The following is a 72,089-nucleotide window of genomic DNA, read 5'->3' on the forward strand; positions in this document are numbered from 1 at the left end:
GGTGATGTTGTTTTGGAAGAGAATACCCTAATTTGTCTCGTGTGCGCATACCGTGGAAGTTCTGGGGTGGCTGCACTAGAATCGCGCGAGGCGCGAGAGGCGGTCGAGGTGGCAGGCTGGGAATGGCTGCATGGGAGCCATCAGGGGGAGCAGATCTTGTGGATGCAGGTGTGTGTAGCGTAGGCTCGAAAGGAGGGGAGGCGGCGTACGAGGGTGAGGCGCTGGGGCCGGCGCGCGATCCAAGGTAGGTGGAATCGGGGTAAATCCCGGAGGGGATGTCGGGATCTGGGTGTACGAGGTAGGTAGGAAGGGTGGGATTTGCTGTGGGTTCGGTGTGGACGCGGGTTTTGTGGTCGGGTGTGCGACAAAGGGAGATGCGAAGGGAAAATGCTTCTCGTTGAATACTACGTGCCGGGGAATATAAACGCGACGTGTAGCGAGGTCCATGCACCAATATCCCTTGTGCTCCTATGGATACCCGAGGAAAAGGCAAGGCGTAGACCGTGGGGGAAGTTTGTGGGGGCGAGGTGGGTGAGATTTGGGTAACACAGGCAGCCAAAGACTCTAAGGTGGTCGTAGGTTGGGTGGATGATACGTCTCCAATGTATCTATAATTTTTGATTGCTCCATGATATATTATCTACTGTTTTGGACATTATTGGGCTTTATTATCCACTTTTATATTATTTTTGGGACTAACCTATTAACCGAAGGCCCAGCCCAGAATTGCTGTTTTTGCCTGTTTTAGGGTTTCGAAGAAAAGGAATATCAAACGGAGTCCAAACGGAATGAAACCTTCGGGAATGTGATTTTCTCACTAAATGCAACTCAGGAGACTTGGACCCTACGTCAAGCCAATTAACAGGAGGCCACAAGGGCGCGCCTGCCCCCCCCCCCCCAGGCGCGCCCTCCACCCTCATGGGCTACTTGTTGCTCCACCGACGTACTTCTTCCTCCTATATATATCCACGTACCCCAAACGATCAGAAACGGAGCCAAAAACCTAATTCCACCGCCGCAACTTTCTGTATCCATGAGACCCCATCTTGGGGCCTGTTTCGAAGCTCCGCCGGAAGGGGCATTGATCACGGAGGGCTTCTACATCGTCATCCAAGCCCCTCCGATGAAGTGTGAGTACTTTACTTCAGACCTATGGGTCCATAGTTAGTAGCTAGATGGCTTATTCTCTCTTTTTGGATTTCAATACAATGTTCTCCCCCTCTCTCGTGGAGATCTATTCGATGTAATCTTCTTTTTGCGGTGTGTTTGTGGAGATCGGTGAATTGTGGGTTTATGATCAAGTCTATCTATGAATAATATTTAAATCTTCTCTGAATTCTTTTATGTATGATTGGTTATGTTTGCAAGTCTCTTCGAATTATCAGTTTGGTTTGGCCTACTAGATTGGTTGTTCTTGCCATGGGAGAAGTGCGTAGCTTTGGGTTCGATCTTGCGGTGTCCTTTCGCAGTGACAGAAGGGGCAGCAAGGCACGTATTGTATCGTTGCCATCGAGGATAACAAGATGGGGTTTTTATCATATTGCATGAAACTATCCCTCTACATCATGTCATCTTGCTTAAGGCGTTACTCTGTTTTTAATTTAATACTCTAGATGCATGCCGGATAGTGGTCGATGAGTGGAATAATAGTAGTAGATGCAGGCAGGAGTCGGTCTACTTGTCTCGGATGTGATGCCTATATATATGATCATACCTAGATATTCTCATAACTATGCTCAATTCTGTCAATTGCTCAATAATAATTTGTTCACCCACCGTACAATACTTATGCTCTTGAGACAAGCCACTAGTGAAACCTATGGCCCCTGGGTCTCTTTCTCAACATATCAATCTCCATCACTTTATTATTGCTTTGCTTTTACTTTTTACTTTGCATCTCTATACCAAAAAATATTATTTATCATCTCTATCAGATCTCACTTTCGTAAGTGAGCGTGAAGGGATTGACAACCCCTAAACTTGTTGGTTGCGTTGAGCTATTGTTTTTGTGTAGGTACGAGGGACTCGCGCGTAGCCTCCTACTGGATTGATACCTTGGTTCTCAAAAACGGAGGGAAATACTTACGCTACTTTGCTGCATCATCCTCTCCTCTTCAGGGAAATCCAACGCAATGCTCAAGAGGTAGCAAGAAGAATTTCTGGCGCCATTGCCGGGGAGGTTCGCGCAAGTCCAGATTTGACTCCCGACAAAGAGCCATTTCTGGTGCCGTTGCCGGGGAGTCTGCGTAAAAGTCAACATACCAAGTACCCATCACAATCCCTATCTCACACATTACATTAATTGCCATTTGCCTCTCGTTTTCCTCTCCCCCACTTCACCCTTACCGTTTTATTCGCCCTCTCTCTCTCTATCCTCCCTCTCTTTCTCTATTTGCCTCTTTTTGCCCGTTTGCTTTTTGTTTGCTCGTGTGTTAGTTTGCTAGCTTGTCGTTATGTCAAGTCCTTTACCTTCTGCCTCCATGTCTGAAATTGGGGAAATTATTGTCGATATGGACAATAATAATATCATGAAAAATTCTGATGCTCCTGCTAAAGAACCTACCATCTTTCATACAAAAAAATTCCGTGTTGGTAGTGGTAATATTATTGGAAAAGGAGTTATTCAAGATTTCTTTACTTGTGCCGGTGCTTTACCTTCTATGGGTAGTTCTATCCTTCACATAACTAGTAGTCTTGTGGACGCTATTGCCATGCTTGTAGTTGAACTTGAAAGACAATTCATGCACATGCATCCTTCCATACAAAGGATTTTTCTGGAATTTTCTAATATTGAGCATTCTTCTGTTAAGCATGCCGCTACTATCTTTTTGGCTCATGAGTTTAGATTCATAATAAAAGAAGCTAAAGAAATCTTTGCGCATTATAGGGTGGACGCTTGCCGTCCTCCCATAGAGGCTATCCTCTTTGATCAAGAAGAAATAATGCGTTTTCAATCTCTAGACTATGTTGCTTTCAATGAAAATCTTAGAAAAAGGGTTCCTACCAATGTTTTAGTTGATAGAATTTCTGAATTTAATGATGATTTGGCTATTCGAAATAATGAACTAGGATATTCTCTTGAATATAGGCTCACAAAGTTCTGTCAAAAGAATGCTTATAATGATGAATTGGTTGTGCATTATGAAGGACCAAAGGAGGAACCTATACCTCCCAAGGTCGATCTTGGGGACTTTTGTCCCGTTAAATTTAGCCCTTTTGATTACTTTTGCTTGCCTCAAAGAAAACTTTCTGCCGAACGTAGAGAATATGAAATGTGTTTTAATAATCTATCTTACTATTATGGCAATACCTAGATCTATTCTTGCTTGTTATGCCTAGCTAGGGGAGTTAAACAATAGCGCTTGTTGGGAGGCAACCCAATTTTATTTCTATAGCTTGCTTTTTACTCCTGTTTAGTAATAAATAATTTATCTAGCCTCTGTGTTGGTTGTGTTTTTTTGTGTTTAATTAGTGTTTGTGCCAAGTAGAACCGTTGGGAAGACTTGGGGAAAGTCTTGTTGAACTTGCTGTAAAAAACAGAAAATTTAGCGCTCACGAGAACTGCTATCATTTTTATTTGGAATGTGATATTTAGTTAATTCTTTTTGCAGATTATTAATAGATAAATTCCTCACGTCCAGCAATTTATTTTAGAATTTTTGGGGTTCGAGATCTTGTGCTAGTTACATATTACTACAGACTGTTCTGTTTTGACAGATTCTGTTTTTCGTGTGTTGTTTGCTTATTTTGATGAATCTATGGCTAGTAAAATAGTTTATAAACCATAGGGAAGTTGGAATACAGTTGGTATAACACCAATATAAATAATGAATGAGTTCATTACAGTACCTTGAAGTGGTCTTTTGTTTTCTTTCGCTAACGGAGCTCACGAGATTTTCTACTTTAAGTTTTGTGTTGTGAAGTTTTCAAGTTTTGGGTAAAGATTTGATGGATTATGGAACAAGGAGTGGCAAGAGCCTAAGCTTGGGGATGCCCATGGCACCCCCGAGATAATCTAAGGACACCTAAAAGCCAAAGATTGTGGATGCCCCGGAAGGCATCCCCTCTTTCGTCTACTTCTATCGGTACCTTTACTTGGAGCTATATTTTTATTCACCACATGATATGTGTTTTGCTTGGAGCATCTTTTATGATTTTATTCTTTGATTGTTAGTCTACCACAATCATATTTTATGTACACACCTTTTGAGAGAGCCATACATTATTTGGAATTTTATATAATACTCTATGTGCTTCACTTATATCTTTTGAGTTATATAATTTTGCTCTAGTGCTTCACTTATATCTTTTAGAGCACGGTGGTGGATTTGTTTTATAGAAACTATTGATCTCTCATGCTTCACTTAGATTATTTTGAGAGTCTTAATAGCATGGTAATTTCCTTAATAATAAATATGCTTGGTATTCAAGATTTGTAAAACTTTCTTTTGAGTGCGTTGAATACTAAGAAAAAAAATTGATGCTTGATAATTGTTTTGAGATATGAGGATGGTGATATTAGAGTCATGCTAGTTGAGTAGTTGTGAATTTGAGAAATGCTTGTGTTAAAGTTTGTGATTCCCGTAGCATGCACGTATGGTGAACCGTTATGTGATGAAGTCAGAGCGTGATTTATTTATTGATTGTTTTCCTTATGAGTGGCGGTCAGGGACGAGCAATGGTCTTTTCCTACCAATCTATCCCCCTAGGAGCATGCGTGTAATACTTTGCTTTGATTACTTCCAGATTTTTTCAATAAGTATATGAGTTCTTTATGACTAATGTTGAGTCCATGGATTATACGCACTTTCCTTCCTTCCACCATTGCTAGCCTCTCTAATACCGCGCACTTTTCGCAGGTATCATACACCCACCAAATACATTCCTCAAAACAGCCACCATACCTACCTATCATGGCATTTCCATAGCCATTCTGAGATATATTGCCATGCAACTTTCCACCGTTCCGTTCATTATGACACGCTCCATCATTGTCATATTGCTAGCATGATCATGTAGTTGTATTTGTGGCAAAGCCACCGTTCATAATTCTTCATACATGTCACTCTTGATTCATTGCAAATCCCGGTACACCGCCGGAGGCATTCATATAGATTCATATTTTGTTGAGTTGTAAGAAAAATAAAAAGTGTGATGATCATCATTTTTAGAGCATTGTCCCAAGTGAGGAAAGGATGATGGATACTATGATTCCCCCACAAGTCGGGATGAGACTCCGGACGAAAAAAAAGAAAAAGAAAAAGAGGCCATAAAAAAGAGAGAAGGCCCAAAAAAATGAGAGAAAAAGAGAGAAGGGACAATGTTACCATCCTTTTACCACACTTGTGCTTCAAAGTAGCACCATGATCTTCATGATAGAGAGTGTCTCATTCTGTCACTTTCATATACTAGTGCAAATTTTTCGTTATAGAACTTGGCTTGTATATTCCAATGATGGGCTTCCTCAAAATGCCCTAGGTCTTCGTGAGCAAGCGAGTTGGATGCACACCCACTTAGTTTCTTTTGTTGAGCTTTCATATACTTATAGCTCTAGTGCATCCGTTGCATGGCAATCCCTACTCACTCACATTGATATCAATTGATGGGCATCTCCATAGCTCGTTGATACGCCTAGTTGATGTGAGACTATCTTCCCCTCTTTTTTGTCTTCTCCACAACCACCATTCTATTTCACATATAGTTCTATATCCATGTCTCACGTTCATGTATTACGTGAAGATCGATTTTTTTTGAAAATGTCAAAAGTATGAAACAATTGCTTGGCTTGTCATCGGGGTTGTGCATGATTTAAATACTTTGTGTGGGGAAGATAGAGCATAGCCAGACTATATGATTTTGTAGGGATAACTTTCTTTGGCCATGTTATTTTGAGAAGACATAATTGCTTTGTTAGTATGCTTGAAGTATTATTATTTTTATGTCAATATGAATATTTGTCTTGAATCTTTTGAATATGAATATTCATACCATAGTTAAGAAGATTTACATTGAAATTATGCCAAGTAGCACTCCGCATCAAAAATTCTGTTTTTATCATTTACCTACTCGAGGACGAGCAGGAATTAAGCTTGGGGATGCTTGATACGTCTCCAACGTATCTATAATTTTTTGATTGCTCCATGCTATATTATCTACTGTTTTGGACATTATTGGGCTTTATTATCCACTTTTATATTATTTTTGGGACTAACCTATTAACCGAAGGCCCAACCCAGAATTGTTGTTTTTTTTTCTGTTTTAGGGTTTCGAAAAAAAGGAATATCAAACGGAGTCCAAACGGAATGAAACCTTCGGGAACGTGATTTTCTCACCGAATACAACTCAGGAGACTTGGACCCTACGTCAAGCCAATTTACAGGAGGCCACGAGGTAGGGGGGGCGCCTGCACCCCCCCCAGGCACGCCCTCCACCCTCGTGGGCCCCCTGTTGCTCCACCGACATACTTCTTCCTCCTATATATATTCACGTACCCCCAAACGATTAGAAACGGAGCCAAAAACCTAATTCCACCGCCGCAACTTTCTCTATCCACAAGAACCCATCTTGGGGCCTGTTCCAGAGCTCCGCCGGAGGGGGCATCGATCACGGAGGGCTTCTACATCATCATCCAAGCCCCTCCGATGAAGTGTGAGTAGTTTACTTCAGACCTACGGGTCCATAGTTAGTAGCTAGATGGCTTCTTCTCTCTTTTTGGATCTCAATACAATGTTCTCCCACTCTCTCATGGAGATCTATTCGAAGTAATCTTCTTTTTGCGGTGTGTTTGTTGAGACCGATGAATTGTGGGTTTATGATCAAGTCTATCTATGAATAATATTTGAATCTTCTCTGAATTCTTTTATGTATGATTGGTTATCTTTGAAAGTCTCCTCGAATTATCAGTTTGGTTTGGCCTACTAGATTGGTTGTTCTTGCCATGGGAGAAGTTCTTAGCTTTGGGTTCGATCTTGTGGTGTCCTTCCCCAGTGACAGAAGGGGAAGCAAGGCACGTATTGTATCGTTGCCATCGAGGATAACAAGATGGTTTTTTTATCATATTGCATGAAACTATCCCTCTACGTCATGTCATCTTGCTTAAGTCCTTACTCTGTTTTTAACTTAATACTCTAGATGCATGCTGGATAGCGGTCGATGAGTGGAGTAATACTAGTAGCTGCAGGCAGGAGTCGGTCTACTTGTCTCGGATGTGATGCCTATATACATGATCATACCTAGATATTCTCATAACTATTCTCAATTCGGTCAATTGCTCAACAGTAATTTGTTCACCCACCGTAGAATACTTATGCTCTTGAGAAGCCACTAGTGAAATCTATGGCCCCCGGGTCTCTTTCTCATCATATCAATCTCCATCACTTTATTATTGCTTTGCTTTTACTTTGCTTTTACTTTTTACTTTGCATCTCTATACCAAAAATATTATTTATCATCTCTATCAGATCTCACTTTCGTAAGTGACCGTGAAGGGATTGACAACCCCTAAGCGCGTTGGTTGCATTGAGCTATTGTTTTTGTGTAGGTACGAGGGACTCACGCGTAGCCTCCTACTGGATTGATACCTTGGTTCTCAAAAACTGAGGGAAATACTTACGCTACTTTGCTACATCATCCTCTCCTCTTCAGGGAAATCCAACGAAGTGCTCAAGAGGTAGCAGTGGACACCGTTGAGGAGCAGGTACGGGGTGACATTGTTGATGGCTGAAGAGGGACGTCGGTTTAAGAGGTGATTTGCAGTATGCAAGGCTTCCACCCAATATTTAGGAGCCATGTGGGCGTGGACAACGAGTGTGCGTATGATGTCATTTGTTGTACGGATGAGTCTTTCGGCCCTCCCGTTCTGTGGTGATGTGTGAGGGCAAGAGAGATGGAAAGACACACCGGTACGAGAGAAGTATTCGCGTAGGGAGGAGGACAGGAATTCACCGCCATTATCGCACTATAGGCAGCATATGGGAGTGTTGTATTGTGTATGGACAAACGCAAAGAAACATTGGAGGGTCGAGGAGGCGTCTGATTTGCGTCGTAATGGGAAGGTCCAGGAATAGTGGGTATAATCGTCCAACACAACCAAATAGTACTGGAATCCAGAGAAACTACACACGGGTGAAGTCCAAAGCTCATAGTGAAGCAATTGGAAAGGAGCAGTAGTAAATGAGTTTTATGTAGGAAAAGGTAGTCTGGGCTGCTTGCCAATTTTACAAGATCCACATATGGATGAAATTGGCAATTTATTACATTCAGGAAGGAAATCTTTAGCTAAAATGGAAAGTGAGGCGTGGCTAGGATGCCCTAATCGGAGATGCCATATGTCGCCGTCTTTGAGAACGGAGAGGGCCTGAGTGTCCCGTGCACTGCCATTATTGGAGTGGAAAGGATAAAGCTCGCCTGAACTATTGCACCGAATCAGAGTTGTCCCCGTTGCCAAGTCCTTCACAGAGAAGCCAAATGGGTCAAAGGCAACAGTAACAAGGTTATCTCGAGTGAAGCGACGAACATAAATTAAATTTGTAATGATGTGAGGGGAGTAGAGGATGTGGTTGAGATGGAAGGGGCTATCAGTGAGACGTGCGGTGCCGGTAGCAGCTACAGGGATCTTAGAAACGTTTCCAACAACAATGAAAGGAGAAGTATGCATTGAAGGGGAAGTGAGCTTGTCGAGGTTACTACTGTTGCTAGAGATGTGGGACGAGGCCCCCGAGTCCATGAACCAGTCGGGCCCGGCGTGAGGCTGCTGCATCTAAAGGTTGGCGAGGGCAGCGTTCAGCATGGCATAGCTATCCCAGTTGGACGGGCCGGAGGAGGAGCCGGCCTGGTGTGGCGAGGACCCGGCGAAGTAGGCTTGGTGCGGTGCGCTGGGGCGCGGACCGAGCACGCTGGCGGCATTGGTGAAAGAATCGATATGGTTGACTAGAGGGGGGGGTGAATAGGCAACTAACAATTTTTTGTTTCTTTACCAAATTAAACTTTGCAACAAAGTAGGTTGTCTAGATGTACAACTAGGTGAGCAACCTATATGATGCAACAACAACGAACAAACAAGCAAGCAAGATAAGTAACACTAATAAGCTAGCACAAGTGAAGGTAAGAGATAACCAAGAGTGGACCCGGTCAAGACGAGGATGTGTTACCGAAGTTACTTCCTTTTGAAGGGAAGTACGTCTCCGTTAGAGCGGTGTGGAGGCACAATGCGCCCCAAGAAGCCACTAGGGCCACTGTATTCTCCTCACGCCTCACACAATGCGAGATGCCGTGATTCCACTATTGGTGCCCTTGGAGGCGGCGACCAGACCTTTACAAACAAGGTTGGGGCAAACTCCACAACTTAATTGGAGGCTCCCAACGAAACCACGAAGCTTCACCACAATGGAATATGGCTCCAAGGTGAGCTCAACTGTCTAGGGTGCACAAAGCACCCAAGAGTAACAAAATCCACACAAGAAAGTATGGGAGAAGCAAATATCCTTTGGTGGAAGTGTAGATCTAGGTCTCCTCCTTCAATCCCTAGCAAACCAACAAGTTTGAGTGGCTAGAGTGAGGGATCGGGCAAAGAGAGCTTGAGTAGCATTAATGGTGGAAAGAGAGAGGTAAGAGGTAAATGTGCTAGGTGGAAGAAGCACCCTTATATAGCAACCCTAAATATCCAACCGTTACTGTGTTCTCAGTACTGCAGCGGTACAACCGCTCCTGGTCCCGGTACAACAGGGACTCACAGTTTACGTGCAGAACCCTACCAGGCAGTACAACCGGGCGACCAGGTGGTAGTACCGGTTGAGAAGAACAACCAGACCAACCGCCCAGCCACCGCTTAACCACCGCATAGAAACAGAAGGGAGTCACCCCTGAGTGCGGTAGTCAAGCGGTACCGGGCCGGTGCAACCGCATGGCCTTGAGCGCTCGGGCGGCTAAGTCCTGAGCGGTAGAACCGCTCCGGACACCGGTGGTACCGGTACGACTGGACCAACCGGGCTACCACCGCCCAAGTACCGCATCAAAATAGAGGCCTGATTGGTACTTGGGCGGTGCGTGGCCGGAACAACCGCCCTAGTCATTGCTGAGCATTGGCGGTACCACCGCCCGGAAGCAGCGGTACAACCGCTCCAACAAAACTGGTCAGCGCCAAGACCCAGCGGTACAACCGCTCTAGAGAGCGGTACAACCACCGGAGCCCACAGTAAGTAGTAGGAAAGAAAGGGAGGAGCTCTCTCTCTCTCAGTGTAGGAAGGCAAGAGAGGGGTGAGGTAAGTGTACATGAAATGATACCCCCAACACTTTCCAATGTGGATTCCCTCTTGATAGTACGGGTTCCCTGTGACCAAAAGAGATAAACAAACATGTAGAAAACACCGTCTTCGATCTTTTTTCTTCGGAGAGAATGCTAGCCGAAGAAGGCCTAAAACCGAAACCTGAAACACTTAGCATACGATTAGGCCAATAAAGGGTTGTCATCATCCTCCAAAACACAAAGTAGGGAAATGACCTTACAATATCCCCCTTTTTGGTGGATGATGACAACTCCACGATTTGCAAGTGGAAAGTCTAGAAAATGTAGACGGGACTCCCCCTAGATGTGTGCCCCAAATTGAGAAGGCTATTTGAGAGCACATATTTGGGACGAGACTCCCCCTAGATTTTATAGACTCGCCACTCCTACTAAACATGGTGAGCAATAAGACCATAATATGAAGATAAAGATAATAAAGGAATACACAACAATATCACAGAAAATAAAGATAGATAGCTAGATACGCACATGTCTTACACCAAGCAAGCAGAGATAAGCAATAAGGTTCATAGGCCAAAGTTCAACACAAACGAACGAAAAGGAAAAACACAAGCAACAAGGAAAATAAAAAACCCATGCACATCCCGAGACCTAAAACTCTCTCCCCCTTTGGCATCAAGATACCAAAAAGGAAAAAGAGCGAAGCTAGCATCCCAAGGCTCAATCGTCCTCCTCTGACTCCTCGGTAGCATCTGGATCCGTGTCATCATCAGACTAGTCAACATCGTCTTGATCGGATTCCTCCACGGTATCATCAGCTGCGGCAAAGGAGGTGGATGGATGGGGAGGAGCTTCATCATCAAACTAGGTGCTGTGGGTAGATATCCAACGCTCCTCCGGTGTGATACTCTTCTCAGAGCCACTCTGAACCGGCATATTGAGGTGCTTCATCATTGCAATTTGGCGACGCCGGGCATGCTTCTCATTGGCATGGGCCTCATACATCCACTTCTGGATGTCAGACTAGAGGCAGAAAATCTTCTTCACCTTGGCAGTGAGCTTGTCCACCCAAGAGGGCTTGGCTCCTGGCTCCATCTCAAAGTCCTCATCGTTAGAAGTGGCATAGACATCCTCAGGAGCATTGGCAGGGAAGCGAGGCTCGGTGTGCTTCTTCTTCTTAAGAAGCTTTACCTCATGAACAGTGAGATTATCGGGAGAGGTGAGAGCCTCTCCAGGACGGTGAACCTCCCATACCGAGTTCAGAAAGCACATGACAAATGGAGCATAAATGGGGACCTTCCTGTAGATGACCATGTTGTACATCTCGTGCCACAGCCAGTTGGACACGTCAAACGTTTCCCCAGAACCCACCTTGGTCTTCATTGCAACCATCAAGTCAACAAGATAGCCATGGATTTCATCTTGATTTCCCACCTTGGGCAGAAGCATATTGCGAAACACACGATGCATGATGTCATAGACCTTCACCAAATCCTTAGATTCTCCAATAATACCATGACCCCGAATGTACAGAGGGGCATGATACGTCTCCAACGTATCTATAATTTTTGATTGTTCCATGCTATTATATTATCAACCTTGGATGTTTTATATGCATTTATATGCTATTTTATATGATTTTTGGGACTAACCTATTAACCCAGAGCCCAGTGCCAGTTTTTGTTTTTTTCCTTGTTTTAGAGTATCGTAGAAAAAGAAAATCAAACGGAGTCGAATTGACCTGAAACTTCACGGAACTTATTTTTGGATCAGAAGAAGCCCAGAAGACTTGGCGTCCACGTAAGGGAAGCATCGAGGAGGCCACAAGGTAGGGGTGCGCGCCCACCCCCTGGGGGCGCCCTCCACCCTCGTGGGCCCCTCGTGGCTCCCCTGACGTACTTGTTCCACCTACATATCTCCATAGACCCTAAAAACATCTGGGAGTACAATAGATCGGGAGTTCCGCCGCCAGAAGCCTCCTTAGCCACCGAAAGCCAATCTAGACCTGTTCCGGCACCCTGCCGGAGGGGGAATCCCTCTCCGGTGACCATCTTCATCATCCCGGTGCTCTCCATGACGAGGAGGGTGTAGTTCTCCCTGGGGGCTGAGGGTATGTACCAGTAGCTATGTGTTTGATCTCCCTCTCTTGTGTTCTTGAGGTGATACGATCTTGATGTATCGCGAGCTTTGCTATTATAGTTGTATCCTATGATGTTTCTTCCCCCCTCTACTCACTTGTAATGGATTGAGTTTTCCCTTTGAAGTTATCTTATCAGATTGAGTCTTTAAAGATTTGAGAACACTTGATGTATGTCTTGCCATGCGTATCTGTGGTGACAATGGGATACCACGTGATTCACTTGATGTATGTTTTGGTGATCAACTTGCGGGTTCCGCCCATGAACCTATGCATAGGGGTTGGCACATGTTTTCGTCGTTATTCTCCGGTAGAAACTTTGCGGCACTCTTTGAGGTTCTATGTGTTGGTTGAATAGATGAATCTGATATTGCGTGATGCATATCGTATAATCATACCCACGGATACTTGAGGTGACATTGGAGTATCTAGGTGACATTAGGGTTTTGGTTGATTTGTGTCTTAAGGTGTTATTCTAGTACGAACTCTAGGGCTGTTTGTGACACTTATAGGAATAGCCCAACGGATTGATGGAAAGAATAACTTTGAGGTGGTTTCGTACCCTACCATAATCTCTTCGTTTGTTCTCCGCTATTAGTGACTTTGGAGTGACTCTTTGTTGCATGTTGAGGGATAGTTATGAGATGCAATTATGTTATTATTATTGAGAGGACTTGCACTAGTGAAAGTATGAACCTTAGGCCTTGTTTCCTAGCATTGCAATACCGTTTACGCTCACTTTTACCATTTGTTACCTTGCTGTTTTTATATTTTCAGATTACAAGAACTATTATCTACCATCCATCTACCACTTGTATCACCATCTCTTCGCCGAACTAGTGCACCTATACAATTTACCATTGTATTGGGTGTGTTGGGGACACAAGAGACTCTTTGTTATTTGGTTGCAGGGTTGCTTGAGATAGACCATCTTCATCCTATGCCTCCTACAGATTGATAAACCTTAGGTCATCCACTTGAGGGAAATTTGCTACTGTCCTACAAACCTCTGCACTTGGAGGCCCAACAACGTCTACAAGAACAAGGTTGTGTAGTAGACATCAAGATTTTTTCTGGCGTCGTTGCCGGGGAGGTTAGAGTTTGAAGGTATATCTTTAGATCTTGCAATCGAGTCTTTTAGTTTCTTGTTTTATCACTAGTTTAGTTTATAAAAGAAAACTATATAAAAATGGAATTGAGTTTGTCTCATACGCTTCACCTTTTTAATATCTTTTGTGAGTATGATGGAAAGGAAAATTGTGCCAAATTGTTAGAAGAAGAATGCATTAAAATGTTTGGCACTAAATATTTGAATGATGATCATGATTGCAATGTTGTTAGTACGAATTCTTTGAATATCCATGATACTAATGATGATTGCACTAGTTATGATGAAAATTTCTCCTATAAACATGCCAATTTTTGAGGACTGCATTGGGTTTGTAGGTACACACCAAAAAGGGAAGATAGATATTGCAAGAAGCATAAGTACTTAGAAACTAAATTGTTGCAAGAAATACTAGATGATTGTGCTGAAAATTTAAGTTTTCTTGGCCGTACTTGTGGACTTTGCAATGAAAGTGGTCATTTAGCTATCTGATGCAAATTGTTTCACGAACTAATCGTGTCCAAAAATTATGATAACTTGATTTACCTTGCACATTATAATGAACTTAGCTTGCTTATGGGTTGCAAAGAAATGAAACATATAAATAGGGATCTCCCAGAATTTGCCCGTTATAAACTTCTTGGCTTTGATCTAGAGGAAATTTATATGTACTGTGCGGTGAATTGCATTGAAAACCCTTATATTGCCAATTACATAAATAAAAGAAGACAAATAGAAGATGAAGAGAATACTAATGAAAGGGAAGATACTTCCCAATACCCTCCTATTATTTCTTATGATGATTCAGGTAACGAGGAGGAGCCTCCTATTCAACCAATCTCATTAATAAGGAGCTCCAAAAAGAGGATTGAACCCACACATGATGTGGTGAAGAAGAAGAAAAGAAAAAGGAAGAGAGGTAAAAAGATATCTCCCCCAAATAATGATGCTCCTATTACTATTCTGCCTCATGAAAATATAATTGTGGAATATAATGATACTTCTTATGATCTTGAAAATCTTTTTGGCACTTGCTTGGAAGAGTATGATAATTTCTATACTATTGGTGCTATCCATACTATTACTTATGAGAGTGATTATGCTTATGATATGAAAAGGCCCAAGCTTGGGGATGCTATGTTTGATCAAGATGATGTTTTTGAGAATATATTTGCTGCAATTAATGTCATTCCCAAGCTTGGGGAGGCTATGTTTAATGAAGATGATATTTTTAGTCTCCCAAGTTTTGATATGCAAATTTATAATGATGATAGCATGCCTCCTACTTATGATGATTATTGTGATGATACTTATGCTATAAAAAGTAGTGATTATATTTATAAAACTTGTCATGATTAATGTTACCCCTTTTCTGAACATTATTCTTTTAATGTAGAAACAATTTATAGTATTCGAGTTTCTTATGATACTCCCACTATTATTCATGAGAAGAAATTTGCTTATATGGAGAGTAATAAAAATTATATGCTTGTAGATCATGAAAAGAATGCTTTAGATGCTGGTTATATTGTTGAATTCATTCATGATGCTACTGAAAATTATTATGAGGGAGGAACATATGCTTGTAGGAATTGCAATAATATCAAGTTTCCTCTCTATGTGCTTAAAGTTTTGAAGTTATGCTTGTTTTACCTTCCTATGCTAGTTGATTATTGTTCCAATAAGTTGTTTGCTCACAAAATCCCTATGCATAGGAAGTGGGTTAGACTTAAATGTGCTAGTCATATTCTTCATGAGGCTCTCTTTATGTTTCAATTCTTATCTTTTACGTGAGCATCATTGAAATCATCATGCCTAGCTAGGGGCGTTAAACGATAGCGCTTGTTGGGAGGCAACCCAATTTTATTTTTGTCCCTTGCTTTTTGCTCGTGTTTATTAATAAATAATTCATCTAGCCTCTGTTTAGATGTGGTGTTATTCTTTTAATTAGTGTTTGTGCGAAGTAGAACCTTTGGGAAGACTTGGGGAAGTCTTTGCGATCATGCTGTAAAAAACAAAAACTTTAGCGCTCACGAGAATTGCTGCCATTTTTTGATTGGAGAGTGCTATTTAGTTAATTATTTTTGCAGATGATTAATAGATAAATTCCTCACATCCAGAAATTTATTTGAGAATTTTATGAGTTCTAGAAGTATACGTTTGATCCAGATTACTACAGATTGTTCTGTTTTTGACAGATTCTATTTTCCGTGTGTTGTTTGCTTATTTTGATGAATCTATGGCTAGTAAAATAGTTTATAACCCATAGAGAAGCTGGAATACAGTAGGTTTAACACCAATATAAATAAGGAATGAGTTAATTACAGTACCTTGAAGTGGTGTTTTGTTTTCTTTCGCTAACGGAGCTTACGAGTTTTCTGTTAAGTTTTGTGTTGTGAAGTTTTCAAGTTTTGGGTAAAGATTCGATGGACTATGGAATAAGGAGTGGAAAGAGCCTAAGCTTGGGGATGCCCAAGGCACCCCAAGGTAATATTCAAGGACAACCAAGAGCCTACGCTTGGGGATGCCCCGGAAGGCATCCCCTCTTTCGTCTTCGTTCATCGGTAACTTTACTTGGAGCTATATTTTTATTTACCACATGATATGTGCTTGGAGCGTCATTTTATTTACTTTTGTTTTGATTGCTGTTTGAATAAAGTACCAAGATCTGAAATTATTAAATGTTACAGAGTCTTCACATAGTTGCATAATTATTGGACTAATCATTAATCTTCACTTATATCTTTCGGAGTAGTTTGTCATTTGCTCTAGTGCTTCACTTATATCTTTTTAGAGCACGGTGGTGGTTTTATTTTATAGAAATAATAGATCTCTCATTCTTCACTTATATTATTTTGAGAGTCTTTAGAACAGCATGGTAGTTTGCTTTGGTTGTGAAACTAGTCCTAATATGATGGGCATCCAAGAGGGATATAATAAATTTTTTCATATAAAGTGCATTGAATACTATGAGAAGTATGATACTTGATGATTGTTTTGAGATATGAAGATGGTGATATTAGAGTCATGCTACTTGAGTAGTTGTGAATTTGAGAAATGCTTGTGTTGAAGTTTGTGATTCCCGTAGCATGCACGTATGATGAACCGTTATGTTAAGAAGTCGGAGCATGATGTATTTATTGATTGTCCTCCTTATGAGTGGCAGTCAGGGATGAGCGATGGTCATTTCCTACCAATCTATGCCCCTAGGAGCATGCGTGTAGTAATTTGTTTTGATAACTAATAGATTTTTGCAATAAGTATGTGATTTCTTTATGACTAATGTTGAGTCCATGGATTATACGCACCCTCACCCTTCCACCTTGCTAGCCTCTCTAATACCGCACACCTTTCGCCGTTATCATACACCCACCATATACCTTCCTCAAAACAGCCACCATATCTACCTATTATGGCATTTCCATAGCCATTCCGAGATATATTTCCATGCAACTTTCCACCGTTCCGTTTATTATGACACACTCCATCATTGTCATATTGCTTAGCATGATCATGTAGTCGACATCGTATTTGTGGCAAAGCCACCATTCATACTTCTTTCATACATGTCACTCATGAGTCATTGCATATCCCGGTACACCCCGGGAGGCATTCATATAGAGTCATATCTTGTTCTAAGTATCGAGTTGTAATTGTTGAGTTGTAAGAAAAATAAAAGTGTGATGATCATCATTATTAGAGCATTGTCCCAGTGAGGAAAGGATGATGGAGACTATGATTCCCCCACAAGTCGGGATGAGACTCCGGACGCAAAATAAATAAATAAAAGAGGCCAAAGAAGCCCAAATAAAAAAAAGAGAGAAAAAAGAGGCCATAAAAAAGGCCCAAATAAAAAAAATGATGGGAGAAAAAGAGAGAAGGGGCAATGCTACTATCCTTTTACCACACTTGTGCTTCAAAGTAGCACCATGATCTTCATGATAGAGAGTCTCCTATGTTGTCACTTTCATATACTAGTGGGAATATTTCATTATAGAACTTGGCTTGTATATTCCAATGATGGGCTTCCTCAAAATGCCCTAGGTCTTCGTGAGCAAGCGAGTTGGATGCACACCCACTAGTTTCTTTTGTTGAGATTTCATACATTTATAGCTCTAGTGCATCCGTTGCATGGAAATCCTTACTCACTCACATTGATATCTATTGATGGGCATCTCCATAGCCCATTTATACGCCTAGTTGATGTGAGACTATCTTCTCCTTTTTGTCTTCTCCATAACCACCATTATATTCCACCTATAGTGCTATGTCCATGGCTCACGCTCATATATTGCGTGAAGATTGAAAAAGTTTGAGAACATCAAAAGTATGAAACAATTGCTTGGCTTGTTATTGGGGTTGTGCATGATTTAAATATTTTGTGTGGTGAAGATGGAGCATAGCCAGACTATATGATTTTGTAGGACTAGCTTTCTTTGGCCATGTTATTTTGAGAAGACATGATTACTTCGTTAGTATGCTTGAAGTATTATTGTTTTTATGTCAATATTAAACTTTTTGCTTGAATCTTATGGATCTGAATATTCTTGCCACAATAAAGAATAATTACATTGATAAATATGTTAGGTAGAATTCCACATCAAAAATTCTATTTTTACCATTTACCTACTCGAGGACGAGCAAGAATTAAGCTTGGGGATGCTGATACGTCTCCAACGTATCTATAATTTTTGATTGTTCCATGCTATTATATTATCAACCTTGGATGTTTTATATGCTATTTTATATGATTTTTGGGACTAACCTATTAACCCAGAGCCCAGTGCCAGTTTCTATTTTTTTTCCTTATTTTAGAGTATCACAGAAAAAGAAAATCAAATGGAGTCCAATTGACCTGAAACTTCGCGGAACTTATTTTTGGATCAGAAGAAGCCCAGAAGACTTGGAGTCCACGTAAGCACTACTAGGGAAAAGCTTATAGACAAGCGCTTACTAGTAGCGAGGGTTTATAACCCTCGCTACTGCTACTTACTAGTAGCGCGGGTTTTTAACCCTCGCTACTACTAAGTTGATACTAGTAGCGCGGGTTTTTAACCCTCGCTACTACTAAGCGGTCTCTACCGTGCCCTCCCGGGACATGCCATAGTAGTAGCGAGGGGTACAAACCCGCGCTACTACTAAGTTGATAGTAGTAGCGCGATTTTACACCCCTCGCTACTACTAAGTACGAGGTAGGTGAAATCCCCGTATCCTCAGCCGAATCCCTCCTCTCTCCCTCACTTTCCCCATCTCTCACTTTCCTCGTCTCTCCCTCATACTCCAGCGGTGGCCGCCGCTGGTACACTCTGCTTTCTTCGCCCCCTCCCTCTCCGAGATCTCTTCGGTGGGCGGTCGCCGGAGCTCCTCACCGCCGCCAAGATGCGGAAGTGCGACCACGGCATCCTCCTCCTCGCTGCCTTCACCGTCTTCTTCTTGCTCCAGGTCAGCCCTCCTCCCCCCTCTCCGATTTGATCCGGAACTCTAGCTAACCCATCCCCCTCCTCCTCCGGCAGCACGAGGGTGACTTCTCGTTTTGGAAGACATGGACCGCCTCCTACCGCCACTCGTCGCCGACCTCAACGGCAACGGCCGCCGCGAGGTGTTGCTCCCCACGCACGATGCCAAGATGCAGGTCCTCTAGCTCCTGGCCCACTCCGGGCTGGCCTCCGCGTCCGCCCTCGATGGCTTCCTCGAGGCACGCATCATGGACGAGATCTCCCTGCTCTCGGCCAACGTGCGCGCGTCATGGGGTCGATATTTTTTTTGTTTTTTCAAATTAATAGTAGTAGCGCGGGTCACAGACACGCGCTACTACTAACACACGTACTAGTAGCGCGGGATGCACCGCGCTACTACTACTAGTTAGCTGTAGCACCGTAGTAGTAGCGCAGGCGCCCGCTACTACTAGCTTTTAACCCGCGCTACTACTAGGCTTTTTCCTAGTAGTGAAGGGAAGCTTCGAGGAGGCCACGACGTAGGGGGGCGCGCCCACCCCCCTGGGCGCGCCCTCCACCCTCGTGGGCCCCTCCTGGCTCCCCTGATGTACTTCTTCCGCCTATATATCTCCATATACCCTAAAAACATCTGGGAGCACAATAGATCAGGAGTTCCACCGCCAGAAGCCTCCGTAGCCACCGAAAGCCAATCTAGACCCGTTCCGGCACCCTGCCGGAGGGGGAATCCCTCTCCGGTGACCATCTTCATCATCCCGGTGCTCTCCATGACGAGGAGGGTGTAGTTATCCCTGGGGGCTGAGGGTATGTACCATTAGCTATGTGTTTGATCTTCCTCTCTTGTGTTCTTGAGGTGATACGATCTTTATGTATCGCGAGCTTTGTTATTATAGTTGGATCCTATGATGTTTCTTCCCCCCTCTACTCTCTTGTAATGGATTGAGTTTTCCCTTTGAAGTTATCTTATCGGATTGAGTCTTTAAAGATTTGAGAACACTTGATGTATGTCTTACCGTGCGTATCTATGGTGACAATGGGATACCACGTGATTCACTTGATGTATGTTTTGGTGATCAACTTGCGGGTTGTGCCCATGAACCTATGCATAGGGGTTGGCACACGTTTTCGTCATGATTCTCCGGTAGAAACTTTGGGGCACTCTTTGAGGTTCTATGTGTTGGTTGAATAGATGAATCTGATATTGTCTGATGCATATCGTATAATCATACCCACGGATATTTGAAGTGACATTGGAGTATCTAGGTGACATTAGGGTTTTGGTTGATTTGTGTTTTAAGGTGTTATTCTAGTATGAACTCTAGGGCTGTTTGTGACACTTATAGGAATATCCCAACGGATTGATTGGAAAGAATAACTTTGAGGTGGTTTCGTACCCTACCATAATCTCTTCGTTTGTTCTCCGCTATTAGTGACTTTGGAGTGACTCTTTGTTGCATGTTGAGGGATAGTTATGTGATCCAATTATGTTATTATTGTTGAGAGGACTTGCACTAGTGAAAGTATGAACCCTAGGCCTTGTTTCCTAGCATTGCAATACCGTTTACGCTCACTTTTACCATTCGTTACCTTGTTGTTTTTATATTTTCAGATTATAAAAACTATTATCTACCATCCATATACCACTTGATCACCATCTCTTCGCAGAACTAGTGCACCTATACAATTTACCATTGTATTGGGTGTGTTGGGGACACAAGAGACTCTTTGTTATTTGGTTGAAGGGTTGCTTGAGAGAGACCATCTTCATCCTACGCCTCCTACGGATTGATAAACCTTAGGTCATCCACTTGAGGGAAATTTGCCACTGTCCTACAAACCTCTGCACTTGGAGGCCCAACAACGTCTACAAGAAGAAGGTTGTGTAGTAGACATCAGGGCAAGCTTCTCCTTAGGCATAGACTTAGAATGGTCATGAGGGCGAATGCCACCTCTACCTTCCAGACCGGTATCGTCATACCCAATAGCATTGCAAAAGGCCCTCCAGGGAACTTGAAAGAGCTCATCGCGACACATGAAAGTGAGAGTGCGCGCGTCATCTTCTCCAAAGTGAACCGTGGCATAGAACTGGTGGACGATTTGAACATCAAAGTCATAGTTGACAAACATGAGCTTGACAAGATCAAACTCCTCACAGAGAGCCAGTGCCTCACCAAAATACTCCAAGTTGTTCCTCCAATGGTCAAGATCGATGGTCCACTGCTTGGCATACCTGTTCTTGTTGTGCTCAAAGAGTTCGTGAACAATCCACACTTGCATCTCATTCCGGAACTGAATAGTGGTCCAACGAGGAGCAATGGAAACCTCATAAGGATTCTTTGAGTGGAAAGCTTCCCAAACCTTGGCTTTCCAACGATGCAAGGGCAAAACCACACGTTGCTTGGCAGCGGCAGACTTCTCACGGCGAGTGGGCTTGGTGGGAATCACAACCTCTTCTTCATCATCAGACACAACTGGACGCAAGGTTCATCGTGCCCTCTTCTTGGTCTTGCGAGGAGCAGAGCAAGAACTAGAGCCACCTGAACACATGCACTAGGAGAATACAAGAAACCCAGCAAAGATGAGAGGATTGCACACACAAACAGAAGAAAAGATATATTGCACGAACTTAGAAAATAAAACAGGGCTACATGGTGCAGATATCCCGGTTGAACCGGTTCTCCTACTGGTAGTACTGCTCCAGCGGTTGTACCACCCGTAGAGGCGGTAGAACCGCTGAACAGTGGTACTACTAGTAGGGACTAGATTTAACCGCGAAATATGAATCACACTAGCCATTTTCTACTCTCAAAGACGTGCAATCTAAGTAGGAGGCAAAAAGGGGTCTCTTCCACCCAATAGTTTAAACAATAAACACGGAATGTTAAGTAATGCCCTAGAGCAAGGGGAACAAACCCTAGAACGAAGAATGAAGGACAATGGGGCATTACCCGCATCCATGGGAAGAAATCGGGAAGGAGGAGGCCTCCTTGGAGAGGATCCACGGAGACCACACAGATCCGAAGCGCAAGAAGCACTACGGGGCAGAGGCAATGGCGACCGGTGGCCAGGGCACAAGATGGGAAGGGCTGAGGGAGAGAGAAAAGAAACCCCCACCAGCCCCGATGGGAATATATAGGCCCAAAGTCGCGCGGCGGTTGTACCGCTTAAGGAAGCGGTTGTACCGCTGCCTGGTACGAGCCAGTGGTTGCGGGCGGTACTTCCGTCGCCAAGAGGCAGCGGTAGTACCGCCGTAACCAACCGGTAGAACCGGCCAGACGGGCACCCCAGTGGTTGAGCGGTGGAACCTCTCAAGCACCGCTGGGAGACCGCCTGGAGAGCACCAGCGGTAGAACCGCCCATGACCCCAGTTGTACCGCCCGGTCACCATCACCAAAGCCATGGTCAAGTGTGTGTAATTAGACTAGATGGCTCGAGGAAGGGAAGGCTTGGGGTAGAGAAGGCACGGGGAAAAAGGTGGGTCTCCAAGAAACCAACAAAAACGAAAAGAAAACGAAAGAGAACCACACTTGGAGATCCCAACACCTAGAGCCTAATAAAACAAACTAAGGCAAGGGCAAGAAGGACAAACACAAAGCACAACACTATCAAGGGGGTCGGTGGGCGTAGCCACCTATGTATGAGTCAATTGGTATGGCACCGTGAAGAATTATCCTTGGGCCCATGACCAAAACTCGTCTTTAAACAAGATAATGTGAAAGAGTTGATCAATTTATGCATAATGGGGGGGGGAGGAAGAGTTCATTGAGAGAACACCACTCCCCCTATGTCCATTCCTACATCTAAACAAGATAACAAGTTGAGTATGGTGGGGTGTGCAAGGGTTCAAGCAACATTGCTCAAATCAATGATATTTAGCTCATGCCTTAACTCGCGAAATCTTGCTTCATCCAAGGGTTTTGTGAAAATATCTGCCAGGTTATCATGAGGGTTGACGTAGTTGAGCTCGATTTCCCCTCGCCTTATGTGATCCTGGATGAAGTGATACCGAATCTCAATATGCTTTGTCTTGAAGAGTTGCACCAGGTTGAGAGAAATCTTGATGGCACTTTCATTGTCACACCAAAGAGGCACTTTGTCACAAATGACATCGTAATCCTTTAAAGTTTGCCTCATCCATAAAAGTTGAGCACAACAACTACCGGCAGCCACATACTCCGCTTCTGTGGACGAGAGAGACACACAACTTTGCTTCTTGGAAGACCAACTCACCAAAGAGCAGCCAAGAAATTGGCACCCTCTAGAAGTGGACTTCCTATCCACTTTGTCCCCCGCCCAATCCGAGTCCGAATAACCTGCAAGCTTGAAGTTTGCTCCTCTGGGTACCATAAGCCAAAGTTTGGGGTATGAGCCAAATATCGAAAGATTTGCTTGACCGCCACAAAGTGACTTTCCTTAGGTGCGGCATGAAACCATGCACAAATACCCACACTCAACATGATATCCGGTCTAGATGCACAAAGGTAAAGCAAAGAGCCTATCATGGAGTGATATACCTTTTGATCCACCGCTTTACCATAGGGATCAATGTCAAGTTGGCACTTGGTGGGCATGGGAGTGGAAGCTAGCTTGACATCACTTAGCTTGAATCTCTTGAGCATGTATTGAGTGCATTTGGCTTGGTTGATGAAGGTTCCTTCTCTCCGTTGCTTCACTTCGAACCCGAGAAAAAACTTTAACTCTCCCATGGAAGACATCTCGAACTTTGAGGTCATTAGAGCGGCAAATTCCTCATTGAAAGCTTTGTTAGGGGAACCAAAGATAATATCATCAACATATAATTGGCACACAAACAATTCCCCTTTGACCTTATTAGTAAAAAGAGTGGGGTCGATTAGCCCAACTTCAAAACCACGGTCTTGTAACAAATTGGTAAGGTGGCCATACCACGCACGTGGGGCTTGTTTAAGGCCATAGAGTGCCTTATCGAGTTGATACACATGATCGGGAAAGTAGTGATCCTCGAACCTGGGGGGTTGCTTGACATAAACCAATTCATTAATAGGACCATTAAGAAAAGCACTCTTCACATCCATTTGTTGTAACCTAAAGTTATGATGAGAAGCATAGGCAATTAGCAAGCGAATGGATTCAAGACGAGCAACGGGAGTAAAGGTTTCATCGTAGTTGATACCCTCGACTTGGGAGTAGCCTTGTGCTACCAAACGAGCCTTGTTGCGAATGATAATCCCATGAGCATCTTGCTTGTTCTTGAATATCCACTTGGTTCCAATGACATTGTGGTTCACCGTTGGCCTTGGCACCAATCTCCACACTTTGTGTCGCTCAAAGTTGTTGAGTTCTTCATGCATGGCATTGAGCCAATCCGGATCTTCGAGCGCCTCATAGACCTTTTAGGGTTCAATACAAGAGACAAACGCGTGATTTTCACAATAGTTTGCCAATTGTCTACGAGTTCTTACCCCCTTTCTTAAGCTTCCAAGCACATTTGTCATGAGATGATCTTTGGTGGAGAGCTTGGAAGCAACCTTGGCAGCTCGATGCTCCAATTCCTCCTCGGGGGTGAGACGAGGAATGGTCACTTGATCATCTTGAACGTCGTCTTGAGCTTGTTCTTGATATCGTGGAAGCTCTTGATCTTGAACTTGCTTGGAGGAGGGAGCTTGACCTTGGACATCACTTGATGTTACAACACCATCTTGATATTGATCTTGCCCTTTGTCTTGTTCTTGAGGTTGAGGACCCTCACTCTATTCTTCAGAAGCGTGTGGGTCTTGGGTTGGTGAAGGTTCCACTTGAGTGGAACATTGTCCTTCTCCTTCGGCCACAAGGGGTTCCTCAATGGGTAGGATATGACCAACACCCATTCTTCTTATGGCTTGGGGAGGAATTTTATCACCTACATCACAAGTACCACTTTGCTCCACTTGGGAGCCGTTATTCTCATCAAACTCCACATTACACGTTTCCTCAATAAGTCCCGTGAACTTATTGAGAACGCGGTAAGCATGAGAGTTTGTAGCATAACCAACAAATATGCCGTCATAAGCTCTAGCCTCAAATTTAGACAAACGGTCACCTTTCTTGAGAATGAAACACTTACACCCGAATACCTGGAAGTACTTGAGGTTGGCCTTTGTTACTGGTGAGTATCTCATATGGAGTCTTGTTTAAGCCTTTGCGGAGGTAGAGTCGATTAGATGCATGACATGCGGTGTTGATGGCTTCGGCCCAAAAGTTGTAGGGAGACTTGAACTCCGCCATCATGGTCCTTGCCGCATCCATCAACGTCCGGTTCTTCTTCTCTGCTACACCATTTTGTTGAGGGGTATAAGGTGCGGAATATTGATGCTTGATTCCCTCATCACTCAAAAACTCATCCAAGGTGTAGTTCTTGAACTCGGAGCCGTTGTCACTTCTTATAGTCAAGATCTTTGTATTGTGTTGTCGTTGAGCTTCATTTGCAAAGTCGATGACGGTTTGTTGGGTCTCGCTTTTCCTCTTGAAGAAATATAACCAAGTGTATCTTGAATAGTCATCCACAATCACCAAGCAATACTTTCTACCGCCAAGACTATCAAAGGATGGAGGCCCGAAGAGATCCAAATGAAGGAGCTCCAAAGGCTTCTTCGAGTAGATGATAGTCGTGGGAGGGTGAGCCTTCTCATGTAGCTTTCCTTCGATGCAAGCACTACAAGCACGATCTTTGGCAAAACTAACATTTGTTAGTCCACGGACATGATCCCCCTTGAGAAGACTTTGCAAATATCTCATATTGACGTGGGCTAAACGGTGATGCCAAAGCCATCCCACGTCAACTTTAGCCATTAGGCATGTCGCGGTCTTAGTGGGTTGCTCCGAAATGTTAATCACATAGAGACCGTTCTCGACATGCCCAACAAAGGCTACTTTAAGAGTCTTGCTCCACAAGAGGGCCATGGTATCAACATCAAAGAAAGTGGCAAAGCCCATGAGTGCTAGTTGGCGAACGGAAAGTAAATTATTTGCAAGGGACTCAACAAGCATGACCTTCTCAATCGTAAGATCATGAGAAATGACAACTTTGCCGAGTCCCAATACCTTAGATGATGAGGCGTCACCCCACTCGACGTTGGTCGGCATGGATGGAATCTTTTGCACGTCCACCACCAAGTCCTTGCTTTCGGTCATATGATTAGTAGCTCCACTATCGAGCAACCATGATCCCCCACCGGAAGCAAACACCTATAAGAGATCAATGCTTGGTTTTAGGTACCCATTTTGTAATGGGTCCTTTGATGTTAGTAACAAGGGTCTTAGGAACCCAAATAGACCATTAAATATACTCATGAGGAGAACCAACAAATTTGGCATAAACATGCCCATCACTAGCACGACATAACACATAAGAAGGATTAAAATCGCTGGCTTTGTTGGAAGGGGTGACATCGCCCTTCTTGACACTGCCACCCTTTGCATTGTTCTTCTTCTCCTTGGAAGCACCCACTCCCTCCTTCACAAAAGTCTGCTTGGGAGGAGGAGGTCGTTTGGTCTTGTCATTCTTGTTGTTGTTCTTGGACTTGGGCACGTACCCAATCCCTTCCTTGGCCACAACTCCCTTTTGGTTGGTCAAAAGGTCGTTGAGGTTCTTCTTGCCTGGTATGCAAGACACAAGACCTTTCTCAAGTTGCACCTTTAGCTTAGCGTTCTTCTCAACAAGATGCACATGCTCACAACATGGGTTAGTAGCATTTGCATTATCAATTAACATTATATCAGGAAAAATGGCTTTCTCCTTGGTTAGCTTTACTTGAAGTTGATCATGAGACTCTTTGAGGCTAGCATGAGCACCCTTCAAGACCTTGTGAGACTTGTCAAGTAGATCAAACTCCTCTTTGAGTCTAGCAAGATCAACCCCAAGTTTGGCCTTCTCGGAGTTTAGCACATGAGAAACAACGAGAGCATGATCCAAATCTTTCTTCAACTTAGCATGATCAACGTTGTGTGACTCCTCAAGAGCCAAACGAAGACCACGCTCTTCCTCAAGAGCATTGGAAAGATCCGAAATCTCATCGGCATAGTCATGACTTTGCCCCTCCATTTTGGAGATAGTATCTTCGTGAGCCTCGATCACGTCATTGGCTTCACCAAGTTGTTCCAAGAGAGCAACAAAATGCTTCTTGATTTTACCCTTGAGTTTACCCATAAAGGAATCAAACTCATTTTCCTCCACATTAGGTCATGTTGGGGGTTACCTTGTTGGTGGCTTTAGCCATGAGGCACTTGGCGGAGATGTTCTCATTGGGTGAGTCGAAGAGAGATATCCTTGGAGTTCTTGCAATGGCAATGGAGGCCAAGGGAACTGACTCACCATCTTCATCATCATCATCATCCTCATGGTACTCTTCTTGAACCACCAACGCCTTGTGAGGGGTTTTCTTGGTGAAGTTGCTCTTGTTAGGGAAAGACTTGGCATTGTCTTTTCGAATGAGCTTGCCACCATTGTCTTCCCTCTTCTCATACGGGCACTCCGCAACAAAGTGACTCACATTGCCACAATTGTAGCAAGTCCTCACACGTTTCTTGCTCTTCGTGCCACTTGAGTTGTTCTTGTTAAAGTTTGGCCTTGAGTTTTTCTTGCTCCAGAATTGCCTTGAAGCAAGTGCCATGTGTTCATGATAGGCATACTTTGTATCTTCCAGGTTGCTTTCCTCTTCATCCTCTTCTTCTTCTTCTTGAACACAAACCTTGGCCTTCAATGCAAGGTTGGGCTTCTTTGCCTTTTGAGAACGAAGCACCGCATTGTCGGCGGTCTTGTCCAAGATGTTCATAGCCACAAACTCATCCAACACTTCACTTGAGGTCAAAGTGTGGAAGTCCGGCCTTTGACGAATGACGGAGGACATGGCCTTATGGTACGGCATCATTGCCTTGAGGAATTTGCGCTTGATCCGATTGTCATATGTGTCCTTGCTCCCATGATCTCGGAGTGAGACCGCGAGTTTGGTTACTCTCCGATAAAGCTCACGAGGTTCTTCATCTTCTTTCATTGCAAACTCATCGGCTTCATCTTGCACTACTTCATAGTTGGAGCGTTGGATGCTTGCGCTTCCCCGGTAGAGAGAGACAACACAAAGCGATGCATCCTTGGCCAAGGCGAAGGGCCGAAGATGAGGAAGATCTTCGGGTGGAATTACATCTTGAGTGATGAACAGACCATTCTCATTGAATTGATTATCCACGGCTTCTCAAGGAGTGAAGTTGCTTGGATCATGCGGATGGAAACCTTCTTCAATGATTCTCCAAAGATTAGTGTTCATATGATTTAAATGACGCTTAAAGCGATAGACCCAAGAATCAAAGTCCTCATTTTTCACAATCTTAGGGGGAGGACCGGCATGATTCAAATGAGTGGAAGGAATCGGTTCACCATACACAAGTGGCGGTTCCACATGGGCAAAGATGCCGGTGCCATTTTTACCACTAGAAAAAGGAGCCTTTTCACTACTAGCTTCCCCCTTGTTGGAGATAGCATCCGTCACCTTGTTGGTGGGATCACCCACTTTGAATGGTGTGGTGGATAGTTTAATCCCTTCAATGAATTTAGTAAACATGCTTTCAACCTCGGTCGTCATGGAGGTTTTCAAAGTCTCCAAGGCCACATTGAACTCCTCACGAGAGATCGAGATTTCCCCATCGCCCGTAGATGAGATTGGATTCACACCGGAGTGTTCCTCCACACCGTCTATGGTATCAACCATACTCTTCGGACGACAAAGTCCTTAGTAAAGAGACGAGGCTCTGATACCAATTGAAAGGATCGATATGGTTGACTAGAGGGGGGGTGAATAGGCAACTAACAATTTTTTTGTTTCTTTACCAAATTAAACTTTGCAACAAAGTAGGTTGTCTAGATGTGCAACTAGGTGAGCAACCTATATGATGCAACAACAACGAACAAACAAGCAAGCAAGAGAAGTAACACTAATAAGCTAGCACAAGTAAAGGTAAGAGATAACCAAGAGTGGACCCAGTGAAGACGAGGATGTGTTACCAAAGTTCCTTCCTTTTGAAGGGAAGTACGTCGGAAGTACGTCTCCGTTAGAGCGGCGTGGAGGCACAATGCTCCCCAAGAAGCCACTAGGGCCACCGTATTCTCCTCACGCCTCACACAATGCGAGATGCCGTGATTCCACTATTGGTGCCCTTGGAGGCGGCGACCAGACCTTTACAAACAAGGTTGGGGCAAACTCCACAACTTAATTGGAGGCTCCCAACGAAACCACGAAGCTTCACCACAATGGAATATGGCTCCAAGGTGAGCTCAACTGTCTAGGGTGCACAAAGCACCCAAGAGTAACAAAATCCAAACAAGAAATTATGGGGGAAGCAAATATCCTTTGGTGGAAGTGTAGATCTAGGTCTCCTCCTTCAATCCCTAGCAAATCAACAAGTTTGAGTGGCCAGAGAGAGAGATCGGGCAAAGAGAGCTTGAGTAGCATTAATGGTGGAAAGAGAGAGGTAAGAGGTAAATGTGGTAGGTGGAAGAAGCACCCTTATATAGCAACCCTAGAAATCCAACTATTACCGTGTTCTCAGTAGTGCAGCGGTACAACCGCTCCTGGTCCCGGTACAACCGGGACTCACGGTTTACGTGCAGAAGCCTACCAGGCGGTACAACCGGGCGACCAGGCGGTAGTACCGGTTGAGAAGAACAACCGGACCAACCGCCCAGCCACCGCTCAACCACCGCATAGGAACAGAAGGGAGTCACCCCTGAGTGCGGTAGTCGAGCGGTACCGGGCCGGTGCAACTGCATGGCCTTGAGCGCTCGGGCGGCTAAGTCCTGAGCGGTAGAACCGCTCCAGACACCGGTGGTACCGGTACGACCGGACCAACCGGGACAGCACCGCCTGAGTACCGCATCAAAACAGAGGCCTGACCGGTACTTGGGCGGTGCCTGGCCGGAACAACCGCCCTAGTCTTTGCTGAGCATTGGCGGTACCACCGCCCGGAAGTAGCAGTACAACCGCTCGAACAAAACTAGTCAGCGCCAAGACCCAGCGGTACAACCGCTCCAGAGAGCGGTTCAACTGCTGGAGCCCACAGTAAGCAGTAGGAAAGAAAGGGAGGAGTTCTCTCTCACAGTTTAGGAAGGCAAGAGAGGGGTGAGGTAAGTGTACGTGAAATGATACCCCCAACACTTTCCAATGTGGATTCCCTCTTGATAGTACGGGTTCCCTATGACCAAAAGAGATAAACAAACATGTAGAAAACACCGCCTTCGATCTTTTTTCTTCAGAGAGAATAGCTAACCGAAGAAGGCCTAAAACCGAAATCTGAAACACTTAGCATGAGATTAGGCCAATAAAGGGTTGCCATCCTCCTCCAAACACACAAAGTAGGGAAATGACCTTACAATTGGGCGGCGCCCAGGGCGCGCGCCACTACTGGGCGGATGGAAGCGCCGAACACCACGGCGCGAAGTAGCCATCCACGGCATGGGAGTCGCCTGGCCACGCCCGGCGGAGGAGCTCGAGGAGGACGCGCCGTTGCCACGTCCACGTCCACGGCCGCGCCCACCGCGGCCACGGTGCTCGTGTTGAGTGGGGTGCTCGGGGGCCTCAGCAGGCCCCTTTCCCTTGTCGGCGCGTGCGCCGGACTACCTGTCGCTGCCACGGTCGGAGCCGCGGTCGCCCGAGGAGGAGCCGCCGGAGACGTGGCCGACGGCGAGGGCGGTGGCCCCCTCGAGGCGCTCACGCTCGCCGAGAGAAATTTCCTCCAAAAGGAGGCGGGAGCGCGCCTCGCTGAAGCTGGGAAAGGGAACCTGCATCGGTAGCAGAGTCCCTATCACATGGAAACGGCGGCTCAGGCCGCGCACCAGCTGGAGGGTGAGGGCGTGGTCGGTGACGGGTTCGTCCACCTCCGCCAGCGCGTTGGTGAGGGACTGTAGGCGGCGACAGTACTCGCCGATGGAGGAGTCCCCCTGCACTGTGGCACGGAACTGCGCGCCGATGTGGACGGTGCGCCCGGTGGCGTTGTCGCAGAAGTAGATGTACAGGGCGTGCCACATGTGGTAGGCCGTGCTCTGCGGCGTCATGATGATGTCATAGAGATCATCCGAGATTGTGGCGTAGATCCACAGCACCAGGGTGATGTCGTCGTTCCTCCACACGGCCCCTGATGGAGCGGATCGGCTTCCTCCAGAACGTGGTCCTCCACGTTGAACTTGTGGAGAACATAGAGGAAGAGCTGGCGCCACTTCGAGTAATTGTTGGCCTCCAGGCTCAACTCGAAGGGGATGAAGGAGGTAATGCTCACATGGTGCATGGATGGGGGAAGGGGAACAACTGGAACCTGGACGTTGTTGGCGAGAGCGAGTGCGCCGACCGGCAGGGCACGAAGGGGCCGGACACTGGGTCAGGCCGGTAGGCGTGCAGTAGGGGCACTGGGAAGACGGGCGCCGGCAGGTGCTACGGGAGGAACGGCGGTGACGGGCGCCACGGGAAATGGAGCAAGGCACACGGTAGCGTCTGCATCGCCGAAGGAGCGAGTGCGCCTGAGAGTGCACCGGTTCATCATGGCAGAAGCGAAGAGGAGGGAACCGGGGCCTCTGATACCAAGAAAGTGAATGATGCTTGAACTGATGACTTGTATTAATGTATAGTAGGGATTATATAAACGCCCGAGAGAGATACAGTCAAGAGAGCTCATGTACACGTCGTAACAGAAAAGCCTCATCGTGGGGAACGTGGGGAGCATGGGCACCGCGATCACCGTGGGCGCCGTGCATCCGTAGGAATCGGTCCAGTCCGTTTCCCTCCCGAGGTGGAGTCGCTGTCATGTTTCCAACAAAAATATCAACTACATTTTCGTTAAAACGTGATGATGGATATATGCATGGAAATTCTAAAGGCATATATCTAATGTCCCTGTTGCAAGCAGGGGCAGTTAACTATTTTTCCTAATGAACATTCCTTGAAAATCACCTTAACAGTCACATCTTTGTTGACTTAACAAATAAATTATATTTTGTTTCGTAAGTAAAAAAGTGATTACAATATAAAATCAAGGACTGAATTTACATTTATTTATGCAATCATGTAATGTGGATAGGTAAATTATGGGTTAATGTAATAGAATATTTCTACCATGTAGCAACGCATGGGTAAATACCTAGCTTAGATATCATTGGAATATAGATGATCTCATTCGAATAATGTTTTTTTCCAGAAATCATTGTAATAGAAATGACACAGGGCTGACCATAGGGATTCCTATGTAGCATCGTCTTATTTTTGAAAATGTGTAATGCTAGAGCATTAGATGTCCTAGTTATTTTATTTTATTTTGCAAATTCTTTTCATCTATTCATTATTAAATATGACAGTACAAAGAACATAAGAAATAATAAAAATCTTGTTGAGCTCTTTTGTGCTTAAAATTTTCCTGACTCTTTTTATTCAATAGACCACCTAGCGATGATTACAAGGATTGGAGCGAGCTGAAGATGCACCACCGTCATCGCCCCTATCTTACCAGAGTCAGGAAAATCTTGTTGTAGTGGAAAACTAGGAAGTCATCATGCCAAGGCCCAACATGACCAAGGCACCAAAACAACAACTGTGATCGATGAAGAAAAGTGCAGATTAAAAATATTCAATCTATAGACACACAAATGCAGACGAACAAACACTGAATCCAAATAGAGCCACTGAAGACAAACGTCTACCAAATCCGGTGACGTATGCTGGAGACACACCTTCACGCGCCCTCTGACGACACTAGATGCACCACCGGGTTGAGGCTAGGTGGAAGAACCTTATTGCATCTTCATAGAGTGGCCTCCCCCTCACCTTCCTAAGCAAGACACAAACCCTAAACGTACACAAAAAGAGCATGAGCCCTACCACCGGCAAGGCCCTAGGTCCATCAAACCTCCATGACCTAAGATGACGGGAGCCGAGGCAGACCTGCCGCGGCGCCGATAGGAGGCGAGAAATCCCTTATCGCCACTCGCAAGAGGCACAACGAAGGGTTACGAGACATCTAGTTATCTCCCTCTTTGGGACATGATAAATGATGTGCTTCATGCACTCCGCGGGTGTGTATTTGAAAATAATATAAGGATATCATCACACAATTACGTAAGTACATTTTTCGTTCACTATTGTCGTTAACTATTATAAGATGTTCTAACTTAAAAAAAATCGGATGTATGTAAACATATTTAGTGTGTTTGTTTATTTATTTTAGTTTGTATATAGTTCGTATTAAAATATCCTAAACATCTTATAATAATAAAGGGATGGAGTAGTACTCTAACCATCTCCATCAAGCTATCTAGCGGGTTAACTAGGCCAAAGAGTCTACTGATAACAGAGGCTCACGAGCTGCACAACGCCGCGAGAGAACCTAGCAAAGGTTGCTGAACGAGTGGCACGTGTAAGCCTATCAGTGCCCATCACAAGGATCCGATGGTACAACTACTGGATCCTGCTGTGATCACTTTGGAGCGGTTGGAAGATATGGATCGATCTGCACTCCGTAACAGCTAGGCAAAGTGTGCCAGTGTGCAAGTAACTCGCGGCGGCGAGGGAGAGGCCTCCCGCCGTGACGTGGGGATGAAAGATCTCCGGGAAATCGTAGCGTGATCCACGCAGAAAGTGACACGGTCGATCTCTACTGCTCTACAATCTTATATATACTAGTACAAATACCCGTACATTGCATCAGGCAAAAAATTGAAACCTGCTCCACTTGTTATTATGCAACATTCTTTTAATCCAATTTTAACAAACGTTTGAAATAAAATTACACCGAGTGTTTTTTATTGAACAATGAATTTTGGACGTACCCTAACAATGTTGGTCATGATCTATTTTAGCTCCGTACTTTCATTTCATGGTATGAAAGAGTAGTTGTGTATGAAATAGTCTTCTATCAATTTTATGTTTTGTTGTTCAGAAAACACGAATATTACTTTTTATTTTGAGAAGATTTTTTCTTAAATAGAAATTCAAGAATAATTTTTAAGAGGGAATCATTTTTATGCTGATGAATATTTTTTTGAAATATTATATTTCATTTGTAAATGTTTTGCAATGTCTTTTGTGCTTATACATCCCACAACCACAAGCCTTTAAGCAGTCTACAATCTGGAGCCCAAAACAGTAGAGCACTAAGAGCAGCCCACCCATCAACCGACAGCGTCCATACTCCAATCCACTCTCACCCGACACGAACCAGACAGTAGGCCGATTCTCAATTCTCTAACCTAGGTGACGCCTGACGACGATGCCAGCCGACGACTCCAGCCCTCAACTGGCTGGTGGGACAAGCAAGATCCAGATTTCAGTTCGTTTCTCCCCTACTCGGCTGCTCCCGATCTAGCTGCTAGTCAACCCATGAATCATCTGTTTCAAAAAATATATGTATCATCAACTTTGATCTCTTTATTTGAATTTGGTTCCTTAACATCATGTAATGGGAAAACAGGAGATAATGTCGAGCTAGATGGGGATGGAGGTGATGGCAATGGATCACGATCTATCCGATTATCTGATTCCAGCTCAATCGATTCAGAACATTCAGAAATTAGAATAGATGCTAACATAGTTGGTGACATTGATGATGGCTCCAGAACACCTGATTCAGTAAATTTTTATTTATTTGAAGGTCGGTTATCCAAATCCTCTGCAATATTCAGTTCAGCCATGTCATCTATTCTCTGTAGTTACAACATAAATAAAAGGTAAGCCTCAAACCGTTAGTTTGTTTATTAATTAGACTATTTCAGATTGCGCTAAGATAGAATCAATATGGAATTGTATCAAACATGGAGCAAACAGAATAGACTGATGTTGCTGCCACCAAGGGAAGCACACGGCTGACACACACACACACACACATATAGGATAACACTATTCTAATACTAGGATTAGAATAATTATTTGGATCACAGTCGCTGTATATATAGGACACGAGCAAGATTTTTCCGAGATCCAAAAGCTATCAGACCGCGATCTTCCCTGATCCCCTCCACCTTCTCCGACTCGCTGCCCCACCCTTCTCCCGCAACCCCCGCGCCCCCAAACGGAATCCCGCCGGTGCCCGGCTAGTCTCCCCGGCGCGCCGGCGCCGCCCCGGACCTCGCCGACACCCCGCGCGCCTCCTTCGCTGCCACCATCCAGTGAGTAGCCGCCACAACTACCGTCCCCGAGAGCGCCGGCACGCACGGATCTAGCCGGACCCGATCGGAGTGGGCCAGGGGTGCCCTTCGCGGGCGCTGTGTTGCCGCCGTTGACCGCCATGCCACTGCCGCCCCCAATTCCCCACCACACATTGCCACGCGCGGGCCAGCCCCGCGCCGACGACTAGGCATGACTCGAACCACGGTGTTCTGCTGCTAGCTCTAGAAGCGCCCTCAGGCACTGATCCCGTTCTTCCACACGACCGCTGTTGGTCACCCGCCCCAAACGCCGTCGAGCCAGCATCTTCTCCAAAAAATCTGATGGCGGAGGGCCCCTGCTCCTCAATGCCATGGCCGCCCTATCCGCTCGGCCCCCTGGCAATCCTTGCCGCCGCCCCGCCACAAACGTCCACCCTATGGAGCTCCCTCCTCCACTTGTGTCCGGCCGCCTCCATGTCCCTTGCCACATCTACGCATGGACCTCTACGAGGGGAGAGTTCATCATCTCAGGGCACCACATCAACACTCCAAGTTCGCATTCTTTCTCGATCTCTGTTTTCTGTTGTTCCCTATTGTTGTATTGTAACCAGATCAAGCATCGATTCCTTCCCCCGTCTAGTTCTGTCTTCTGTGTTTCTAATTATTTTTCATGTCTGAAGTTCAACTATATCTATAGGCGCAGCCGACCCTGACGTGCTCCTGCATATTGATACTGTTGCTGCTGTCAAAATTTTTCTTAACTGAACTTAACTCTTTTTACTGATTGAACTGTGCAGGAGATGTGTGGAGCGAGCACTGTGACAACGCAGTAAAGGAAAATAATGCATGCTTGTATGTCCGCGTATTCAACGAGATTTGTTGTAGAAGTTTATTTTTTCCCTTGTGCGTCAATTGAGCTAACTTTTAAGACGTTTAGAGGCTTGGTGAAATTCTACAAAAAGCTATACGCTGGCAGGTGTGAAGTTCTACCACGGCTATATGCTGGAAGCTGTGAAGTCCTAGCACGGCTCTCCACCAAGTTCTAGTCGATTCAACGTCTACTCTTTCCGTTTTTCACTCTAGTGAGCATGAGATGCTGCTGATGCATGTGCTCTTCTACCTTGGAAAGAAGCTACTGCTGCTTCGGATTTGGGTGAACATCCGGTATGGAGTTGTGTGTATGCTACGATGAGAAGATAAGGTATATGATTTTTTTTATAGACAAAGGTGTGTGTATGCTACGATGAGAAGATAAGGTATTTTTTATAGAATCAACGTGTGGTGGAGACACATGCACCGCTTTGTCACAAAACCATCAACCGGCTTATATATTGCTTAAATTATTATCACATATGTAATTAGAAGAGCAAGTACTTAGTTTTTCATGGTTTGATGCGTATATTTTGTAATTATTTTTCATTTACAAACCACTAACCATGTGTTCATTTTTTTTACTCTTTTGTGGAATGGTTTGATTTGTTTACATAAAAATATTGTTCGCATACTGAGAAAATTTAAATGCAAAAAGAAATGGAAAGTCGACACTCAAAACAATGTTCATGTAAATTCAAAATGAGCTCATGTATAAAAAATTGCATTTGGGAATATCATCTATTGCTCTCGATTTGTTTTTTTAAGAAACAATGTCAAACTCATCATAAACTTGGAAGATAAACGATACCCTACATGGTTTACATGAAACAATCTTAGAACATTCACTAGGAACTAAACTTTGAAGTTCGGCCATGAGAACACACATAGTACAGAGATGAAAAAAAAGAAAATTTAGAAAAAGAAAGACGGACTTTCACGTTTCTAAAAAAAATCGTGTTCAAATTAAAGTAACATAGTAGTTCGATGTTTTAAAAAGGAATAAGATTTTCCACATCTCAACATTAAAACCAACATTTTAAAAAGTTTTTCTTTAAAAGACGTATTTTCCTTGTTTTCAAAAAATACAAGAAGTTCAACTTAAAAAAACGGAGCAGTTCAATGTTTATTGAAAATTAGGATTTTTGACGTTACAAAAAGAATCAAACCAAGAAGTCCAATTTTTAAAAAATCCCGCGGTCTCCGGCGCATCTTCTGGCGTCCACCCATCCCGTCGTCGTGCTCCCCGGCGCGGCCCCCCCCTCCATCATCCCGCCAAGGCCATATCGCCACCATTTCACGCTCGTCGGCACGGCACGACCCTCCATCCGTTGCCACGACACGCAACTCCTGTTACTTCGCATCCTACGGGAGTAGGGGAGTCAGAGCCGCCACCAGATGTCGAATTTCTTCCTCCTCCTCACACATCTTTGGCCAACCTCTTCCCCACCTTCGTCTTCAACCAAAGATGACCTTCACTCTGCCCACGTGCTAAACTTCTTCCTTCTGCTGTTCCACCCTCCCCTCCCGGATGAAAAAACTACATTACACAGTGGAGTAGAACCGTCGGCCGTGCCGTCTTGCTCCTGCCGCGTCGTTTGTTTGCTGTTGGTGCGCTTGAGTGCGAGAGATAGATTTCTGCGAGAGATTAGGCAGTGCTGCTGTCTTTGTTTTTTGTTTGAACTTGATGTTGTTCGTCGTAAAAGAAATGATAAGATGTGCTTTTCCGGTCACATGGAACATATCCCGTTACTTGAAGATGTTTTTTGAGAGTAATTCCTTGTTTGTTCATTAAGAAATCCACTATGTTCGTTAAATCGATAGGAGGTTCTTTGTACAGATGGTGTTCCTGTAGAAAAATCAAGCTGACATTTGAAAATGTGCAGCAAAAGTTCATGTCAAACTAACGGGGCGATTTAAACGTTTATTCTTGAAAAAGTCGAGAAAATTGTACATGCTGTGTAGGTCAAAAGTTTGGCTTTAATTTATGTTTTGCGGAGGTCAAAATGTTGTGTTCGAGAAGGTCAAGTGTGTTATATCAATAAGTTCAAAATAAATTTAAACATGCAAGGTAAAACATGCAAGAAAACAAAAAGAAAGGAAGAAGTTCAATTTCTAAAGATGACGCGGTACACAACGTGTAAACCAATGTTGAAAGAAAATAAAAAGAAAAAGGAGAAGTTCAATTTCTAAAGATGACGCGGTACATAACGTGTAAACCAATGTTGAAAGAAAACAAAAAGAGAGGAGAAGTTCAATTTCTAAAGATGACGTGGTTCGACATGCTAAAAAATGTTGAAAGAAAACAAAAAGAAAAAGCAGAAGTTCAATTTCTAAAGATGACGCAGTTTGATGTGCAAACCAATGCAAAAACACACACAAAAAATGTTGTTTGGTGTCTTAAAATATTTTTATTCATAAAATAGGATTAAAGAAATAAACCAGGAAGTCCATATTAAAAAGATAGAGAAGTTTGATGATTATAAAAAACTCAAATTTTCCTCGTTATTAAAGAAATGGAATCAAGAAGTTCAAAAATAAAATAACAAGAAGTTCAACTTTGAAAAATAGAGCGCTTCAAATTTCATAAAAAGATTAAGAAAAAAACCAGGAAGTCCATATTAAAAAGATGGAGAAGTTCGATGATTATAGAAAACTCAGATTTCCTCGTTATTAAAGAATGGAAACAAGAAGTTCAAAAATAAAATAACAAGAATTTCAACTATTAAAAATAGAGCGCTTCAAAATTCATAAAAAAAGATTAACAAAAATAAGATTAAAAATTCATAAAAAACTCAAATATTTTCATGTAACTGAGAGAAGTTCAGGTTGATAACTGCTAGAAGTTCATGTAATACACGGCGTGCATTTTGTATTAAAAAAAGAACAAAAAAGAAAAGGCAATTTTTTTTGTTGTTATAAGTTCAAGTCCTTCGTCGAAGAAAATCAAAAAAATTATTGTGAGAGAGATTTGTACAAAAGGAAATAACATTTGTGTAACACTGACGAATGGATGAGAAAATTACAAACGAAAATACGTCACAGAAGTTCAACTGAAAACAGCAGGAAGTTCACCTACTACACTGAATGAATTTCAGATGAAAAACTTTTAAAATCGTCGCGAGTATGAAAAAACGATCAACACGGGAAAGTTAAGTGCTTACAGCAACTTTCCACCGGTATATCACTTGCTCAATTCCGGTGAGTGGATGGAGAGCTACGAGTAGTGGATGGAGACCTACGAGCAAAAAAATCACATGAAAAACAGAGTGAAGTTCAGGTACATGCGCCGAGAAGTCCAGGTTCTTCACGCGGTGCATTTTCGAAGAATCTGTTTCGTGATAAAGGCAGAACGCATGATCTCGCCGTTTTCGAAATTACTTGAAAACGGCTAGGAATCAGAGAAAAACCATCAACATGAAAAAGTTTCGCATTTTCCGTAGCTTTTCAGCGGTATATTATTTTCCCCATTCCGATAAAGTTTGTAGAAATTTCGGCACAAATACATTTTTAACCATTTTCAAAAGTGACATAAAAGCATAGTGAATTAGGAGAAACAATATATACAAAAAAGTTTCGCATTTCTTCAAGCTTTCCAACGCCATATCATTTGCTGCATTTGGACGTACGGTTAAAAAATTAGCTCAAAAATACGAACTCAGTGGAACTTGTACCATTTTCTAAATTACTTTTAAACCATTCAAAATTAGAAAAAACTTTTAACATAAAAAAGTAGCGCATTTTCATAAGCTTTCCGACGCCATATTATTTGCCTCAATTGGATTAGCCGTTTAGAAATGGCGTCAAAAATACGAACTCGGGTGTTCGGTTTACGAAATTTTACGATTTTCCGAATTACTCTTTAACCGTAGGGAATTAGAGAAAACTTTCAACATGTGGAAGGAGCGGTTTTGCAACATCTTTCCAACGCCATATTTTTTGCCTCATTCCGATAAACGGTTTAAAAATGCGATCGAAAATACGATTTACGTTTTTTGTATGAAGAAAAAATGGTTTACAAAACTGCTCTTAAACGGCTTATATTTTGCCAAAATTTTAACTTGGGTCATGATACTGATGCCCATAGCTATCCAACGGTATATCGCAAGCCCCATTTGGACACCTTTTAGCTGAAGTTCAACCTAGTGCTCGGGGAAGGTCAGGCGCGTTACTCGGGAAGTTCATGTTGTGATCAGAATATTATTCTGATCCCGTGATCAGAATAGTGTTTATGTATATATATATATGATGCAAAAATAATGTCGAGCACTGATTTACTCATTGACACAAAGCTGGCTAAAAGATCAGTAACACCTCTTTTGTTCATTTACTGACTGAAGTGTAGCATCTATGAATATTTCAAGCTTGAATCAAATAGGGAGAAACATAATTTATTTTCCAAACCTATGGTCATTTTGTTTGCCAAAGTATTTGTAGCAACCATATTTTACCTGCGGTTACTCAACCAAGCATGCCAACACAAATTATATATAATTGGTCTATGTATACTATTTTAACAGGAACTGAAACACAAATTTTGTTATATAGAATGCTTCATTAATTCTTTTAGCAAAAGCTAGCTCCCTTAGTGATTCTTTTTAGTTAAAGACTTGCTCTCCAGTATGTGGTTTGGTATTTCCTGACTGCAAGTATGTAGTGCCTACAACTGAATTGAAGATCAGCAAGTATTTAAGAAACACATATGTTTAATACGCATGTGTTTTAACCAGATCAGCAGTTTCTGCACATCGTGATTAAGGGGTGAAGAAATCATGTTTGCCAATGACCGTCGATTAAACAACAGTGTCGGTGCAACAAACCCTGGGTGCGTAAATATGATTAGTTGTATAATATTATGATTGTTTTGAGAAAGTGTTGTCATCCGAGATTTATTATTATTGCTCACTAGTTGATTATGCCATTGATATGAGTAAACATGAGACCTATTCGTTATTGTGAATATTGTTAGTTCATAATCTTTGCTGAAAACATGAATGCTGGCTTTACATATTTACAACAACAAGAGTAAACAGAGTTTGTAAAAGTTTTTTATATCACTTTCAGTTTGTCAACTGAATTGCTTGAGGACAAGCAAAGGTTTAAGCTTGGGGAGTTGATACGTCTCCGTCGAATCTACTTTTCCAAACACTTTTGCCCTTATTTTGGACTATAACTTGCATGATTTGAATGGAACTAACCGGGACTAACCCTGTTTTCAGCAGAATTACCATGGTGTTATTTATGTGCAGAAACAAAAGTTCCCGGAATGACCTGAAACTTCACGGAACATCTTTTCGGAAATAATAAAAAATCCTTCCAAAAAATGAAGACCAGGGCCCCCACACCCTAGCCACGAGGGTGGGGGGGGGGCGCCCCCCTACCTCGTGGGCCCCCTAGAGCTCCTCCGACCTCGACTCCAACTCTATATATTTGCTTTCGGGGAGAAAAAAAATAGAGAAGAAGGATTCATCGCGTTTTACGATACGGAGCCGCCGCCAAGCCCTCAAACCTCTCGGGAGGGCTGATCTGGAGTCCATTCGGAGCTCCGGAGAGGGGAATCCGTCGCCATCGTCATCATGAACCATCCTCCATCACCAATTTCATGATGCTCACCGCCGTGCGTGAGTAATTCCATCGTAGGCTTGCTGGACGGTGATGGGTTGGATGAGATTTATCATGTAATCGAGTTAGTTTTGTTAGGATTTGATCCCTAGTATCGACTATCTTTTGAGATTGATGTTGCTATGACTTTGCTATGCTTACTGCTTGTCACTAGGGCCCGAGTGCCATGATTTCAGATCTAAACCTATTATGTTTTCATCAATATATGAGAGTTCTTGAACCTATCGTGCAAGTCTGTAGTCACCTATTATGTGTTATGATCCGTTATCCCCGAAGTGACAATAATCGGGATACTTACCAGTGATGACCGTAGGTTGAGGAGTTCATGTATTCACTATGTGTTAATGCTTTGGTCTGATACTCTATTAAAAGGAGGCCTTAATATCCCTTAGTTTCCGCTAGGACCCCGATGCCACGGGAAGGTAGGTGATACGTCTGCGTCGTATCTATAATTTTTGATTGTTCCATGCCAATATTCTACAACTTCCATATACTTTTTGGCAACTTTTTATACTATTTTTGGGACTAACATATTGATCTATTGATCCAGTGCCAGTTCCTGTCTGTTGCATGTTTTTGGTTTCGCAGAATATCCATATCAAACGGAATCCAAACGGGATAAAAATAGATGGAGAATTATTTTGGAATATTTGTGATTTTTGGGAAGAAAATTAACGCGAGACGGTGCCCGAGGTGGCCACGAGGGTGGGGCCCATGGCCACTACAGGCAGACGCGCCCCCACCCTCGTGGGCCCCTCATAAGGCGGTTGATGCTCTACTTTTTGCACTGTCTTTCTGTACAAATTGTTTATTTTTCCTAATTTTGGTAGAATTTTTCAAGTATCAGAAGTATGTTGAATGTTCAGATTGCTACAGACTGTTCTGTTTTAGACAGATTCTGTTGTTGATGCATAGTTTGCTTGTTTTGATGAAACTATCAATTCATATATGTGGATTGAGCCATGAAAAAAGTTATATTACAGTAGACACAATGCAAAAACAAAATATGAATTGGTTTGCAACAGTACTTAGAGTAGTGATTTGCTTTATTATACTAACGGATCTTACCGAGTTTTCTGTTGAAGTTTTGTGTGGATGAAGTGTTCGATGATTGAGAAGGTCTCGATGTGAGAAGAAGGAAGAGAGGCAAGAGCTCAAGCTTGGGGATGCCCGAGGCACCCCAAGTAAATATTCAAGGAGACTCAATCGTCTAAGCTTGGGGATGGCCCGGAAGGCGTCCCCTCTTTCTTCAACAAGTATCGGTATGTTTTCAGATTCGTTTCGTTCATGCGATATGTGCAATCATGGAGTGTCTTTTGCATTTAGTTTTCATTTTTCTTTTATGCACCATGCTGGTATGAGATAGTCACTACTAGGAAAAGGGCTATAGATGATATGGCCACTAATGGCGCACCAGGCATGTGGTGCGCCACTACTATATAGTAATGGCGCACCATGAGTTGGTGCGCCATTAGTGTGGTAGAGACTAATGGCGCACCAGACACATGGTGCGCCATTAGTAACAATTTTTTTTCCAAAAATACTAATGCCGCACCAGTGAAGAATGCGCCATTACTAGTTTAACTAGTAATGGCGCACCACCAACGCAGTGCGCCACTACTAATTTTTTGTGTGCAGAACTACTAATGGCGCACCTCAAGCTGGTGCGCCATTAGTAATCAGGGTTACTAATGACGCATTTGTGGATGGTGCGCCATTAGTAACCTAGGACCAGCTAGATATTTTGGACAGCCAACCAACTAGATATTTTGGACAGCTACACCTACACACTCACTTTTCCCACTTCATTCTCTCCACCTCCTTCTCCAAGTTTGTGTCGGCTGCCTCCTCCTCCTCACCTCATTTGCACCATAGATTCATCAAAATTAAGTGGTTAAATTACCTTTTTTTGATAGGTAAGTAAGGGGAAAACTATCTTTATGTTGTAGATCTACTTTTTTTCTCCCTAGCTCGCTCCGACAACATGCACATGCACTTTTTATGGCCTTGCTAGATCTATGTATGTTTGTGGTGTTGCATATGTTTGTGGTGTTGCATATATGATTGTGTTTGCAGGTACCGGTATTTGAAATGCTATAGTTGCCAGTATTTTGCCGGAATGTTGATTCATTTCCGTTTCGGCGAGAATTTTGGCACTATGCATTCTTTTTGGTCCTATTTTTAGGGAAAGTCATGCCAAATTTTTTCTTGGTTCTAAAATATCGTTTTGCTCTACCCCGCAGGCGACCATGGTCTGCACGATGACCGAAGGCGTCATGAATAGGTTTTTGAGCTCTGCGAAGGCCGAGATGCTTCAAAAGAACGAGACGGAGATAAGATGTCCGTGTCGAAGATGCAAGGTGAAGAGCCTTATTGCGGACCCGGATTCCGGGCAAGTGCGGGACCACCTTCTCTTGCGTGGTTTCATGGATGGCTATCGGTGGCAAGGTGATGAAGATGACTATGAAGTCGTCCATGGGGGCCAGGCAAGAAATGAGGAAGGGCAGCAAGACAACCACCGCGACGAGGGCGGGCGAGAAGACGAAGAATCTCCAGGACATGATCACGACGGTGATACTGTACACAGTCATCATGTAGAAGATTCCGGACATGATGATGAGGAAGATCAAGACGAAGGGCATGATCATGAAGATGAAGATGCCGGAGCAGACGACGATGGAGGCTGGGTGCAGGATCCTCATATTCAAGAGCTGCTTCTCAAGCAGACGGATAACGCAAGAGTTGCCACCCAAGAGAAAGCCAAGCTGGATCAACTGGAGATAGACGCGGGTAATCCATTGTATGAAGGATGCAGGCCCGATGATACCCGCCTGAAAGTAATGCTCATGGCTCTAGAGATGAAGGTAAAATACAAAATGACCGACACATGCTTCAACGAGAATATGTCATTCTGGCCCGAACGTCTTCCCAAGGGGAACAAGTGCCCAACCAGTTTCGAGGATGCGAAGAAAATCATGTGTCCTCTAGATTTACCGCACGTAAAATACCATGTGTGCATGAACAATTGAATCATTTATCGGGACGAGCACGCGGAGTCTACCATATGTCCGGTGTGCGGCGTCACTCGATACAAGAAGAGGAAGAAAGCTCCTCAAAAAGTGGTGTGGTACTTTCCGATCACTCCTCGTCTGCAGCGGTATTTCGCGGACCCTAAGGTAGCAAAGTTCCTGCGTTGGCACGCGGATAGGGAGGAGAAGAAGCGAGAAGATGACGGAAATGATCCGGAGATAAATAAAAAAGACAAGATGCTGAGTCACGCTAAGGATGGTGAAACCGAACCCTGAAGATGCCCGCGTATGAGGAGCGGCGAGGAAATAGACGAGGTGTTGAAAAATTGGAATGATTGCCCACTGCCGGGAAAGAAGCAAAAGGCGCCAGAGCCGGGAAAGAAGCAAAATGCGCCAGAGCCACTGCTGAAGGTATGGAAAACGAGGTCTGTTTTCTGGGACTGGCCGTACTGGAAGATCCACCGTGTGCCTCACAGCCTTGATGTCATGCATATCACGAAGAACATGTGCGAGAGTCTGCTTGGTACCCTGCTCAACATGCCAGAGAGGACCAAAGATGGGCCGAAAGCAAGGGCAGACTTGAAATCAATGGGCATCAGGGAGGAGCTTCACGCTAATGATGATGATGATGAGGCGAAGCAGGACACAGAAAGTCGTCGCAAAGGTAAAAAGGCCAAGAAGACCGGAAATGACTACCCTCCCGCGTGCTTCACTCTAAGTCAGGAGGAGATCGATCAGTTTTTCACCTGCCTCGTAGGAGTAAAACTTCCTTACGGTTACGCGGGGAAGATAAGCAGATACCTAGACCCAAAGAAGCAGAAGTTCAGCGGGATGAAGTCTCACGACTGTCACGTGCTGATGACACAGATACTTCCAGTTGCAATCCGTGGGATCATGGACACGCACGTCCGTGAAACGCTATTTGGCCTATGCAACTTTTTCGACGTCATCTCTCGGAAGTCGGTTGGCGTGAGGCAACTTAGAAGGCTGCAGGAAGAGATCGTGGTGATACTATGCGAGCTTGAGATGTACTTCCCGCCCGCATTGTTCGACGTTATGGTGAATCGGCTGGTCCGTATCATGGAGGATATCATCCAAGTCGGGCTGACGTTCCTGCACAGCATGATGCCGTTCGAAATGATGAATGGTGTCATCAAAGGATACGTTTGCAACATGTCACGTCTAGAGGGAAGAATAGCCAGGGGCTTTCTGACCGAAGAGTGCATCTCCTACTGCACGAATTATCTAGGCATCGAGAACCCCGTTGGTCTGCCCGTCAACAGGCACCTCGGCAGGCTCGCTGGATGGGGTCACCGTGAGGGTCGCCGTGAAATGCATGTCGACTTCGAGGGTCGACTCGCCGACTTTGAAAGAGCAAACCTAGATGCGCTACAACACATAGATGTGGTCGATCCTTGGGTGGTAGAGCACAAAACCTTTATTGAGAAGACGTACAATGACCGAGGCCAACAGAGGACGGACTGAGATATAATCAAAAAGCACAACTCATGTTTCACGCGTTGGTTCAAGCAGAAGCTTCTGTCGTACCCTTTACATGAGGATTCTTCCACGGAAGAACAACTCATATTCGCCTTGTCACAGGGCGCCGAGCACAACCCGATGACCTATGAGGCATACAATATCAACGGCTACACATTCTACACCGAGGACAAGGACATGAAGAGCGATGGTTATCAGAACTCCAGGGTAACGATGGAATCCTACACTGGTAACGACAAGGACAAATACTATGGAAGGATCGATGAGATCTGGGAGCTGAGCTACGCTGGAGAGAAGGTCCCGATGTTCCGTGTCAGATGGGGCAAGAGCGACCTAAAATAAGACCGGTATTTCACCACCATGGTTATACCCGAAGCCAAATCCAAGACCACGGGCGCAAACGTCACCGCAAAAAATGAGCCATGGGTACTGGCTTCCCAAGTGGACCAATGCTTCTTCATTACCGACCTGTCAAAGCCCAATCGTGTTGTCGTGAGCAGAGGCAAAAGGAAGATCATCGGAATGGATGGAGTCGCCAATGAGCAAGACTTCGATAAGTACGGCGACCCAAAGATGGGACATGACGACGACGATGAAGTAGCAGCATACACCATAAGAAGAAGCAGGACCACCCTACCTAAAGGACGTGCGTTCCACAGAAGAATTCCATTTGCAAAAAAGAAGGGCAAGAAGATTGTGAACAGATAGCTAGCTAAGATCGATTGTATTTAAATCGTAGTCTTCATTTCTCGATTGTATTACATGGGCACCTTTTGAACTCATGAATATTTTTAAATTTCATGGGCACTTTTTGAATTCATGAATATTTTTTCAAATTTGATGATATTTTTTCATATTCAATATGAAAAAATATTGAATATTCATGAGGACACTCGATCTCGATCCCCCTAAATCTCGATCGCTATCCCCCTCCATCTCGATCGCTATCCCCCTCCATCTCGATCTCGATCCCCCCCGCACCCTCCCCCGCTAGCTCCACTGCCGCCGATGACCCACCGCACCCTCCCCCGCTCCACTGCCGCCGCTGACCCACCTCACCCTCCCCGGCCCGCTCCACGGCCGCTGAGCAGCCTCCGCACCCTCCCCCGCTCCACCGCCACCGACGACCCACCGCACCCTCCACCGCTCCACCGTCGCCGCCGACCACCCACACCCTCCCTGACCCGCTCCACCGCTGCCGAGCACCCCCATTTGATGATATTATCAAATAACAAATTTGATGATATTTTTTCATATTCATAAAAAGTGATTACTGTTTTTATAAAAAAAACATACTAATGGCGCACCGCTCGGGTAGCGCACCATTGCTATCTAAAAAAATTATAATGGCGCACCGCTCGGGTAGTGTGCCATTGCTACCTAAAAAAACATTCTAATGGCGCACCGCTCGGGGGTGCGCATTAGTAATCTTCCCCCTAGCTCTAACTCGCCAGACCTTCGTCCCTCCCTCTCGCCAGATCCACTCCCCCCCCCCGCGCGCTGCCCCGACCCACGACGCCGCCGCCCCTACGTGCGTCGCCGCCCCCGCGGCCCCGCACCCCCCACCACTGCAGCTCCGCCATCGCCGACGCCTCCGCGACCTCGCCGTCGCCGACAGCCTCCCCGCGTCGGCCCCTGCCCTGCGCCGCCTCTACCTCAGTCCGGGCACGGGGTGCAGGACGACGACCGCGGCCCCCGGCCTCCCCATGACCAACCGAGGCGCCCAGGAGGACCGCCGTCGTCTTCCTCTTCGACTACAAGGACCCGGACGAGCTCGGATGCCCTCGAGCCATCCCATCGACGCCGCCGCCGCCGCTGACCCCGACCCCAACCCTGACCCCTCCGGCGACCGACCGCGCCCGCCCAGGTACCTCTCCTCCTTCCTCCCTCTCCCGCCCGCCTCTGCTACTGCTGCTGCTCAACTAGTGGTGTGAGTCTCAAGATTATTGTTGAACCTGCAATGGTGAATTGGATGGCTTCTCTGGTGTGTGAAGTTTTGGGTAGTTTGCTATTTGGGGATTGTTTCAAGGAAGTGCAAATCAGACTAGTATGGCCCTGGCCACAATCTATCAATGTTAGCCTTCTGTGATTATCTGAATCTTCTGATGCAGGTTAGTTGCTTAGTTATGGCCATGGACATGATAGCTGTTCTGGTGTACTGGGGAATTGGGGATCTCTGCAGACGTGCCTCTCAACAGATTTTATTTGCTCACCATGCTTTTTAACTATTGTTAGAGATACAGTTGGGTGGTTGCTGCGATATGGGGCTTTAGTTTGCTTGGAAGTGGGGATTTGTTTTGGGTTACACATATAGGATTGCAAACAATATCAGTAGCCACTGGCAACAATGTGTCAGTGTTAGTTGAGTTGATGTTAGTTGAGTTGAGTTGTCATGCTAAAATGGTGCAATGTTGATACAAAAAAAAATTCAGTTAACTTTTCAAAACAAGTTCATTGTTGAGTACTTCAAGTTTACTGAACCTATTCATTTTTGTGGACTTAGTGAACATGATAAGACAAGCTAGATGCTCTATTTTTAATTAACAGTAATCCATGATCAGCAACAGTTTCTTTCACTAATTTTCAGTTAACAGCAATCCATGATTTTTTTCCAGCTAAAACTATTGATATTTTTTGCTGGGTGACCTATTAGATCTGGAATGGAAGCTCACATAAGTTGAGCTGATATTTTTCCATATTAAAGCAGAGGACCATATGGTCTGTGGCCTTTTCATCCATATGAAAGTAGAGGCACATTGTGGTGCTAGTTTGCTGGGTTTTGTCTCCGACTATTGTGTCATGATGATTTTACAGGTACCCCGAGAGGCCCTTGAGTTTGCCGGAATGTCGATTAACTTCCGTTTCGGCAAATTCGGGTACTCCATATGTCCTATTTTCAGCAAAGGTCATGCTGAAATTTTCTGTGAATTTTAGCATGACTTTGCTAAAAATCGGACATATGGGGTACTTGCTACTAATGCATGGGCCGGGGTATCTTAGTACTTAATTAAGTAGGATCAACTGCCTCTTGTGTTATGCATCGGCCTCAGCGTCGACAAACCCTAAATGATAAAACCTTGGCTTTTAGGGTGCCTCGGTGTCGATAAGAACCTAAATGATGAAAGCTTAGGCTTTTAGGGTGCGTCGGCGTCGACAAACCCTAAATGATAAAAGCTTAGCTTTTAGGATGCCTCGGTGTCGACAAACCCTAAATGATGAGACCATGATCTTGTTCCTTGAAAAATAACCAACTTTTTGACCAATTTTTTTTCCTATTTAGAGCGAAACATGGCCCACAACAATGAGGCCGGCGGTTCGGGCGGCAAGCAATTCTGGGAGCTTTCCCAGGAGATAGAGGAACAACCTCACCGCTATGAGGACGCCGCGGAAGACACCGATCCTGACTACACAACCCCTAGTGGTGTCGGGGATGACACCACTGATGGTGCCGCCGAGGATGCCATCACTGATGGTGCCGCCGAGGATGCCACAACTGATGATGCCAACGCACGCACAGATGGTAGCCAACCGAAGAGGCAACGGAAGGACCGGCGCCCGAACGTGCTCCGCACCGTCAAGGAGGAATTTACTCAAGTGAACTCCGTCAGGCATCCAACGGCACCCAAAGAATTAGTCAAGGGGTACTCGCTTTAGCTCGGGTGCATTCTCCGGAGCACCGTCTCGATCAACACCGAGAACCTAAGGCATAACGACCGAGGGAATTTGCGCAACCTCCTCTTCACAAGGCTGCAGGAACGATACAAGTTCCCCACTGAATTTGTAAACACACGCCTCTCAGGGAATAAAGTGAACAGTGCCGCCCTCACGACGATGAGCACGACCCTGTCTACTTGGAAAAGCACGATGAAGAGAATGATTGACAAAGGTGATAGTTATGATAACATCAAGGCAAAAAATCCTTCGATCAGGGAAGATGACTACAAGGAGTTCAAGATCAAGTGCGAGAGCAGCGCAACCTCTGAATCAAGTCAGTGGGGGAAAGAAATGCGGGAGTTGAACTTAGGGGAACACAAAATCGGTCCCGGCGGTTACAGAGTGGCGAAGCCTATATGGGACAAGGAGGACACGGAGCGTGCGGAGCAAGGCCTACCGCCCCGCTTCGAGAAATACCGTGACCAGCAGACCAGGAACCATGTCAGTGCCCGGTACAAGGAGGATCCGGTAACAAAGGAGCTTACCACGGATCCGAAGACCAGGGCGCTTGAGCTTGTTCTGGTGCAGGGGACCGAAAGCAGTAGCGCGGGGTCATCTCAGAGTACCCCTTGGGACAACACTCTAAATAGGGCATTGAACGTAATGAAAAACAAGGATAAGCTCAGTAAGCCGTCGTCAGCTGGTCGTGTGGCCGACAAAGGCTTGTTCACAAAATGGTCGGCATACTATAACGTTGGTGGGCAAAGGAGAGAAAGACCAGCTCAGAAAGCCAGTCGTGCGAGGTTCAAGAACTCAAGGCACAGGTGGCGCGGATTCTGGAGATTGTACAAGAGCAAGTGCAAGAACAACTGGGGTCGACGCTCACCGGCATTATGCCTACCTTGATTCATGGGCTGACGACATGGATTGCAGGCGGCCAACAGGGGCCGCCCCTGATTCCCAGCTTCACGGCCAGCAACTCGCACAATGCGCAGGCGACGCCATTGGTGTCTTCGGCGGAGGCAGTACTGGTGTCTCCAACACCGGCACGGGCATTGGAGCTTAATGCACCCGGGTGTACGCCGGCCGGCACCTCGGTAGCAAGCGGCCCCTCTGTCAGTTGCATGCCCGCCGTTGGCAGTGCCTCGACATTAGCCGAGCTCGACGCCATCATCACGGTAACTAATTAAGCCTCTCGGCCGAGGACTTCATCTTCTTGCCTTTGACTGGGCATCCCTAACGCCCTACATGTTTTCGCAGGGCGCCGCCGATGTTTCATGCACTCTCCTGCACTTCGTGAACGACGAGTTGGTCGATGTCGCCAACGGCAAAATCGTTCAACCGGGCAACCTTGTGTTCCACGGTAATCCGATGCCACCCACCGTGTATAGTGTTCAACTGGTTCAGGTGCTGCCAGGCTGCGACGAGTTGTTACCTCCAATTCGACCCGCCGGGGCCGACGAAGATGATCTGATGACCATCAGCGCCTGCCTAAGCTGGCCCCTACTTTGGCCGAAGAGCCAGATTTGTTTGGAGGCGGGGGACACCACCCCAAAGACAACACCGCCAGCCGTGCCGGCGCCAAGCCATGGCAAGACCGCCGCAACTCTACCGGACATGCCGGACATCCCTATGGCACAGGATCCGAACATGCATATGGCACAGGATCCGGACGACAACGACAATGACGATGGTACATTTACCAACGTCGGTAAGTACTTTGCCGAACATGGGTACGATGAGGAATTCTTGGGGCCTCCTTCTCAAGAACCCAACCCTACAAAAGACGATCGCGATCTAGCTGGTACCGCGGAGAAACCCAATTGCAACAGGTGTCGTCTGGCGTTCAGTTCTAAGGAGACGCCTCCAGCTACCGACTTCACCGAGCCTCAGATAGCCGAGGTGCGAAATAGTATCAGCCCCAACACACTCAAGAAGGCGGTCTATGAGCAGAACTCGGTCCCATTACAGCAAAAGAAGAAGGGGTGAAAAAGAAAGAGTAACAAGGGTGCAAGCCAGCCGGGACCGAGTACGATCCGTGCTCAGGACGGGCCACCTTCACCTTAGGATATCTCGAGGAGGGTGCATGTGGCGGGTAGGCCGATGCTACCGACTAATATGATCAATGCTGCAACCGGTGCTATGTGGAGTCTGCATGACAGTGTTCTTTCTTTGTAGAAGCGGCATCTCAGAGAGAATGACGTGGCATACCCGGTTTTCGTGGCCAAGGTGCCAGAGGTCAAGGGCTTTGTGGATAACTCCATCGGGGGTACAATCGTCCTGCGGTTTGATGACATCTTCGCTATGTTTAACCTTCATCCGCTGCACTACACCTTCGTTCGGCTATTTTCGCAGAGTATGGAGATGCGGATCATTAGAGACAAGACCCCAGACATCGTGATAGTCGACCCCTTCTACATGCGTGCCAAGATCTTGGGCAGCGCTGGGGACCGGCAAGTGGCGAGTTCTTACCTCGAAGGCGTCATTCTGGCAAACCCAGATAAGGATAACTTCCTCGTGCCTTACTTTCCCGAGTAAGTCATCCCCTCAACCGCCCCGTAACATATGATTTCTTAGATTTCGATCGTTTTTTCTAACATTCCGTGTTTTGTGAAGTGACACACATTGCACACTCATCCTCTTAATCCCGAAATATTCCATGGCCACGTATTTCGACTCAGACCGTCAGTCGAAGAAAGACTACACAAATATCAAGAAAGTTCTTGATGATGTTCTCCCCGGCTACGCCAAATCTGGAGGCACCTTCACCAGGCCAGTTCGTAAGTATGGCAAGCACGTATTCACCCACAATATGATGTTCTGCCGCGTCAAGCAGCCGCCTGGCGGTCAGAAGGATGCCTACTACGCCCTCCATCACATGCGGGCGATCGTACGGGACCATAATCACCTTTTGCTAGCAAATAATCTCAAATATTGGGCCGCGAGCTTGTCGGCAATCCAGGACGCGGACATCAGACAAGAATTCTTTCGCATCCAGTCGGAGTTTACGGAAATCATCCATCAAGATGTCCTTCGTACCTCGGGGCAGTTCAAGCTCAAAAATCAATCGTCCAACAGTGAGATAGACACAACGCTACAAATGCAGGTTGACAACGCCCGAGATTTCATGACCATCACGAGAGATGGCAGCTTCATCCACGCTCCGGTCCCTTGAGTCGAGTCGAAAGTAGTGATGCTATGTGTAGTTCTGAAACATCGATTGGCTCATGTTGTAATTAAACTTTAATGAACTTGTATGTCTCTTTGGTTTGGACAGTCGTTCAACTTAGATGTAATCGATGCTATTAATGTGTTTCTTTTCTCTTCCGATCCTTTTGTTGCATACTTATATATTGCTTATGTATTGTCTGTGAATTGCTACTAACGGTTTGTTTGACTAGTGCATAGAGATGCCGTCATATGTCGTGTACAAGGGTAAGGTTCCCGGAGTCTACGACGACTGGGAGGAGTGTCGGAGACAGTTTCACCGTTTCAGCGGTAACAGTTACAAAGGGTACACCACTAGGGAGGAGGCAGAAGTTAGATACGCGCGCTATCTAGCGGGAGAGAGGAGGGAGCGTTGGAGGAACCGGATGAAGACCAGTTTCATCGCGATTATGCTCATCGTGATGACCGCAGCTCTCTTCTATGTGATGGTAGTTTAGATGATCGATATCGACTTGTAATGTGAAGACAAACTCACTACTCACGGTTTCGAGACTTGTAATGTTCTAACTTTGTTCGTTATTTTAAATTCGGAGACTAATATGATGAATTGTATTCGGAGACTAATCTTCTATTGTATTTGATGAATCTGCTGTTGCTGTGTGGAGCTAGCTATATTCTGTCTAATAATATATTTTGTAACCTGTGAAAATATCAGAAAAGAAAAAAAAATAATCCCTAATATTCATACTAGTGGCGCACCACCACATAGTGCGCCATTAGTAAGCCAGAGCACACTAATGGCGCATCATCCACAAGTGCGCAATTAGTATGCCCAAGCACATGGGTAAATATGGCCCCCTGGGAGGCACACTAATGGCGCACCGTGGGCTATACTAATGGCGCACTGCATGGTGCAACATTAGTATACCAGATACTAATGGCGCACCTATGGTAAAAAATACTAATGGCGTGCTAGTAGTGGCGCACCTGTAGTACGCCATTAGTAGGCAAAACAGGTGCGCCACTAGTAGGCCTTTTCCTAGTAGTGAGTCCTTGGTTTATTTATAGAATGCTCTTTGCACTTCACTTGTATCTTTTGAGTATGGCTTTATAGAATGCTTCATGAACTTCACTTATATCGTTTGAAGTTTGTATTGCATGTTTCTCTTCACTTAGACAACCGCCATTTGTAGAATGCTCTTTTGCTGCACTTATAATTGTTAGAGAGTGGGCATATCTTTTGTAGAAAGAACTAAACTCTCTTACTTCACTTATATCCATTTAGAGAGATGACAGGAACTGGTCATTCACATGGTTAGTCATAAAATCCAACATAAAACTTGTAGATCACTGAATAGGATGTGTTTGATTCCTTGCAATAGTTTTGCAATATAAAGATGGTGATATTAGAGTCATGCTAGTGGTTAGTTGTGGATTAGTAGAAATACTTGTGTTGAGGTTTGTGATTCCCGTACCATGCACGTATGGTGAACCGTTATGTAACGAAGTCGGAGCATGAGGTATTTATTGATTGTCTTCCTTATGAGTGGCGGTCGGGCACGAGCGATGGTCTTTTCCTACCAATCTATCCCCCTAGGGGCATGCGTAGTAGTACTCTGCTTCGAGGGCTAGTAAACTTTTGCAATAAGTATGTGAGTTCTTTATGACCAATGTTGAGTCCATGGATTATACGCACTCTCGCACTTCCATCATTGCTAGCCTCTCTAGTATCGCGCAACTTTCGCCGGTACCATAAACCCACCATATACCTTCCTCAAAACAGCCACCATACCTACATATCATGGCATTTCCATAGCCATTCTGAGATATATTGCCATGCAACTTCCATCATCATCATATACATGACTTGAGCATTCATTGTCATATTGCTTTGCATTATCATAAGATATCTAGCATGATGTTTTCATGGCTTGTCCGTTTTTTTGATGTCATTGCTACGCTAGACCATTGCACATCCCGGTACACCGCCGGAGGCATTCATATAGAGTCATATCTTTGTTCTAGTATCGAGTTGTAATATTGAGTTGTAATTAAATAAAAGTGTCATGATCATCATTCTTAGAGCATTGCCCCCACCCCCCCAAAAAGGACAGTCCAAAGAAGCCTAAATAAAAAAGGGGGCCAAAGAAGCCCACACACACAAAAAAAAGAAAAAAAGAAAAGAAAAGGGGGCAATGTTACTATCCTTTTACCACACTTGTGCTTCAAAGTAGCACCATGTTCTTCATATAGAGAGTCTCTTGAGTTATCGCTTTCATATACTAGTGGGAATTTTCATTATAGAACTTGGCTTGTATATTCCAATGATGGGCTTCCTCAAATGCCCTAGGTCTTCATGAGAAAGCAAGTTGGATGCACACCCACTTAGTTTCAGTTTGAGCTTTCATATACTTATACCTTTAGTGCATCCGTTGCATGGCAATCCCTACTCACTCACATTGATATCTATTGATGGGCATCTCCATAGCGCGTTGATACGCCTAGTTGATGTGAGACTATCTTCTCCTTTTTGTCTTCTCCACAACCACCATTCTATTCCACCTATAGTGCTATGTCCATGGCTCACGCTCATGTATTATGTGAGGGTTGAAAATGCTAAAGCGCATTAAAAAGTATGAACCAATTGCTCGGCTTGTCATCGGGGTTGTGCATGATGTGAATATTTTGTGTGGTGAAGATGGAGCATAGCCAGACTATATGATTTTGCAGGGATAGCTTTCTTTGGCCGTGTTATTTTGAAAAGACATGATTGCTTTATTAGTAGGCTTCAAGTATTATTGTTTTTATGTCAACATATAGACTATTGCTTTGAATCACTCGTGTCTTAATATTCATGCCATGATTAGATATGTGATCAAGACTATGCTAGGTAGCATTTCACATCAAATAATTTTTTTTCATTTTCCTACTCGAGGACGAGCAGGAATTAAGCTTGGTGATGCTGATACGTCTCCGTCGTATATATAATTTTTGATTGTTCCATGCCAGTATTCTACAACTTCCATATACTTTTTGGCAACCTTTTATACTATTTTTGGGACTAATATATTGATCCAGTGCCCAGTGCCAGTTCCTATCTCTTGCATGTTTTTGGTTTCACAGAATATCCATATCAAACGGAATCCAAACGGGATAAAAACAAACGGAGAATTATTTTGGAATATTTGTGATTTTTGGGAAGAAAATCAACGTGAGACGGTGCCCGAGGTGGCCACGAGGGTGGGGCCCACAGCCACTACAGGCAGGCGCCCCCCCACCCTCGTGGGTCCCTCGTAAGGCGGTTGATGCTCTACTTTGTCCGCAAGAAAGCTAATTTTTGAAAAAAGATCTAGGCGAAGGTTTCAACCCAATCGGAGTTACGGATCTCCGTATATAAAAGAAACGGTGAAAGGGCAGCAGAACAGAACGCAGAAACAGAGAGAGACAGAGAGACAGATCCAATCTCGAAGGGGCTCTCGCCCCTCCCATCCTATGGAGCCCAAGGACCAGAGGGGAAACCCATCTCCCATCTATGGAGGAGGTCAAGGAAGAAGAAGACGAAGGGGCCCCCCTCTCCCCTTCTCTTTCGGTGGCGCCGGAACGCTGCCGTGGCCATCATCATCATCACCACGATCTACACCAACACCTCCGCCATCTTCACCAACATCTCCATCACCTTCCCCCCCTCTATCTACAGCGGTCCACTCTCCCGCAACCCGCTGTATCTTCTACTTGAACATGGTGCTTTATGCTTCATATTATTATCCAATGATGTGTTGCCATCCTATGATGTCTGAGTAGATTTTCGTTGTCCTATCGGTGGTTGATGAATTGCTATGATTGATTTAATTTGCTTGTGGTTATGTTGCTGTCCTTTGGTGCCCATCATATGATTGCGTGCGTGGATCACACCATAGGGTTAGTTGTATGTTGATAGGACTATGTATTGGAGGGCAAGAGTGACAGAAGCTTCAACCTAGCATAGAAATTGATGCATACGGGATTGAAGGGGGACCAATATATCTTAATGCTATGGTTGGGTTTTACCTTAATGAACGTTAGTAGTTGCGGATGCTTGCTAATAGTTCCAATCATAAGTGCATAGAATTCCAAGTCAGGGATGACATGCTAGCAGTGGCCTCTCCCACATAATACTTGCTATCGGTCTAGTAAAGTAGTCAATTGCTTAGGGGCAATTTCACAACTCCTACCACCACTTTTCCACACTCGCTATATTTACTTTATTGCTTCTTTACTTACAACAGCCCCTACTTTTTATTTACGTAATCTTTATTATCTTGCAAACCTATCCAAAAACACCTACAAAGTACTTCTAATTTCATACTTGTTCTAGGTAAAGCGAACATCAAGAATGCGTAGAGTTGTTTCGGTGGTCGATAGAACTTGAGGGAATATTTGTTCTGCCTTTAGCTCCTCGTTGGGTTCGACACTCTTACTTATCTAAAACTATTGCGATCCCCTATACTTGTGGGTTATCAAGACCTTTTTTTGGCGCTGTTGCCGGGGAGCAATTGCGTGGGGTGAATATTCTAATGTGTGCTTGTTTGCTTTATCACTAAGTAATTTTTATTTGCTGTTCTTAGTTGTTCTTTATCTTTAGTTATTGATATGGAACACGAAATACCAAAAACATTAGGTGTACTTTCTGCTCATGGAGATGGGGAACCTCCTAAAACCCTCGATGCTGGTTATGTGAAAGATATTATGTACTACTTTAATAATCCTGAGAAAACCCCATTCAATTATGTAATGGGAGTAACGCTGGATCAACGTGAATACTTTAGGGATTACCGCTTGACACAAAAAGGGAAACTATTATGGGATCAAATTCATATATTAAATTGGTATGCTAGGCAAGTATGCTTGAGATATGATTATACTTGTTGCTCTAAGGTGAAGGCTCCACACCTTCCCTTTTTCATGTGAATTTAATGATAATGAAACCTTAGCTTCTTATGCTAATGGTATATATGATTACTATGATGTGGAACAAATAGAAGAATTTGTTGCTTTTAAAGGTGCTTATGAAATTGAATCTTTCTTTGAAAAGTATGAAGCTTTTGATGATGATGTTTACAGGCCTAAAAATTTAGCTATTCTAAAATATTGCTATGATAATTATGAATGTAATACCTGTAATAATGCGCTTATTGAGAAAGTCTCCACTGTCCAAGAAGAGATTAATATTTTGCAGGAATCTATGGAAGAAGAAGTTGATGAAACTGTGAGCTCATTGGATGAAAAAGATGAGGAAGAGAGCGAAGAACAAAAGGAGGAAGAGCGGATTGATCACCCGTGCCCACCTTCTAATGAGAGTAACTCTTCAACTCATACATTGTTTAATTCCCCTTCATGCTTACCGAAGGATGAATACTATGATAATTGCTATGATCCCGTTGATTCTTTTGAAATATCCCGTTTTGATGATGCTTGCTATGCTTGTGGCCAAGATGCCAATATGAATTATGCTTATGCAGATGACCTTGCTATAGTTCCTTATGTTAAACATGAAATGTTGCTATTGCACCCACGCATGATAGTCCTACTATCTTTTTGAATTCTCCCGACTACACTATATCGGAGAAGTTTGCACTTATTAAGGATTATATTGATGGGTTGCCTTTTACCGTTACACATGATGATTTTGATGAATATAATATGCATGTGCTTGCTGCTCCTACTTGCAATTATTATGAGAGAGGAACTATATCTCCACCTCTCTATGTTTCCAATACAACAAAATTGCAAGAAACTTATTATACTATGCATTGGCCTTTACTATGTGTGCATGAATTGTTCTTTTATTACATGCCGATGCATAGGAAGAGAGTTAGACTTCGTCATTACATGATATATGTTACCTTGTGCTCACTACTAAATTATAAATCATTGCTAATTAAAATTGGCTTTGATATACCTTGGGAAACGGGTGGATTCATTACTTGAGCACTATATGCCTAGCTTAATGGCTTTAAAGAAAGCGCTGCCAGGAAGACAACCTGGAAGTTTTAGAGAGTCATTTATTTCTGTTGAGTGCTTTTATATAGTTTTAAAACAACAAAAATAAAGAGGGCAACCCAAAACTTTTTCGAAAAGGAAAGTGAAAGTGAGAAAGACAAGCATTGTTGAAGTGGGAGAGCTCCTTGAACTTTGTTCATGCTCACGGAAACTTTGTGAATCTTGATTACAGAAACTTTTCAATAAAAATAATTATCCCCTTGTACAATTCCATTGTATTATAAAAATAATGTGCCAAGGTTTGCCTTTAGGATGTTTACATTTGCTTGATGGTTTGTACGGTGCAGGACAGAAACTTTGGCTATAGTGCGCGATTTTACATTATTTACTGAAACGTCAAATGGTTCTGATTCTTCTTGAAATGTATTTCTATAATTTTTTTTTTATTTTTCCTAATTTTGGTTGAATTTTTCAAGTAACATAAGTATGGTGAATGTTCAGATTGCTACAGACTGTTCTGTTTTAGACAGATTCTGTTTTTGATGCATAGTTTGCTTGTTTTGATGAAACTATCAATTCATATCTGTGGATTAAGCCATGAATAAAGTTATATTACAGTAGACACAATGCAAAAACAAAATATGAATTGGTTTGCAACAGTACTTAGAGTAGTGATTTGCTTTATTATACTAACGGATCTTACCGAGTTTTCTGTTGAAGTTTTGTATGGATGAAGTGTTCGATGATCGAGAAGATCTCGATGTGAGAAGAAGGAAGAGAGGCAAGAGCTCAATCTTGGGGATGTCCAAGGCAACCCAAGTAAATATTCGAGACTCAAGCGTCTAAGAAGGGGATGCCCCGAAAGGCATCCCCTCTTTCTTCAACAAGTGTCGGTATGTTTTCGGATTCGTTTCGTTCATGCGATATGTGCAATCTTGGAGCGTCTTTTGCATTTAGTTTTCATTTTTCTTTTATGCACCATGCTGGTATGAGATAGACCTTGATTTATTTATAGAATTCTCTTTACACTTCACTTGTATCTTTTGAGTATGGCTTTATAGAATGCTTCATGTGCTTCACTTATATCATTTGAAGTTTGGATTGCCTGTTTCTCTTCACTTAGACAACCGCCATTTGTAGAATGCTCTTTTGCTTCACTTATAATTGTTAGAGCATGGGAATATCTTTTGTAGAAAGAACTAAACTCTCTTGCTTCACTTATATCCATATAGAGAGATGACAGGAACTGGTCATTCACATGGTTAGTCATAAAATCCTACATAAAACTTGTAGATCACTGAATAGGATGTGTTTGATTCCATGCAATAGCTTTAGGATATAAAGATGGTGATATTAGAGTCATGCTAGTGGGTAGTTGTGTATTGGTAGAAATACTTGTGTTGTGGTTTGTGATTCCCGTAGCATGCACATATGGTGAACCGTTATGTAACGAAGTCGGAGCATGAGGTATTTATTGATTGTCTTCCTTATGAGTGGTGGTCGGGGACGAGCGATGGTCTTTTCCTACCAATCTATCCCCCTAGGGGCATGCGTAGTAGTACTCTGCTTCGAGGGCTAATAAACTTTTGCAATAAGTATGTGAGTTCTTTATGACTAATGTTGAGTCCATGGATTATACGCACTCTCGCACTTCCATCGTTGCTAGCCTCTCTAGTATCGTGCAACTTTCGCCTGTACCATAAACCCACCATATACCTTCGTCAAAACAGCCACCATACCTACATATCATGGCATTTCCATAGCCATTCTGAGATATATTGCCATGCAACTTCCATCATCATCATATACATGACTTAAGCATTCATTGTCATATTTCTTTGCATTATCGTAAGATAGCTAGCATGTTGTTTTCATGGCTTGTCCATTTTTTTGATGTCATTGCTACGCTAGACCATTCCACATCCCGGTACACCACTGGAGGCATTCATATAGAGTCATATCTTTGTTCTAGTATCGAGTTGTAATATTGAGTTGTAATTAAATAAAAGTGTCATGATCATCATTCTTAGAGCATTGCCCCCACCCCCAAAAAAAGGACAGGCCAAAGAAGCCTAAATAAAAAAGGGGGCCAAAGAAGCCCACACACATGAAAAAAGAAAAAAAGAAAAGAAAAGGGGGCAATGTTACTACCCTTTTGCCACAGTTGTTGTAGCGACCAGACCTCAAACAGTCTGATCTCTGTGCTCCAGTGTCATCCCTGGATCAGTAATGCTGACACCACACAGTACTCGAAGGATTTATAACAGAGTAGCAATCACACACTTATTACATCGAGTGTCTCAAAAGAGAACTTAGTACAATAAATATGGCTTAAGGCCATCTAATAACGATAATAGCGGAAGGCTTGGAAGATAAGTGAGTCCATCAACTCCAACAGCATCACTGAGTATAGAACCACGACCTAAAAACTCCTTATTCGTCGTCTGAAAAGTCTGCAACATTAACGTTGCAGCCCGAAAACGGGTCAGCACATGGAATATGCTGGCAAGGTAACACATAGAGAGTAAAGGAATGCAACAGCTATACTATATGCATATTTGGCTGGTGGAAAGCTCTATGGTTACAGTTTTTGCGCAAAGCCAATTTTTCCCTACTTCAAAGGAATAAATTTAATTACTATCATGGTGGTTGTTAAACATTGAGAATGGTTGACATCATTCTCAATCCCAATTAAAGTAACATCATTAAACCCAACAAAATTTACTTTAGAGTAACATGTTGAGATTCACATGATAATCCAGGTACTAGATACTCAAGATGTCCATAACCGGGGACACGGCTAACCATGATTAGTTTGTTACACTCTGTAGACGTTTGCGCACTTTTCCCCACAAGACTCGATCGCCTCCGTTGGATTTCTCGCACTACATGGTGTTTGAGAAACGGATGACTGAGACATAGTCTTTCAGAAGCGCTAGCACCTTACGATCGGGTAGACCATACCACCTACATCCCCTACATCTGCTAGTCTACCCTATAAGAGTTCGCACGACTTAATCAACTATGCCAGAGCCCATAATGGCTTGTGGCTGCACACGGAAGTTTCTAGTATGAATAATCTCATGATCCCTTTGAGCCTGGGTGGCGGTCCAAAAGAAAAACAGGCAAGTCCTGGAATACCCAGGTGCCTCAATCCACCCAGATGTGTGTTTATGTTGCCACCTTAGTTAAACCATTAATTAAGAATCTCACATCTGTCATGGATATCACTCACCCAATCCACGTCTACTAGCATAGCATGGCATAATGAGCAAACGTAGAAATAACTCCCAAAGGTTTGATAATAAACAGGTAATAGGTACTACCTCATCTACTTCCCATCCCACAATTTAATTATATCCTAATCATGCAATGTGTGAGGATTGATCTAATGCAATAAAACTGGGTTGTAGAAATAGGTATGATCAAAGTGTTACTTGCCTTGCTGATGATCCGCGAAACCTAGAGATTCAAAGTAACAGGCGGTGCACTCCGGGTATTCTATCGCAGACAAACAAAGAAGCATACAATAAGTACTCATCTAATGCACAGGTAAAACTCAAATAGAAGATCTAACAAGAAAGTTTAACTTAAGAACCCTGGTTTGCAAAAAGAATCAAATCGAACGAAGCAAAAGAAATCAAACGGCAAAAGAATACAACTTCGTTCTAGTAATCTGGATCTAAGTCAAATTTTACAGTAGCAAAATCTTGTTTAAGTTGATTATTCGGAAAGAGGGTTTCGAGACGAAACTCCAGGCGCTTGAATCGTCTGATTCCGATAAACGAGCGAAAAGTTATACTAAAACGAAAATCGGATCAGAAATCGCGATCAGAAAATAATCGCGGAAAAATCCGACGAAAAAGAAAAACAACAAACGGAATTTTTTTTCCAAAAAACGGCACAGATTTCGAGGGCGGCGAACCTTGGGCGACGCGCGGCTCCGGCGGATCGGCGGCGGGGCGGTGGCGGCGGCGGCGGCTGGGCTGGCGGCGGCTGGGCCTAGGGTTTCGGGGCGGCTGGCCTTCGGGCTGGCTTGCCCCGGCTTATAAAGGCCCCGGCCAGGGGAGTCCTGGCTGAGTACGGCCCATAGTCGGTTCCGCTTTTTTTAAAAAAAATAATTACGCTCGGAAAAAAATAAAAGAAATACTAAACGGACTCCAAAAATCCTGAAATAAATTTTACCGGGTTTCTAAAATCAAGCCCGATAAAGTGAACATTTATTTGGGCCCTAAATGCAATTTTGAAAAACGCGCATTTTTCCTAAATTCAAATAAAAATACCGAAAAACTCCGAAATAAATCTTATTTGTTTTTTATTAAATCCTCAATATTTCTATATTTTGGGAAAGTCATTTTATTCCCTCTCTCATATTTTTGTAATAGAAATAATTGATGATAAAATAAATAAAATCAAATGATCCTGTTTACAAAATTTGAGAAAACTCAAATATGTAAATAACGAAATCCCCAACTCTCTCCGTGGGTCCTTGAGTTGCTTAGGATTTTCTAGGATCAAAACCAAAAGCAAAATAAAATATGATATGCATAATGATCTAATGTATAACATTCCAAATTGAAAATTTGGGATGTTACACTTGTGCTTCAAAGTAGCACCATGTTCTTCATGTAGAGTCTCTTGAGTTATCACATTCATATACTAGTGGGAATTTTCATTATAGAACTTGGCTTGTATATTCCAACGATGGGCTTTCTCAAATGCCCTAGGTCTTCATGAGAAAGCAAGTTGGATGCACACCCACTTAGTTTCAGTTTGAGCTTTCATATACTTATAGATCTAGTGCATCCGTTGCATGGCAATCCCTACTCACTCACATTGATATCTATTGATGGGCATCTCCATAGCCCGTTGATACGCCTAGTTGATGTGAGACTATCTTCTCCTTTTTGTCTTCTCCACAACCACCATTCTATTCCACCTATAGTGCTATGTCCATGGCTCACGCTCATGTATTATGTGAGGGTTGAAAATGCTAGAGCGCATTAAAAAGCATGAACCAATTGCTCGGCTTGTCATCGGGGTTGTGCATGATGTGAATATTTTGTGTGGTGAAGATGGAGCATAGCCAGACTATATGATTTTGTAGGGATAGCTTTCTTTGGCCGTGTTATTTTGAAAAGACATGATTGCTTTATTAGTAGGCTTGAAGTATTATTGTTTTTATGTCAACATATAGACTATTGCTTTGAATCACTCGTGTCTTAATATTCACGCCATGATTAGATATGTGATCAAGACTATGCTAGGTAGCATTTCACATCAAATAATTTTTTTCATTTACCTACTCGAGGACGAGCAGGAATTAAGCTTGGTGATGCTGATACGTCTCCGTCGTATCTATAATTTTTGATTGTTCCATGCCAGTATTCTACAACTTCCATATACTTTTTGGCAACCTTTTATACTATTTTTGGGACTAATATATTGATCCAGTGCCCAGTGCCAGTTCGTGTCTCTTGCATGTTTTTGGTTTCGCAGAATATCCATATCAAACGGAATCCAAACGGTATAAAAATAGATGGAGAATTATTTTGGAATATTTGTGATTTTTGGGAAGAAAATCAACGTGAGACGGTGCCCGAGGTGGCCACGAGGGTGGGGCCCACATCCACTACAGGCAGGCGCCCTCCCCACCCTCGTGGGTCCCTCGTAAGGTGGTTGATGCTCTACTTTGTCCGCAAGAAAGCTAATTTTTGAAAAAAGATCTAGGCGAAGGTTTCAACCCAATCGGAGTTACGGATCTCCGTATATAAAAGAAACGGTGAAAGGGCACCAGAACAGAACGCAGAAACAGAGAGAGACAGAGAGACAGATCCAATCTCGGAGGGGCTCTCGCCCCTCCCATGCTACGGAGGCCAAGGACCAGAGGGGAAACCCTTCTCCCATCTATGGAGGAGGTCAAGGAAGAAGAAGGGGCCCCCCTCTCCCCTTCTCTTCCGGTGGCGCCGGAACGCTGCCGTGACCATCATCATCATCACCGCGATCTACACCAACACCTCCGCCATCTTCACCAACATCTCCATCACCTTCCCCCCTCTATCTACAGCGGTCCACTCTCCCGCAACCCGCTGTATCTTCTACTTGAACATGGTGCTTTATGCTTCATATTATTATCCAATGATGTGTTGCCATCCTATGATGTCTGAGTAGATTTTCGTTGTCCTATCAGTGGTTGATGAATTGCTATGATTGATTTAATTTGCTTGTGGTGATTTTGCTGCCCTTTGGTGCCCATCATATGATTGCGTGCGTGGATCACACCATAGGGTTAGTTGTATGTTGATAGGACTATGTATTGGAGGGCAAGAGTGACAGAAGCTTCAACCTAGCATAGAAATTGATGCATACGGGATTGAAGGGGGACCAATATATCTTAATGCTATGGTTGGGTTTTACCTTAATGAGCGTTAGTAGTTGTGGATGCTTGCTAATAGTTCCAATCATAAGTGCATAGAATTCCAAGTCAGGGATGACATGCTAGCAGTGGCCTCTCCCACATAATACTTGCTATCGGTCTAGTAAAGTAGTCAATTGCTTAGGGGCAATTTCACAACTCCTACCACCACTTTTCCACACTCGCTATATTTACTTTATTGCTTCTTTACTTACAACAGCCCCTACTTTTTATTTACGTAATCTTTATTATCTTGCAAACCTATCCAAAAACACCTACAAAGTACTTCTAATTTCATACTTGTTCTAGGTAAAGCGAACATCAAGCATGCGTAGAGTTGTTTCGGTGGTCGATAGAACTTGAGGGAATATTTGTTCTGCCTTTAGCTCCTCGTTGGGTTCGACACTCTTACTTATCTAAAACTATTGTGATCCCCTATACTTGTGGGTTATCAAGACCTTTTTTTGGCGCTGTTGCCAGGGAGCAATAGCGTGGGGTGAATATTCTAATGTGTGCTTGTTTTCTTTATCACTAAGTAATTTTTATTTGCTGTTCTTAGTTGTTCTTTATCTTTAGTTATGGATATGGAACACGAAATACCAAAAAAATTAGGTGTACTTTCTGCTCATGGAGATGGGGAACCTCCTAAAACCCTCGATGCTGGTTATGTGAAAGATATTATGTACTACTTTAATAATCCTGAGAAAACCCCATTCAATTATGTAATGGGAGTAACGCTGGATCAACATGAATACTTTAGGGATTACCGCTTGACACAAAAAGGGAAATTATTATGGGATCAAATTCATATATTAAATTGGTATGCTAGGCAAGTATGCTTGAGATATGATTATACTTGTTGCTCTAAGGTGAAGGCTCCACACCTTCCCTTTTTCATGTGAATTTAATGATAATGAAACCTTAGCTTCTTATGCTAATGGTATATATGATTACTATGATGTGGAACAAATAGAAGAATTTGTTGCTTTTAAAGGTGCTTATGAAATTGAATCTTTCTTTGAAAAGTATGAAGCTTTTGATGATGATGTTTACAGGCCTGAAAATTTAGCTATTCTAAAATATTGCTATGATAATTATGAATGTAATTCCTGTAATAATGCGCTTATTGAGAAAGTCTCCACTGTCCAAGAAGAGATTAATATTTTGCAGGAATCTATGGAAGAAGAAGTTGATGAAACTGTGAGTTCATTGGATGAAAAAGATGAGGAAGAGAGCGAAGAACAAAAGGAGGAAGAGCGGATTGATCACCCGTGCCCACCTTCTAATGAGAGTAACTCTTCAACTCATACATTGTTTAATTCCCCTTCATGCTTACCGAAGGATGAATACTATGATAATTGCTATGATCCCGTTGATTCTTTTGAAATATCCCGTTTTGATGATGCTTGCTATGCTTGTGGCCAAGATGCCAATATGAATTATGCTTATGCAGATGAACTTGCTATAGTTCCTTATGTTAAACATGAAATGTTGCTATTACACCCACGCATGATAGTCCTACTATCTTTTTGAATTCTCCCGACTACACTATATCGGAGAAGTTTGCACTTATTAAGGATTATATTGATGGGTTGCCTTTTGCCGTTACACATGATGATTTTGATGAATATAATATGCATGTGCTTGCTGCTCCTACTTGCAATTATTATGAGAGAGGAACTATATCTCCACCTCTCTATGTTTCCAATACAACAAAATTGCAAGAAACTTATTATACTATGCATTGGCCTTTACTATGTGTGCATGAATTGTTCTTTTATTGCATGCCGATGCATAGGAAGAGAGTTAGACTTCGTCATTACATGATATATGTTACCTTGTGCTCACTACTAAATTATAAATCATTGCTAATTAAAATTGGCTTTGATATACCTTGGGATCCGGGTGGATTCATTACTTGAGCACTATATGCCTAGCTTAATGGCTTTAAAGAAAGCGCTGCCAGGAAGACAACCCGGAAGTTTTAGAGAGTCATTTATTTCTGTTGAGTGCTTTTATATAGTTTTAAAACAACAAAAATAAAGAGGGGAACCCAAAACTTTTTCAAAAAGGAAAGTGAAAGTGAGAAAGACAAGCATTGTTGAAGTGGGAGAGCTCCTTGAACTTTGTTCATGCTCACGGAAACTTTGTGAATCTTGATTATAGAAACTTTTCAATAAAAATAATTATCCCCTTGTACAATTCCATTGTATTATAAAAATAATGTGCCAAGGTTTGCCTTTAGGATGTTTACATTTGCTTGATGGTTTGTACGGTGCAGGACAGAAACTTTGGCTATAGTGCGCGATTTTACATTATTTACTGAAACGTCAAATGGTTCTGATTCTTCTTGAAATGTATTTCTATAATTTTTTTTTATTTTTCCTAATTTTGGTTGAATTTTTCAAGTAACATAAGTATGGTGAATGTTCAGATTGCTACAGACTGTTCTGTTTTAGACAGATTCTGTTTTTGATGCATAGTTTGCTTGTTTTGATGAAACTATCAATTCATCTCTGTGGATTAAGCCATGAATAAAGTTATATTATAGTAGACACAATGCAAAAACAAAATATGAATTGGTTTGCAACAGTACATAGAGTAGTGATTTGCTTTATTATACTAACGGATCTTACCGAGTTTTCTGTTGAAGTTTTGTATGGATGAAGTGTTCGATGATCGAGAAGATCTCGATGTGAGAAGAAGGAAGAGAGGCAAGAGCTCAAGCTTGGGGATGTCCAAGGCACCCCAAGTAAATATTCAAGGAGACTCAAGCGTCTAAGACGGGGATGCCCCGAAAGGCATCCCCTCTTTCTTCAACAAGTGTCGGTATGTTTTCGGATTCGTTTCGTTCATGCGATATGTGCAATCTTGGAGCTTCTTTTGCATTTAGTTTTCATTTTTATTTTATGCACCATGCTGGTATGAGATAGACCTTGATTTATTTATAGAATTCTCTTTACACTTCACTTGTATCTTTTGAGTATGGCTTTATAGAATGCTTCATGTGCTTCACTTATATCATTTGAAGTTTGGATTGCCTGTTTCTCTTCACTTAGACAACCGCCATTTGTAGAATGCCCTTTTGCTTCACTTATAATTGTTAGAGCATGGGCATATCTTTTGTAGAAAGACTTAAACTCTCTTGCTTCACCTATATCCATATAGAGAGATGACAGGAACTGGTCATTCACATGGTTAGTCATAAAATCCTACATAAAACTTGTAGATCACTGAATAGGATGTGTTTGATTCCATGCAATAGCTTTAGGATATAAAGATGGTGATATTAGAGCCATGCTAGTGGGTAGTTGTGTATTGGTAGAAATACTTGTGTTGAGGTTTGTGATTCCCGTAGCATGCACATATGGTGAACCGTTATGTAACGAAGTCGGAGCATGAGGTATTTATTGATTGTCTTCCTTATGAGTGGCGGTCGGGGACGAGCGATGGTCTTTTCCTACCAATATATCCCCCTAGGGGCATGCGTAGTAGTACTCTGCTTCGAGGGCTAATAAACTTTTGCAATAAGTATGTGAGTTCTTTATGACTAATGTTGAGTCCATGGATTATACGCACTCTCGCACTTCCATCATTGCTAGCCTCTCTAGTATCGCGCAACTTTCGCCGGTACCATAAACCCACCATATACCTTCCTCAAAACAGCCACCATACCTACATATCATGGCATTTCCATAGCCATTCTGAGATATATTGCCATGCAACTTCCATCATCACCACATACACGACTTGAGCATTCATTGTCATATTGCTTTGCATTATTGTAAGATAGCTAGCATGATGTTTTCATGGCTTGTACGTTTTTTTGATGTCATTGCTACGCTAGACCATTGCACATCCCGGTACACCGCCGGAGGCATTCATATAGAGTCATATCTTTTTTCTAGTATCGAGTTGTAATATTGAGTTGTAATTAAATAAAAGTGTCATGATCATCATTCTTAGAGCATTGGCCCCACCCCCAAAAAAAGGACAGGCCAAAGAAGCCTAAATAAAAAAGGGGGCCAAAGAAGCCCACACACACAAAAAAAAGAAAAAAAGAAAAGAAAAGGGGGCAATGTTACTATCCTTTTACCACACTTGTGCTTCAAAGTAGCACCATGTTCTTCATATAGAGAGTCTCTTGAGTTATCACTTTCATATACTAGTGGGAATTTTCATTATAGAACTTGGCTTGTATATTCCAACGATGGGCTTCCTCAAATGCCCTAGGTCTTCATGAGAAAGCAAGTTGGATGCACACCCACTTAGTTTCAGTTTGAGCTTTCATATACTTATAGCTCTAGTGCATCCGTTGCATGGCAATCCCTACTCACTCACATTGATATCTATTGATGGGCATCTCCATAGCCCGTTGATACGCCTAGTTGATGTGAGACTATCTTCTCCTTTTTGTCTTCTCCACAACCACCGTTCTATTCCACCTATAGTGCTATGTCCATGGCTCACGCTCATGTATTATGTGAGGGTTGAAAATGCTAAAGCGCATTAAAAAGTATGAACCAATTGCTCGGCTTGTCATCGGGGTTGTGCATGATGTGAATATTTTGTGTGGTGAAGATGGAGCATAGCCAGACTATATGATTTTGTAGGGATAGCTTTCTTTGGCCGTGTTATTTTGAAATGACATGATTGCTTTATTAGTAGGCTTGAAGTATTATTGTTTTTATGTCAACATATAGACTATTGCTTTGAATCACTCGTGTCTTAATATTCATGCCATGATTAGATATGTGATCAAGACTATGCTAGGTAGCATTTCACATCAAATAATTTTTTTTCATTTACCTACTCGAGGACGAGCAGGAATTAAGCTTGGTGATGCTGATACGTCTCCGTCGTATCTATAATTTTTGATTGTTCCATGCCAGTATTCTACAACTTCCATATACTTTTTGGCAACCTTTTATACTATTTTTGGGACTAATATATTGATCCAGTGCCCAGTGCCAGTTCCTGTCTCTTGCATGTTTTTGGTTTCGCAGAATATCCATATCAAACTGAATCCAAACGGGATAAAAACAGACGGAGAATTATTTTGGAATATTTGTGATTTTTGGGAAGAAAATCAACGTGAGACGGTGCCCGAGGTGGCCACGAGGGTGGGGCCCACAGCCACTACAGGCAGGCGCCCCCCACCCTCGTGGGTCCCTCGTAAGGCGGTTGATGCTCTACTTTGTCCGCAAGAAAGCTAATTTTTGAAAAAAGATCTAGGCGAAGGTTTCAACCCAATCGGAGTTACGGATCTCCATATATAAAAGAAACGGTGAAAGGGCAGCAGAACAGAACGCAGAAACAGAGAGAGACAGAGAGACAGATCCAATCTCGAAGGGGCTCTCGCCCCTCCCATGCTATGGAGGCCAAGGACCGGAGGGGAAACCCTTCTCCCATCTATGGAGGAGGTCAAGGAAGAAGAAGAAGGAGGGGCCCCCCTCTCCCCTTCTCTTCCGGTGGTGCCGAAACGCTGCCGTGGCCATCATCATCATCACTGCGATCTACACCAACACCTCCGCCATCTTCACCAACATCTCCATCACCTTCCCCCCTCTATCTACAGCGGTCCACTCTCCCGCAACCCGCTGTATCTTCTACTTGAACATGGTGCTTTATGCTTCATATTATTATCCAATGATGTGTTGCCATCCTATGATGTCTGAGTAGATTTTCGCTGTCCTATCGGTGGTTGATGAATTGCTATGATTGATTTAATTTGCTTGTGGTTATGTTGCTGCCCTTTGGTGCCCATCATATGATTGCGTGCGTGGATCACACCATAGGTTTAGTTGTATGTTGATAGGACTATGTATTGGAGGGCAAGAGTGACAGAAGCTTCAACCTAGCATAGAAATTGATGCATACGGGATTGAAGGGGGACCAATATATCTTAATGCTATGGTTGGGTTTTACCTTAATGAACGTTAGTAGTTGCGGATGCTTGCTAATAGTTCCAATCATAAGTGCATAGAATTCCAAGTCAGGGATGACATGCTAGCAGTGGCCTCTCCCACATAATACTTGCTATCGGTCTAGTAAAGTAGTCAATTGCTTAGGGGCAATTTCACAACTCCTACCACCACTTTTCCACACTCGCTATATTTACTTTATTGCTTCTTTACTTACAACAGCCCCTACTTTTTATTAACGTAATCTTTATTATCTTGCAAACCTATCCAAAAACACCTACAAAGTACTTCTAATTTCATACTTGTTCTAGGTAAAGCGAACATCAAGCATGCGTAGAGTTGTTTCGGTGGTCGATAGAACTTGAGGGAATATTTGTTCTGCCTTTAGCTCCTCGTTGGGTTCGACACTCTTACTTATCTAAAACTATTGCGATCCCCTATACTTGTGGGTTATCAAGACCTTTTTTTGGCGCTGTTGCCGGGAAGCAATAGCGTGGGGTGAATATTCTCATGTGTGCTTGTTTGCTTTATCACTAAGTAATTTTTATTTGCTGTTCTTAGTTGTTCTTTATCTTCAATTATGGATATGGAACACGAAATACCAAAAAAATTAGGTGTACTTTCTGCTCATGGAGATGGGGAACCTCCTAAAACCCTCGATGCTGGTTATGTGAAAGATATTATGTACTACTTTAATAATCCTGAGAAAACCCCATTCAATTATGTAATGGGAGTAACGCTGGATCAACGTGAATACTTTAGGGATTACCGCTTGACACAAAAAGGGAAACTGTTATGGGATCAAATTCATATATTAAATTGGTATGCTAGGCAAGTATGCTTGAGATATGATTATAC

At 43.5% G+C, this 72,089-nt stretch overlaps 1 protein-coding gene and 1 pseudogene across 1 annotated transcript; one reads left to right on the forward strand and one right to left on the reverse strand.

The window, feature by feature from the left end:
* Positions 1 to 30,234: 30,234 nt before the first annotated feature.
* On the reverse strand, positions 30,235 to 31,742 carry LOC147984745 (uncharacterized; annotated as a pseudogene).
* A 3,699-nt stretch (positions 31,743 to 35,441) lies between these two features.
* Positions 35,442 to 36,175, forward strand: LOC147984746 (uncharacterized). The gene is made up of 3 exons (XM_087539798.1): positions 35,442 to 35,622; positions 35,868 to 35,922; positions 36,047 to 36,175. Exons 1-3 carry the CDS (start codon positions 35,442 to 35,444, stop codon positions 36,114 to 36,116), a joined length of 306 nt encoding a protein of 101 aa, XP_087395924.1. The 3' UTR covers positions 36,117 to 36,175.
* Positions 36,176 to 72,089: the final 35,914 nt, after the last annotated feature.

This window comes from Triticum urartu, chromosome 2A, assembly GCF_056163025.1.
Source record: "Triticum urartu cultivar PI428250 chromosome 2A, HENAU_Tu73, whole genome shotgun sequence".
Lineage (NCBI taxonomy): Eukaryota > Viridiplantae > Streptophyta > Magnoliopsida > Poales > Poaceae > Triticum > Triticum urartu.

Coding starts and splice junctions, on each gene's coding strand:
- LOC147984746 (XM_087539798.1), top strand. CDS start 35,442: ATGGCCGCCCTATCCGCTCGGCCCCCTGGCAATCCTTGCCGCCGCCCC. Junction 35,623..35,867: donor GCACCACATCAACACTCCAA/GTTCGCATTCTT, acceptor TGAACTGTGCAG/GAGATGTGTGGAGCGAGCAC. Junction 35,923..36,046: donor AAGGAAAATAATGCATGCTT/GTATGTCCGCGT, acceptor ATACGCTGGCAG/GTGTGAAGTTCTACCACGGC.